At 42.2% G+C, this 72089-nt stretch overlaps 1 protein-coding gene and 2 pseudogenes across 3 annotated transcripts; 1 reads left to right on the top strand and 2 right to left on the bottom strand.

The window, feature by feature from the left end:
- The window catches only part of Gapdh-ps100 (Glyceraldehyde-3-phosphate dehydrogenase, pseudogene 100), a 1414-nt pseudogene extending 1176 nt beyond the window's left edge, over positions 1–238 (bottom strand).
- Positions 239–12041: 11803 nt separating this feature from the next.
- LOC120097631 (U6atac minor spliceosomal RNA) lies at positions 12042–12159 on the bottom strand (annotated as a pseudogene).
- Positions 12160–30037: 17878 nt separating this feature from the next.
- Positions 30038–61513, top strand: Pdlim3 (PDZ and LIM domain 3). 3 transcript variants are annotated; one of them, NM_053650.2, is made up of 8 exons: positions 30316–30504; positions 41253–41404; positions 42530–42614; positions 51130–51197; positions 55468–55731; positions 57181–57311; positions 59635–59746; positions 60920–61513. In NM_053650.2, the coding sequence occupies exons 1-8, from the start codon at positions 30412–30414 to the stop codon at positions 61107–61109; spliced, it is 1095 nt and encodes a 364-aa protein (NP_446102.2). In that variant the 5' UTR covers positions 30316–30411; the 3' UTR covers positions 61110–61513. The 3 variants fall into 3 exon arrangements, with proteins under 3 accessions (XP_006253181.1, XP_006253182.1, NP_446102.2); XM_006253119.5 differs by lacking the exons at positions 51130–51197; positions 55468–55731 and adding an exon at positions 50578–50765 and having other exon boundaries at positions 30038–30504; XM_006253120.5 differs by lacking the exon at positions 55468–55731 and having other exon boundaries at positions 30186–30504.
- Positions 61514–72089: the final 10576 nt, after the last annotated feature.

Below are 72089 nucleotides of genomic sequence, written 5' to 3'. Positions count from 1 at the left end.
CGCTGATGACCAGCTTCCCATTCTCAGCCTTCACTGTACCCTTGAACTTGCCGTGGGTAGAGTCATACTAGAACATGTAGACCATGTAGTTGAGGTCAATGAAGGGGTCGTTGATGGCAACAATGTCCACTTTGTCAGAAGAGAAGGCAGCTCTGGTAACCAGGCGCCCAGTACGGCCAAATCCGTTCACACCGACCTTCACCATCTTGTCTATGAGACGAGGCTGGCACTGCACGAGAAGATGTGGCTGTCTCTGGAACAGGGAGGAGCAGAGCACCTATATTCTGCTTTTAACTACAAAAGTAAGAGACTATTTGAAAAGGAGAGGTTTTCTTTATATTGTTTTTGCGGTTTTAGAAAGTGTTTTTCCTTGGTCTTAGTCTTAAATCTCTCTCTCTCTCTCTCTCTCTCTCTCTCTCTCTCTCTCTCTCTCTGTGTGTGTGTGTGTGTGTGTGTGTCTGTCTGTCTCTCTGATTCTGTCTCCCTGTCTGCCTCTCTGTCTGTGTCTGTCTGTATGTCTATCTGTGTGTCTCTGACTCTCTTTGTCTCTTTCTTTCTCTCTCTTCCCCACTCCTTGCTTGCATATGTATCTTCCATTGTAGCCCACAGATTTTTCAACACCCATCTACACTGAACTCAGGGTTTTACCAAAGCACTTGCTGTGGCCAGATGGACTGTCAGCATCCACTCCACTCATTCCTTCCTTCTCCTCTGATCTATTTGATTGTTATTGACTAGTAGAGACAATAACGAGCAGCCACAGGGCCTAGAGGCAAAACAGAAAATTATTCACATCTGCTGGTACTTCTCACAGCTCTTGGCCTCCTGTAAGACCTCTGTTAACATGGCCAGAGTGATGGAGAAGGCGGAAGACCTGGAGCAAAGCCTCCTAGAGTTTAGCTTCAAATACACTCTGCATCCAGCCTTGGAAATCTGTAGGTGTGGCTATGGTTTGAAGATGGTGGTGTGGTTACATCACTAGCACCATTGTGAAATAACATTGTATCTAGTTCCCCAACCCATACATAATTTTTAATATTTTCCCTCTTTATCCCTCCCTAGTTGTAGCTCCAATATTATTTTCTGATTAGAATCCTAAAGATCATGCCATTGGCAACCACTATTACCATGAGTTATAAGGTCCTGAGGGAACTTAGGGAATATGGCTTCCCCTCCTAGTATTTGATTTAATTTAGCATAAAGACGAAAAGGGAGATGACAGATTCAAAACCCACCAAAAGCTAACAATTTTCCAAGGTAATTTATAATCTATGTGATCAATATACATTTACAACAATCATTCTACATGAATTTATACCTTAAAATGATGTACAGTTACAATGCCAAATGTTATGTAAGATGTTACCATGAACCCCACCATTTTGTTCACTAAATTAAGATACGAGAGAGAGAGAGAGAGAGAGAGAGAGAGAGAGAGAGAGAGAGAGAAAAGAAAAAAGAAAAAAAGGAAGGGATGGGAATGCTAAACGTTGGTAGAGATATGGAGCCACCAGAACTCAAACGCTGTTGAACTTAAATGCTGAAACAACCCTGGGACGCTATGTGGCAGTCACCGTCCAAGAGAACGTATGAGACACTGGCCTAAAGACATGAAGATAAGAGTCCCCCAGAGTCATACACCAGTGCTAGCAGCCACGTAATTTAGGATAAGTCTATAAGCAAACCAAACGCTCACCAGCAGGTCTGGATAAACAAGTATTGGCGTGTTCCTATGACAGACAGTTACTTCGCAAACATGGAGAAAAGGCTGTGGGAGAGCAGGGATGGCTGCTACCTTCATCGCACAGGTGAACCTTCAAACCATTGTATTTTCTAAAGTATTTCATTGTTGTGACCAAGTACCTGACCAAAAAAGAAAAAGAAACGTAAGAGAGAAAAGGCTTATATTGGCTCCTGATTTAGGAGGTACGCTCTGTGCTGTTAGAGTGTGGGAGTAGCTCACTGCTCTGGCAAAAGATTTGCATGGTGGCTAGCTACATCCTGCTGGGAATCAGGAAGCAGAGAGAGGTGAACACCAGAGTTCTTTGGGCTTTTTCCTCTTCTCCCCTTTTATTCAGCCTGAGCCCCATGATTCTGCGAGCTCATGGAAGGCCGCTCCCCATATCCAGGGTGGGTATTTTTAGTTACACTGCTCTGGAAACACCTTACTGACTCTTCTGCAAGTGCGTGTTCTAGGTGATTCCAAATCCAGTCACACTGGCAATGAAGACTAGCCATCCAGACCATTATGGCATTCCCGCGATGAGAGAAGCCAGACCCAAAAAACTCTGCAGGAGGCTATCTAGTTAAAATTCCGGAAAATGCAAATCAAGTCAATGGTGACAGAAAGCAGATCAGCCAGTGCCTGAGGCTAGAGAGAGGAGGAGGGAACTTCAAAAGGACAGAAGGAAATGTTCTGGGACAATGAAAGCGTTCTACATCTTAATCTGAGCAGTGACTTCATGGGTCTGTGTTAAGGAGAAGGCACAGTTCATTGTGCCCTGCGGATAAATTGAATAGCACTCTTTCAGTGGACTTTTGACTGTATATAAACTTCTCCCCAATAAAACTGAATACAAAATTATCTGTTCAGTTTTAAGTGAGTTTTTGTATTTGGGCAACATTCTTTTCATTGTGAGAGGATTCATTTTCTGTAGAATCTCTTTACATCTCAAACATTTTAAATATGGTTTATTTCCCTTGCATGAGTCAAACAAAGGGTCTTGACAGTCCTTCACCATTACAGTTATCTGCAAATCAGAGGATCCCCAACGATAGCCCTGTTTGCCACAGCATTGGATATTACATATCCATCATTAATATTCTTGCCTGTTAATCTGCACTGACCAACTTCTATTCTTGCTTCAAATGCTCTTCCTTAATCAGCTAATGTAGTGCCCACTGAGAAGCTTCTGCTTTAGGAAGCTTATGTGTCAGTTTCAAAGGTGCAGACAGGACCACTATTTTATGTTTGCTGGAGGTTTTCCATCCCAGAGCTGCTTGGCAATGGTCTGGTTCAACTCCTCTGACCACGGAATAGTTCGTTTCCAGCCTCTGAGGAGCAGGCTCTGGCAAACACTCCCTGTTGATGCAGGGGAGAGGTGTGGTCAACTGGGAAGATTCCGGACCAGAATGGGTTCTGTCTCAGAGACAAAAGGCAGACACATTGAACACTGTATTCAGTGTTTAGGATCCACAAACTTGAATTAGATTCTCAGAGCAACATGCTGGTGCCTAGGGAGACAATGATTAAAGGTTCTAGGAATGTGTCACTCCACCCTGGAGTCGGGAATGAGATAGAACTCAGTTATCAACGTGGTGCTTCAGAGTGGAACTCTCCAGAATGACACTCTATATTAACAAGGTCTCATGAGTGTTACAGAAGTGTTTGACCCAGAAAGAGAAACAAATAGAATCCAATTAGAAGACAGTAGAAATAATTGTCAATAAGTCAATGGCATCATATATGATACTCAATCCTTGGCATATGGATCTAGTTCTAATCTTTCATCGTTCTCCCACTGGGATGTGGCAGGATTCTGAGTCCTGCACACTGTGGGGGAAAGACATAGATCTCACCATCATCAGCATATCTATGTGCGTTTTACTGACCGAAGTTCCCGAGTACTGCCTTACACCCATGCTTTCTTTTACAAGGATGAGCATACCAAGAAGCAGAGGACACAGAAGAAAAGAGATTAGGGTCTGAGCCTTTTTGCTGGAAAATGGATGGTATCGAATATACTTGATGGAATCAGATAGTCATGTGTGAGACTTAAGGACGCAGAACAACAGACATGATGGGAAGGGGATCTAGAGTGTAGAGGGAAACACCACAGTAGGTCCTAGGCAGAATATAAAGTCCTGGCCCTGTAGTCATTGTGTACCCATGGCTCACACATCATTGCCCCAAATACTTTGTCATACCAAAAGTATCAAAGATAATGGCTCCATACAAGAATGAAAAGGATTTGTCTCCAAGAACTATGACCACCAAGAGACGCTTGGACCTCAGAAGGTTGTGTTGTGGGGTATTCTTGGTTGAACGTGAACATGAGAGTTCTCTTTGGCCATCTCAGAAAGGCCAAGATGCTGAGACCTAGGAAACCTGCCTAGTCCACCTTCATAAGACCATAGTGTTGACTTCAGCTCAAGAGCTTCCTTTTCCCAAAGAATGCTAAGCACCTACCGGCTAGGTTTTCACCATCACCAACACATGCCCCTATAGAACGGAAGCAGGAGAGCCCTCGTCCCTTATAGGTGGTTGCTTTCAGGTTGAAAAAAAGAGATAAAGACAGTGCTGAACTGTGGTGAGAAAAAGTGCCAAAGGCTTAGACTCAGGCCCTGCGTGAAAACAACATTAGAAAGCTTACAACTACCCTTTCCACACACCAGCCAATTACAGAGGCCTGCAGATTTCTCTGCCCTTTGCCTACAACAGAATGCTAATGTCATCAGGAAAGGAGGGTCAGTAAGGAGAACCTTGATCAGGGCCGAGCAACATCTGTTTCTTTGCTTACCATCATTATTAGCTTTTCTAAGTGAAATTTTAAATATAAAAGATCACTTTTCGACACAGTATCCTTGAAGTTAATGATTTTACTCTTGACTCATTCCCAAGTACAATCTGTGCTGAGTTGGTCAAGTTGAGGGAGATAGAGCGGAGGAATGCGTGTCCTTTCCAGTTTGGAAAAGAATGTGTCCTTTGAATGCATTATTCTTCCTTATCGTGTTTGCTCAATTCAGGGACTTTTGCTTGGGAACCACAAAATAGGCTTGAATAAATCAGAAAGGAAATTGGATTCCACCTATCAGTGGGCTCTAACAGAACCATATTTGGATGCCTTGGAGTTACACAGTGTCTTCACTTATAATTAACGTTGTTTATGATGCCTAGTTGAAACAGTATTTGTTAAACTTTCTGTTTCCTGACCAGTAATTCATCATCCAGCTTCCAGACACGCTGAAAATTACATAGTCAGCCAGAGAGAGAGAGAGACAGAGAGAGAGAGAGAGAGAGAGAGAGAGAGAGAGAGAGAGAGGGAAGGAAGGAAGAAAAGAAGGAAGGAATGAATTGAAAAAAATATTTTTATTTGCCTAATTTTAAAATACAATATATAATAGACATAACATCTTTCATCTAAATAAAAGACGACTTGATTTTTAGCATTCCATCTTCTTTTTTAAAAATGTTTAACTTTCAAGCAACAATAGTTTTTGGCCCTGTCACTATTCTTTTGCTCAAAGCAAAATTCAATGCTAATATTTAAATCAGAAATAATTAAAAGGAAATTGTCATAGTGTGCTTTGACATTCTTCACAAAATATGGTACCCGAGGGCACAGTGATGATAATGAACACATTGCTCAGGGAGGACTGGGTAACAGCTCTACACATCCTTCATGGGACGTGACTGACACGGATCCTACACGTTCTTCATGAGAACAGCCGAGAAGCATGTGTGTACATGCGCACAAATGGGTTAGTATGTATGCACAGAGCTTAGAAATGTGATGAGCCCTCAGGAAACATTAACATCTGAAGTTCAACTCAGTTTATTGACTTTCCAGTAGACACTGGGCCATGCACAGAATATTACAGATAAAAAAAAAAACAAGAAAGGAAGTTTTTAATCAGAAACTTTATTGAGTATGTATGATTAACTGCGATAAGTGAAGTATGTGGGGAGGGAGGAATGTAAGGTCTCTGAGACAAAGAGATGTAGCAGGGATTCCGAGCAATGACTAATCTCATGCTCTGTACTTGCTATCAATAAGGAAGCCTGGAGGAACCATGTAGGATAAAAGAATTATACATAAAGACCAAAAACAACATGTTAGGTGCCACAGACAACGATCAACTAACTAGATATATGTGCCTAGACAACAGAGACATTTTTGTCACATTAGACAAGTGACAACCAAAAAATGGAAATAATTTCTCTTGGCAGGTAAGAGCTTATTTGCCAATAATGGTGGAAAACTGGTAAAATACAGATTCTGTGCCATCAAAAATATCATAGGTGACATTGTGACACTACATAGTCATCTGCAAGTGCAGTGGGCAGCATTCATAGCTATCCTCGGATGCTGGACGTGGAAGCCCGGGGCCTGGGGTTGGGCATGATCGCACAGAGCAGTGGTTCCCACCTTTCTAATGCTGTGACCTCCTAGAACAGTTCCTCTCGCTGTGGCGGCTCCAACCATAAACCTGTTTCCTTTGCTACTTCTAATAATTTTACTAGTTATGAATTGTACTGTAAATATGCAAGACATCTGATAGGGGACCCGTGTGAAAGGGTCGTCCTTCTCCCAAAGGGGTAGCATGGCTCGCAGGTTGAAAAAATAACCAAGAAGATAGGCTCTGGGAAGGTAACATAGGTTGAGGACGCGTCTGTATTTACGACATCAGCCAATTCTGCTGTGTAAGCAACGGGTCCTTTCCAAGCCAACAATGCCCTCATCTACAGCACGTTTGAGCTTAGCTGTGTCTTCAAGGCCTCTTTCTGCTGCCCTCATGCTCAGTGATCCCTATGTTCCAATCCTCACCCAGCTCTCATTGTGTGGGAATTGAAAGAGGTTTTTTATAAGCCTGTTCATCACTTCCATATGTTGAGGGACACTTATTTTCTTCAAGATGTTTTAGTACTCCCTGCACTCCAGGCAAAATGAATCCTTCTGCTTAAATTGATCTTTGTTACCAGCCTACTTTCCACAGACCACATTATTAAATTGTAAAAAGTCTGTCTTCTCCCTCCCCCCACCCTCTCTCTGCATGTATGTATGTGTGTGTCCCTCTATCTATATTTTTGTATGTTTCTATCTCCCTCTCTGTGACTCTCTCTTCTCTGTCTCTTTCTCTGTGTCTCTCCCCTTTCCTCTCCCTCTCTTTCTCTAAAGATAACCATTATCCTTGTTCATTTATAACATCTAGTCCAAAGCCTAACACCTAATCATCTGACTCCTAATTGAGGGAAGGACACACTGCAGAGACCCTTGCAACACATTTAAGCACCTCTGCCCCAAAAGTCCCCTCAACCTGTCCAACATTTCTTCCAATGCTCCTAACAAGAAAATGTCACAATAGACCACTCAGTACTCCGCTCCCTCCTAGTGTTCACCCCAACTTTAAGTTACCACTGCCTCGTCTTCCCCTTCAACCTACACTGCTGAATTCAAATCAATTCTTCTCTAGCAAGAGAAGCCAATGTTTTGTTTCTGATATGAAAAGTATTCAGGGAGCCCTTTCTAGACATTTGCATTGCTATTTTTTCAGAATTGCTTTAGCCGAGTTTCAGAACCTCAGCTTGCCCTTGAATTACCCTCTGTTGTTTCATAAAGTGTATCCCGGTTCTCAAAGGCAGGAAATAAACATATTAGACAATTAAATAAGATGCCGATGGGTTCACTTTGACAGGTCAATGGCAGTTCGAGATAGGCGATATTATTCAAAATACTCCTAGTAACAATACTGTATCTTACCAGTATCCGTATACGTGGACATGGAAATTTGTGAGGAACTGACCTGGGTCTGACCTTTGCCCTGTGTAAATGTGTCCCAGTGACATGATGCCACATCTGACTCTCCTGACTGCATGACTACTGTGATTGGGATTTCTGAAATTAAAGATCCTTTTTCAAATAGCATTTTAGCTTTAGTTTATCTTTGTGTGTTTTGTCTGCATGTATGTCTGGGCACCATTTGTGTGCCTAGTGCCCCAGGAGATGAGAAGAGGGTGTTGGAGCCCCTGAAATTAGCGTTACGGACAGTTATGGACTGCCCTGAGGGTGCTGGGATTTAAGACAAGCACTCTGGAAGAGGAGCCACTGTTCTGACCCCCTGGGCCAGGCCCCTGTGAAAGCAGTAATTTCTATCCCTTGAGATGTCTCATACATTTATAGAATGAACACTGGCCGTGTCCATCCAGCACGTTCCTCCAACTCACCCTCCTCCTTCCCGCTCTCTCTCCCTCCCAACCTCAATTTTTTGTCTTTATTATCAGTAATTCCTGAGCCCAATAAATGCAGACCACATGCACATGGGTATGTGCGGTCCACAAGGACATGAGCAACCTACCATCAATCACACCCCTGCAGGAGAGTAACTCTCCCTCAACAGGCATCAACTGCCAATAACCTCTCAGATAGAGGTGAGGCCTCAGGGGTCCCTAGCCCATCCTTGCTGGAATTTGTTGTTTTTGAGACAGCATCTCTCTATGTTAACCTGCTGGCATAGAACTCTACATGTAGACCAAACTGGCCTTGAACTCACAGACATTCCCCTGCCTCTGCTTCCAGAGTGCTGGAACTAAAGGCATGTGCCACCACACACAGCCCCTGCTTGGATTTGACAGGTCTGGTCTTACAGCACAGAATTTCTTAAGTGTTTTCTACTCGTGAGCCCTGTTCACCCAAGACATTGCTATAAATCCTGGGTGTGTAAATGTTTTGAATAGGCATACAATTCACTTAGTGATAATAAATCATGAGCCCACTTATTTAAAAACAATTATTTGATATCTGTATGCTTTTACTATTTTTAAATAAAACAATTTTTCATACTAATCAGATGTATGTGCTTAATCATTTTTACATAAAAATTGAAATGTTGGCTGGGTATTTAATGCTGCGGGGCATAGAGTCTCCGACATTTCTAAGCATTGAATGTTATTTGGGTGTTATAATTCTCCATGCTGAGAAAATCACCTCACATAAATATGTAGTATCAAATAATAAAAGTGTTTCAGTGTCCATGTCAGAAATTGATGGGAACTCTGTGTTGATCTCAAACAAAAATTCACTTAATGATTTAATGACCTTTTATGAAACTCAACTCAGCAACTCAAATGGCAATTATTAAAATCAGGCACTCTAACACAGTATGACCCAAGAATATATAGATGTGATACTTACACTCTGAGGAATGATGGGTAAAGAAAATTAAAATTATTTGCTTCCTATAATCAAACCATTATGATCCTATAAAAGTGGGAAACTTTGCATACACAGTAAAAGCAGTCGATTCATAAAATATGCTAGACTCAGATCTGAGACTAGATGTTTCAGATAGCAATGACTGGTGTAACATCATATATGGTACAAAGTGTGTGTGTTGTGTGTTCAGAGCCAAGGCTGCAGTGAGGTCACATGGTTTAACATAGTTGGGCACCCCCAGGACCTCCTCGTATCCATGCCTTTGATTTAGAATTAATTTGTGACCGCTGCAAATTAAGAAACATTTACCATCGCCGAATATTTGCAACTCCCCACATTCAGCCCTATCTGCCATCCTGGCCCAAAGAATGAAAGTCTGTAGTTTATCACCCATGTCCAGAATCTGTAGATTTCACTGTAGCCCCAGAGGGTGTAACCCACAGGTCATGCCCTGCCAGTCTTCCTTCTGATCCTGCCGCTCTGGCAGACTTCCACCCTGTTTCAATCCAAACCATCTCTTCTGCAGCAAGTTTCATCTTTGCCAGAATAGGTCTTAGCCCTAAACCAAACCAGGCAGCTCTTTGCCAAACTCAGCGGTGATGTTTGATGCTAACGATCAACACGGAGTAAGACCCTGGGAGTTAATGATGGAATGGAACACAGTGATGTTTGATTTTCCACCAACAGCTATAACATATTTATAACATAGCTAACAGAACAGAAGATAGGCTCTACCGCGTTGGCTCTGGCCTGCGGGGCGTCAATAAGGCTTTTCTTCATTTATTGTTCCTCTACATTTGTGGAAAGAATGTTAATGAAACATCTGCTTTATAAAAGGCACTTGGCGTAACATAAGATGGGCATCTTGAAGTTGAGGATATCAAAAGCATTGTTAAGATACATAGAAGGAAGCTTGAAAGAAAAGAAAAGGATGTGACATATTTCTTTCTTCATTATTTTTCTGGTTGGAGACATGGTCTTGCTGGGGAAACTAGGGTAGCCTCAAACAAGGCCTTCCTCCTTGAGCCTCACGGTCTGCTGTGATTTCAATCCTGTGCCACACCATCTCTCTTTCTCAGTGCCTACAACCTCAAAACATTAAATTTTAAGCTGAATAGCACATCCACACTGGTCAAATACCATTCTCAGGCTATTCTAACTTGAGATTAAAAAAAAAAAAAAAAGACTCACAATTAAAAGCAGAAAACTACAGTGCTTGTTCTGCAGCTCAATGTTAGAGGAATTCCAACTCTCCTTGAATCCCCCTCTAATTCTTAACTTCCCAATGATGGCAACATATACTACTAGGTGATCTCTAGAATTACACACTTCATCCATGAATATGACTATGAATACACATGAGCGTATCAATAGGTGAGCGAGGCTTATTATAAAATACTGGTTGGCATATTTGTGGGAGCAAGTGAAGGAATTTCTTGATTTTCACTCGTATGCTTGAGACACAGGGAAGTCAATAGCATAGCTCTACTTGAGACTTGAGCACAAAAGAGCTCATGACGAGGTTTCAGACCAGACCTACAGATCTGAGAGTAGACGATAAATGCCCCCTCTCTAGCACTCGGACTCCACCCAACCATCCTCCAACCTCTGTTCAACTTAGCCCCTCAGTGGATTAACTGATGGTTGTTCACAATGAGAAACGCATCTACTTTGCTCGACCCATCCATTCAAACACTAGTTTCTCCCAGGAACACCTTCACAGACAAACCCCCAGAGACCAGGATTAATTAGCCATCTGGAAAGCCTATGGCCCAGTCAAGTGGGCATACGCAATTAGTCATGACGTCAAAACCACTGTCATAACTTTTGTTAACATCTACTAAAGCACTGGTCCTAACAGTTGCTAGGAAACAGACAATGATGCCCACGATGTGTTACCTACCCAGACACCATGTTGTCACTGTTAATGTCTAACTACTAATGCTGTAAGGTTAGTAATGTCCCACAGTTGCCTATGTCATTTTTGAGGGTAATGATGGCTAAGGAAGTTGTCGTTTGAAACCATCATGGTTTTGACACTATTGGAAATGACAGAGTTGTTGTTATAAAAATGTATAAAACAGAAATTGTAATAGTCTTTTACCCCGCTGGGTCCTCACCACAGTGCCCCAAAATATCTGCTAGATATCGTGGCGGAAACACATCCCAGTCGCACTTTCCTACACTCAAACCCCCACATAAAAGAACACACAACACAATAATCTTAGATCCAATTGGTAAGATATAATTGCCCACTTAAACATACAAAGTCCAGTACCATCCATCCCTTGAGAACATTAATAACAACCTGTAAATACACAGAGCAGAATCTTAACATCACCTGCCATGGCTTCTCTCCCCCTCCTCCTCCTGTCTCCTCCTCTCTCCCCTAGTCTCCTCCTCCTCCTTCAAACTTCTCTCCCGCCATCCTTCCTTCTCCTCCAACAACAGGCCTCCTTCTATCCTGTACCTGCCCCTCACCTGTACTTTATAAATTCAATGAGGAGGTGGTGAAATCACCTGATTCCTGAGTACTTGACTAGGCAGCTGTCCTTGGGGCAGTGGAATTAGCCTCAAAATACAGAAAACTTCAGGGCAAACCACAACACAGAGTGTGTGCTTAGATTCTACAAGTATTTTCATGAGGTCACTTTCTCACAATTTCATCCTCATTTTCTGCCTTACGATTCAGCCATGCATTACCATGTCACTCTGAAGTGACACGCACCTGTGACAACCCATGGACTTGCTGCAACCTTTGAGTATACAACCAACCTCTCGTTCTCTCTTCCTTTAGGACTAGTGCATCCAAAAGGAGCTGCTCATGTTAGCACACTTCATTGAAATACCCATTGAGTATGGTGGACTCACAAGTCCTCCACACAAATCCAGAAAATCTTCTACTACAGGGCATTCATGTTGCGAATATCCATTTTTTTAATTGACAGTATTTGCTTCAAAAGAGAGATCATTTAAAGAAGATATCAAGAAGTGGTCTTGTCTTTATTCATGCTGACTAGTAGACAACTTGACAACTTGAGTTGTAAAAAATTATATTCATCTCAGTGAACAACCTTTGCTTGTTTTTATTTTTTTGTACTCCCCAAAATATCACCATAATTAAATGGCAATGCCTTAATCACCAATTTATTGTAAGGCCCAAGAGCCTTTTCTGTCCATGTCAAAGGAAATGCTAAGGAACAGTCAGTTGCCTTTTATACAACACACCAGGGCCTTCTTAAGTAAATTTATATAACACACTATAGCTTTCTTAAGTTATACGATACACCATGGCCTTCTTTAAATAAATTAAAGTATGTCCATTAATCCCAAAAGGAACTATCAAGGGCTTAATGGAAAATAGGAAAATAATAATAAAAGACATTCCAAGTCAGATTTCGTAACAGGGTTAACAACATGGAAGTCTCGGGCCTCCCTTAAGCAACCTTTGGTCATGATATTGTTTCTAATTTGAGGGCCACAGGGGATGGGCAGCAAGAAGAAAGCATATGTCAAGGATTCTGAATGTCCCAGTTGCTACTGGCCTGGCTTCCCATCACAGCTAGAGGACAAAGCAATATCAAAGCCCCTGAGGAGGGCTATTCTGTATCTTTTGCTTGTTTTATGTTGTGATATTTGTGAATATAAGTATTTTTCTGATACATATTTATCGTACACACTACTGGGTTTTGTAAGTACCATGGTCTGTATTTTAAACCGCTTTATAAAATTAAGTTAGACGTTGCTCCAGCCATAGGAATGTCTATAAGCTTCCTAACCTCAAGTCAATCACCATTTCTTCTACCTTCAAAAAATAGTTCAAGGATCTCTCTATTCCTATATTACTAGGAATAGAGTAAGTCTATAGAGGATTAACTTAAACCCATGAGAGAAACAATTCAGCATTTTTTTTTCTAGACAAGGAAGCATATTCTCCCGTGTGTCACATGAATAGGAGGGCAGTCTTAAGGGTTGGTTTTCCCTGGCAGTCATGGATGTGACTCTCATCTCAAGTTTGGCTTCACTCAAATGTCATGCCTTCTGGGAAGTTTACAACTCACCATTTATTTTTCACTTGCAGATAAACATAACATTTAAACTGTTTTGTCTATCGTTTTAAGTAGTGAACTATCTTAAGAAATGCATAGTCAGTGGTTGTATTTTTAAAAGATGTCTAGAATATCTCAAAATAGCTTTGGAATCATTTTACAGTTTAATTTTTAGGAGATTTGTAATCCTCAACAAGCCAGTTCCCTAATCAAAAAAAAATTAAAGAAACACAAATCATGAGTTTTAAATGTAACATTAATAAGCTGACTGCAACCTATTTCGAAAAAACAAAAACCACTTAGACTACAGCTATGAGTCCAACCAACTATGAAAGGCATACAATCCCTTAGATATAGAAAAACTAGATGAAAATGTATATGCAGACAGCCAAATCTAGTCAAGTCAGCTTAACAAAACTATAGGGATATATAACTTATATTGACCTCCCATTTTCAGGGAGTAGAAATAATTTTGTCATTACTTTTTTTTTATTATTCCAATGATTGAAAACACATACAGATATAACCTATTATTGTCTTTCAGGTACTTGACCCCAAGAAGCTTTCACTCCATGGCTGTGGGAAGTCAGAAAGTCTTCAAAGAAGTTTACAAACTCCAGTTGAACATTGTAGTCATTTTTTATAAAAAATCTTAAAAGAACATCAGTTACCTAGTTGGGCACTTTCTATAAGTTGAACTTGGAGTTTATAAGTTCTATCACTGTCAAGATCCAAACGAGTATTTAAGGTATCCTTATGGTCTTCATGTCTGCAGCGAAACATCATTTCCTGGACATGTCAGGACCATTACACACATGAACTCCCAGCAACTGTGGCTGTATGTGTAAGACCTGCATAAGAATAAGCCAGTCAAAATCCCAGCAGGGGCTAGGGAGGTGCTCTTGAAGTCCCTCTCAGCCCTAGCTGAGAGGCTACAATACCTGCTGGGTACTAAACCAAAGACAAGTTTCCTTCAGGGATGCTGTACCTGTTAGGCTGGTTATGCATGCAACGGGAGGTGGTCCCACACCCATGTCCATACTGGCAGCATAAAGAGGGCTCCATGGGTTGGAGAGAGAAAGACAAAGACAAAGAATTTGAAATTGGGAAGGCAGAGTAGTGGTGAGGATAAGGGGGGAATTGGAGGGGAGGGAAATTGATTAAATAGCACTATATGCTTTTCTGAGAGTATCAGTAGAGAAGGGCAAAGAAATAAGACAAGAACAGTGGGTTTCATATGAGGAGCGTATGTTGAACGGTTATTGGACACTTGTCTGATAGAAATCATGTGGGGTATGGGAAGCAGGGAGAGAGTAAGTGAGTGGTCTTATCTTAAAAATGTTTAGTACCAGCTGGGCATAGGGTGGTACACACCTGTAGTCCCAGTTCCCAAAAGCAGAGGCAGGAAAGTCACCACAAATTGAGGCATGTCAGTATACACATAAGGCTGTGTTTATAAAAACTAATTTCAAAGCCTGATGCTTTTGGAAACTCTTTACTGCTGGCACAAAATGTAGTGTGTGTGGCTTTATATCTACACAGAGAGCATTTAAGGAGTGATTGCATTAATGCTTAGAATTTAACAAGCATGGGGTTGTGCACAATCCCATGCACAAAAGACAAGCACATAGTCACACTAGAGTGTAACTAAGGTCAGAGAATGCTTTTGGGGAATTGGGGGGGGGGTTAAACTTTAAACCAAGATTAGAGGGTTCCGGGGAAGACGTGAAGGGTTTCAGGAAGATAGAAATCAAACCCGCACTCCCAGGGTAAAGCTGGTCGAAGCAACATTTTATTGGTAGTCAACTGCTATTGTATCTGCCCAGTCTACCAGACCGGGCACTGACAGTGTCCCATGTGGGAAATTTGGATCTGCAGAATGGAGATGATACCATGCTTGGCCTGAGAAGAGAGGGAAGAGAAGGCACAGAATCTCTAATCTTTATAGCATCCTAATAAAACACTCTACCCCTTTAGGGATGTGGTCTGATGGATTTAATCCACTAGGAAGACCAAGGAAAGGTAGGGTGAGAGGCAAGCACTGCCATGAGAGACAAGCATCTCTAGATCAAAGCGAGAAGGGTGAGTAAATGTCCCTCTCTAGAACCATCTTGTGCAACCCTCCCCTCTCTCCCATTCCCACGATAGTCTCTGGGATAATCTTCATGGTCTCACTATGGTGATACTGCAGTCACCCACCAATAATTATCATTATTACTGTAAAATACAGATCATAGTATTATGGATGGAACTGTTCACTTCTAAAATGTGTATATGAAGGTCTACCCCTCAGTGTGGCTACATTTGGAGTAGGAGTAGAGGTTAAATAAGATCACAATCGGGACTCTGATTCCGAAGATTCAGCACACAGAAGAAGGAATGTGAAGGAGCTTGGTTTCTCTCCCTCCCCTCCTCTCCTCCCCCCTTTTCTTTCCCTTCTTTCTTGCCTTAGTCTCTCTCCATCCCTCTCATCTGTTCCTGTGCACACGCACTGAGAAAACACAACGTGAGCACACACCAAGCAGACTGCTATACACACAACCAGGGAGACAGCGGTCGCCAGAAATGAACCCTGTTGCACTTTCCTTTTAATCCCCTGCCTCTGGAGTTGGGGGATACTATCTTTCTGTTGTTCTGAAAGCCTGAAATGATTAAAGCCAAATACCATAACACTTACCACAAGTTTCATTTTACAAAAGTGTTCAACTCCCTGGCATTCACAGGTTTTACCAACATCCAGTTCCAGAACCTTTTTAATCACCCTACAGGAAAAACCCTACACTCATTGGATAGTCCGTCTCCATTTCCTGTCCCCACCCAGAGCTCCTGGGATCTACTGATGGTTTCCATTTTATGGATTTGACTCTTCTAGATAGTCATATAAAACCTTTTATGTCTGTTTGGCTTTGCTTGGCTACCGGCCTGCCTGCTGCTTTCTTTTTGAGAGAGAGGTAGGCTTAGTCTACACACTGCTGGTAATTGACCATGCTAGGACTCTCAGAAGTACCCTTGCTTAGATAGTTTATCCTGACCTTGAACTCACAACTCTTACCTCGGTGCCTTTAAAAGTGCTAGGGTTACAGAGTGGGTTATGCCACCATGTCTGACCTGTCTGTCTTCTTTCACTGAGCATTGTGCTTTCATATGCTAACTCTGTGGGGTGACTTTTATTCTGTGAGGAACTGCTAGACTATTTTCCCCAGCAGGTAAATCCCCCAACCCCAGTAAATATTCTAGCCTTTCAGTTTTCCCTCATCCTGATACTTGTCATTCTACAACAATCTCTTGAAACTGCAAACTCAATCAGACATATCCCTCCCCCTTTTTGAATTAAAAAACCAAACCCTTCACCGTGCCTACAAGGCCTAACATTCTGTGGCTTCCTATACCTCTCTACCCTACCCTCTCTTCTTCCCTTTCTCTAACAGTCCTAGTAAAATGTTAAGGGCATTCTGAAAACAAAGAGTTCATATTCCTTGGAACCCATGCTTGTCTCCTGACAGCAAAGATCTCTGTTAAAATGGACATGCCTGGGAGAATCTTCCAGGGAATACAGAAAAGGCCTTGAAAGTCGAGTACGCACACACGCATGCGCGCGTGTATGTGTGTGTGATGCAATCTCATCACTCAAGTGCATTGTCTTCATAACTTGCAGGTGTGTTCAATGTATACTCATGGACTGTCTTTGTCTACTACACTGTGGGCTTCATGAAAGCAGGAACTTCCTCATGTTCACGTTCATGACTAAATCCCCGATCATTAGAGAGTGTCTGGAGCAGAATAAACACTCCACAACATTCATCATTCATTATCAATTACTCAATATGTGAATGAACAAATGAATTCCAGACCAAAGAAGACTGTGGCTCAAGAATGTAAATACTAAGTCCTATTAAGCATCAGATGTGTCTTGTTTTGAAAAAAGGGTCTCATTCAAAACTTACTTTAGAGCCCCGGCTGACTTCAAACTCATGGTGACCCCACTCCACCCCCATGCTGAAATCATAAGCGTGAAACACCATGTATCCTAAGCACAAGGCATTTTAGATGGTTGGAGCTCACTCAGGGAGTAGTGGGAGTGTAACATGGGTAACGAACTGGAGACAGAACTTATGAGCTTAGCTAAGGACTTTTCTGTTGGTCTTGAAAACTTCAGTCATGTCACCAGTCCCTGAGGAATTTTAAACAAGTACATAGTTACATCTTAAGAAATATTATAATGTTCAGACTAAAAGCCAAAATCAGGAAAAGAGATGTGAAGAAACTGTGAATGCTTGACAAGAAAGAAAGGTTTGGACACAGAGCTGGTCATGTCTTTATCAAAATGGTCCCTGGTGCTTGCTGACCCAAGCACCTGTTCAAGGTATGCTTGGCAACCCATCACATGATCAAGGTGTGCTTGGTGACTGATCACATGATCAAGGTGTGCTTGGTATCACATGTTCAAGAGGTCTGGAGTGCAAAACCACACTAAGATCTGAGCCTTGTCAAATTATAGTTATGTTGTTCACCAGAACAGAAGAAAGGAAAGGAATGAGAAGATCTGAATTCTAGAAAATCTTGCTTCAGTTTGAGTTTTTTTGATATTAAAAACCAAGTAGATACTTCAATATATGAACTTCAAATCCAAGTAAAAGGAAGGGAAAAAGGAAAAAAGAAGAGAAAGGAAGGTAAGAGAGGAAAGAAGAGAGGGGAGAAGAAAAGTGAGGAGAGAAGATGGTATGGGAACAGAAGGAAAAAGGGAAAGAGAAGAGAGGAGGGGGCAGAGGAGGGGAGAGGAGGGGAGGGGAGAAAAGAGGGGAGAAGAACAGAGGAGAGGAAAGGAGGAAAGAGGGGAAGAGAGAGGGGAGGGGAGAAGAAGAGAGGAGAGTATATGACAGGACAGGAGAACTTGATAAGAGAATTAAGCTATGTTGTCAAAGGGGAAAGACATGGATCTTCAAGAAACTGACAGTGAGAGTTCAAACCATGGTACGAATGTGGGAACAGATGACATTTGGGGCAGGGGACACAGGAGACCTAAGCCTCAGAGCCTTCACTGACTTTGACTGTAGTTCATACCATGAGTATCTAACATGTGTCTAAAACTCAGTAATGAGCAACAGAGAGAAGTTAGTCCCATCAACTATGACCAGGACATAAACCTAAAATGTTCATTTCCTGCCCTATGCCACCAAAAATCTGGAGCAATTATAGCTGAAGCTCTACCTTCCTTCCCTCCTAATGTGCCTGTGTCTCGTGAGAAGTATGGCATTTGCTCTGGGATAAGAATGCAACGTCTCCAGTGGAGTTTACATATGTACTGTGTAAAGTAATCATGAGATATTATACCTATTTTTCTTCTTCAGTTAAGGGACTTTTTCGAAAATAGAACCAGACACCACTCAGTATGAAACTAAGTTCTCTCTTGACTTAACTGACAGATCTAGTGCAGAACACACATGGTTGATTTGTTCGGAGGCTAATGTGGGTCTGGTGGTGACACAGGTGGAAAGGCTCAGGGAGTGAGCAGGCCAAGGGCTGTGACAGATGAAATGCTAGCATGTGTCGCTTGGTGACTAACCAAAGCCAGGCATGCAGCCATCTACAGCCAGAGCTCTCTGTAGAATTCCCCAGGAGTGCTGTCCACTCTGTTCTCATTTGAAATGTTTTTATAGCGATGATAAACGGACTCCAAATAGAAATGCTTCAGAACACATGGTCTCTGTTACTGAAGAGCAGATTCAGATGGGTTTCTGTTATGAATGTGCACCCTGGTTCTTCTGGTTGCCCTCTGGGGTCATGAAAAGCACACAAAGGAACATGGAGTCTGGAAGGCCCAGCAAGTGAAGCACCGTTCAATGAAAGATTAGGAATGTTCTAATTGTCTAAAACCCATTCTGGCAGGAATTCCCAGGCTCCTGCCCACAGAAAGCATAGGCTTCATTGAGGCTGATAACTCTACCTTCTTCCCTGGTGTAGTGGTTTGAATAGTTTTGGCCCCCATAGACTCATGTGTTTGGATGCTTGTTTCATAGGGAGTGACACTATTAGGAGGTCTTGGTGGAGTCGGTGTGGTGTTCTTGGAGGAACTGTGTCACTGTGAGGGCGGGCTTTGAGGTCTCCTATGCCGAAGCTACATCCAACATGGTATGAAGTCTCCTACTGCTGCCCGGGGATGTGCAAGATGTAGAGCTCTCAGCTCCTTCTCCAGAACTATGTCTGCCTGGATGCTGCCATACTTCCCACCACAATGATAATGAACAAACCTGTGAAACCCTAGCCAGCCCCCAAATAAATGTTTTCCTCTCTAAGACTTGCCTTGGTCATGGTGTCTCTTCAAGGCAATAAAACCCTAAGACACATGGGGAAAATAAAACTTCAATAGCCTTTCATGCATTCAAACACTTGCACCAACAGCTAGTGAAGGTTAGAGGAATCTAGGTTGGAAGATTGCTGGCTTCTGTGTCCACTGAAGACGAATCATGAAGAAGTCTCAGAAAGTGGATATGGCAGGCAGCAGCAGAGCCATGTTGAACTCCAACGGCCAGGATTCCGTGATCTTCCCGTGGTGCCTGCACCCTGGGATCATAATACCAGCCTTGCAGAATTGTTTTAAGAATTCGAAACAATGAGCATGGTAACTGCTTAGCACTTTGCCTAACATTTCCTGGTGTCCTCCTCATCAACTCTACCAGAACAGAACCAGAACTGATGCTCAGCGATACTAACCACAAATAATAAGCCTTTCTCAGGCTGCCCATGGCAGAAACTGATGCACTCTCTTTCAAAGTGAAATCCAACCTGAGGGTAATCCAGGAAAGACAAAAACAGAAATGCCCCTTGGAAATCTCTTTATGTGAGAAAATAGGCTAAAATTAATTTCTCTCTATTTTTCTCCCTTTCTTTCCTTCCCTCGGTCTCTTTCTCTATTTCTGTTATATCTCTCTTTGCTTCTCTCTCTCTCCCTCCCTCCCTCTCTGTCTCTCTCTCTCTCTGTCTGTGTGTGTGTGTGTGTGTGTGTGTGTGTGTGTGTGTGTGTGTGTGTGCATTTTGCAGACAGACAGACAGACAAACAGGCACACACACACACACACACACACACACACACACACACACACACCCCTCCTCTTTCTTCACAGCTGTGCGTCAGGAAGAGCTGGTATTAACATGGCAGCCATTTCAGACCCAGGATCTGGTAGGCAGAAGAGGCCCCTGCTCACACCACAAAGCTCTAATTCAAGTCCCCCAAACCTTCTAACGACTCCCTTGACTGTTTCTAGTTAATTCAGAACAAACAGTGGAAAAACTCATCGACATTTCAGAGCAGACTACCCAATGAACTTGAGCTGAACCATCCCATGTCTTCGGAGTGAGAGAATGGACATGGGAATGGGGGAACAATAGAGGCTCCTGCCAGGACAGAGGGCAGACAAAGCAAGGAATTCAGTGTGCCTAATTCCCCAGGAGAGATTTCACAAGGGCCCAAATCTTCCAAAGCATGAAAATCACATGGGCTTTTACCAAAGAGGAAGTCAGACACAATGCGGGGAAGGGCTTGGGAGCATTGGCTGGATGCCCGGGACCTTGAATGTGTTGGTTTGTCCAGGCAGACCAGCAAGTACATGCAAATGCAGCCACAGAGCCAAGAGGAGCTGAGGGATGTGGAACCATCAACAATAGGCAGGCATAGTGGCAATTCTCAAGGAAGGTATTCCTTGGGAGCAGCCTATTGTTGAAGGAGAAAGGAAAGTATTGGCTTCCCAGTACAACAAATCTCAGATCCAAAAGCTGCTTCTACATAATCACTGACAGGCAGCTCAGGGCCCAGCCCTGCACTGTCGGTATGGGAGATTCTAAAGACCATAGCCCTTCCCTGAAATGCAGCGCGCATGTAAAAAACCACCCTCAGGAAAAGGCATCCTAGTATAAATATGTGCTTCTCAAAATCCAGATCCCTGTTTGGTTCACTGTTTAGTTTCCAGTGCCTACAGCCCATTGCTAGGTGCTTGACTAAATGGAAGGAAAGTTAAATTCAGAATAGTGTTATATAGAGACCATGTATAAGAGCTGAAGACTGAGTGGTACAATACCTCTCTGGCAGGTGTGAAGACCTCGATTTGATTCCCTAGCGTCACACAAGAAAAACAATAAAATAGAAGTTAAATAAGGAGAGAGATTAATTTAGAAACAGATGGCAGTCAATTGAGTTTTCCCAGAAAAAGTAAAAAGACAATAGACAAAAGAAAAGAGTCCAGAAACAAGAGACAGTATAAGACTGTGTGTGTGTGTGTGTGTGTGTGTGTGTGTGTGTGTGTGTGTGTGTGTACGTGTGTGAGAAAGTAGAATCCCATGTGTTGGTTTGAGTTACTGACTCTTAATGTGTGGTCTACAGACCACCCACAATGGATTTGGACTTTACAATTCAGTTCAAATCCCTTGAATGAAGAACCTAGAAATCTACATTTCTAATGAGCATCTAATCTGTTCTAACGCATATAAAAATTGAGCTGGCTGAGGGGGAAAGGCAAATTTAAACAAATGTCTATTCTTCCCTTAACCACAGACCCCAAGAAAAGCAGGTAGGGAGAAAGGTGAAGGTGAAAGGGAGCAGGGCATTAATCTGAGTCCTATATAGAGGCCCGTGGGGACAGAATCCAGTCCACTCCATGGCTAGTCTGTATCGTGACTGCTGTGCTGAGACATGAATGGCCGGTGTCAATGAAAGTCCCTCTGAACCCCATAGGAAGAACAACAATATCAACCAACCAGACCCCCCAGAGCTCCCAGGGACTAAACCACCAACCAAAGAGTACACATGGAGGGACCCATGGCTCCAGCCGCATATGTAGCAGAGGATGGCCTTATGTGGCATTAATTGGAGGAGAGGCCCTTGGTCCTGTGAAGGCTCCATGCCCTAGAGTAGGGGAATGCCAGGGCAGGGAAGTGGGTAGGGGAGCATCCTCATAGAATCAGGGGGAGGGGGGATGAGATAGGGGGTTTCCGGAGGGAAAACTGGGAAACAGGATAACATTTGAAATGTAAATACATAAAATATCCAATAAAAAAGATAGGGGAAAAAAGTAACTTTTATTTAAAGAAGAAGAAGAAGAGGAGAAGGAGGAGGAAGAGGAGGAGAGAGAAAGAAAGAAAGAAAGAAAGAAAGAAAGAAAGAAAGAAAGAAAGGAAGGAAGAAAGAAAGATCCTTTGAGCAATTGTTTAACAGTTTTTCTCTATCCTATGGGCAAGGAAACATTAGTGAGTTTCCTCATCAAGATAGGCTATCACAACCTCCCATGTACTTAGTGAGGAGGGAGAGAGGGAGGAGGGGGAGGGGGAGAGTCAGAGACAGATGGAGAGACAGAGGGAGAGGGAGAGACAGAGAGAGAGAGGGAAAGAGAGAGAGAGAGAGAGAGAGAGAGAGAGAGAGAGAGAGAGAGAGAGCCCTTTCTTTTGATCAGCATCCCCATCAGTGACTTTCCCAGGGCTGCCCTCCCTTTCCTGTCATTAATAAGCCATGAAGGACTTCTTACATTCACCTCTCCTTATAGCCTTCAAACCCTGGCAGACACTCCCCACCCCACCCCCATCCTCAGTGTTCTGTTAACATGGCTCTGAACCCTCCAGAAACTTCATAATCGCCAAGTCTGTCTGGCATCCTATGATGCCTGACTTCTCCCCCTGATCGTCCCCCCTCGCTTGCACTTTAAACCTGGTGTCAGAGGAACCTACCATTCACATTCCTCTCTTTTTCCTGTGCTTTAACTGCTTCTGTTTCTACTGCCTCTCATTTTTAAATCAATGGACATCTGTTCTCAACTTGCATACCTAATTTCTCTGAGCATGGTCATCCAGCATCTGCTACTGTCGTCTGGGTAAAATAATTACCCTAATATTTGGAAGCTTAAGAACGCCCATGTTGTTATGTTCTCACACACTGTGGGCCAAGAACCTGGAAAGGGAACAGTGAGAACCAGTCCTCTTTACTCAAAACATCTGAGCCTAAGCTGAGAGGACTCAAGGCTGGGGTGACTCACAGGCTAGAAGTGTGTGACAGACAAAATGTGTGCAAACCCAGATACTTGTATCTGGAAACCCTAACCTCACAATAGAGCCAGCGATACTGTGAAGTGGAGCCTTTGAGGGGAAATTGAGTTTGGATGGGTTTGCAGGTGGGGGCATCACACTGAGATTAGTGTTCCCTGAAAAAGTGGAAGAGCATGGAGCTGAAGGTACAAGATATGGCAAAAGGAAGCCATCTGCCAGCCAGGAGGGGTTACCTCAGCAGACACAAGATCTACCCGCACTTCGATCTTGGACTCCCGGGCAGCAGAAACTGGCATTTGTTATTTTGTTAGGCTCCCTGACAGTGGCGTTCTTGTCACAGCAGCCCAGATGGATTAAGACAGATTGGAGAGGGGAATCTTGACTGGTACACATTGCTAGTCTGGAGTGACTGGGACTTGGCTTAACATGTGACCTCTCCATGCAACCTAAGCTTTCCCAGTAGTGTACTAGCTTAGGACTTGAGGGGCAGGGTTTTATGACGAACAGGGCAGCAGCTGCGTGATGTTTTCTGACCTGGCCTCAGAAGTCACATGGTGTCATTGTAACCTGTGAGGGATGAGTCACACACACACATCTACGGGAGTTCAAAGTGAGGGGACACGTATGCCATCCCTTGAAATGAAGACAGTCAACTAATGTGCAACAGCTTTGTAAAGACATCTGACACCCATCGCCACAGACTATCCATAGCTTCAGGATGGTCAACTCAAGCCTGGCTCTAGACTTACACCTCTAACTGATTATCTTTATGATGCTTTGAAACAGGATATAATCATAGCACTTGGTAGGCTTGAGACACATCTGATACGTAGCAAGTCTAACGAACCCCACAATAACACTAGGTCAAAACTATTAGTATTACTATTTGAAAATACTAATAAATTACTTCAGTCAGCATATAATAGCTGTATGCATCTATAGGAGACTGTAACATATGCATGTATTCAACATAGAATGCTCAAAAAGAAGTAGCTAGCACACTGATCATCTCCAACACTCACTGTTTGCTTTGGAAGTACCAAACCCCTTTCATATAAGTAGCCACCCCACTGTATCACAGAATGCTAATCCTTCTTTCCTTCTCTGTTTCTTTGCTCCTTTGTTTCTTTTTGTTTTGTTTGTTTTTGCTTTTGCTTTTCACTCAATCACCATCTCCATTCCTCATTCCCATCTTCTCTACTTCCATGAGGTCAGCCTATATAGTTCCCACATCTGAGTGAGGACATGTGGAGACCTCTTATACACATCACCGAGGTTTTAAAAACCGATGTTAAACAATGCACGTTGAGGTCGACCAGGAAACACAATGGAGCTACTCTACAACCCAGGCCATCTGTCTCCAAATCAGCGTTTTAACCAGGAAACTACCTGGCACAGATCTTCCACAGGCATTTCAAAATCAGCACAATCAAAATAGAGTTTTAATCTGGCATTTTCCAGTTAAAGTAAAAACATCTTACTATAATTCTCTCATATTCTCTCCTGATGAAAAATTCTACCATTCATATAAAGTTCAAATGACAGGGTGAGAGCTGACCTCTCCAAATCTCCACACTTGATCTTGGCCAAAAGGCCGAGAAGCGATCTCTCCAAATCTCCATGGGAAATCTGCTCCCAGACTATGACAGTAGACCTTAAGGACTCCCACACGACATCCTAGGAACCCCATGAGCGTCTTCCCAGGCCTACTGTATTAAGTCTCATCTGGACTCCTGCTTCCTATTTCCTTCTATGATGATATTTACAAGCATAAAAACGGATCCTTGTGACACTGGCTAAAACTCTTAAAACTCTGATGGAATAAACTAAAAACTGTTACTGTGCCAGACAAAATCCCCTCTGATGTGGCCTCTAGAGACCCTGACTACCTGTGCTCTGCTCCTCACGTTTGTCAACCTCTAGCTATGACAAATTACTTGTGCCTTCCAACGTATACACTGTTTTCCTTCCTAATCCTGTCCCAGTTCAGCCACCTGAGAAACCATTACTTTTCAATTGATAGCTAGGCTGATGGTGGCAGGAAGGAGAAGGCTGCTGATACTCACCTCTTTTGAGATTGAGTAGAATATAACGGTATTAGGGCGTCAGATGTCAGGTAACCAGAGAACTCATGCTATATCCCGGTTGCTTTGCCTCTTGATGGTTAAAATACCTCTTTGTGTCTCCATAGCAACAGTTAGATGCTTCCCACCATGTCAGAAATTCAGATACCAGGGCGCTTTCATGATGGCTAGCCCTATTCATCAAAGAATATCTTGATAAGCAGAGAAAGAAAAAAATCACAGGGACATCTTGATCCTCATAGCATATATATTTAGCTATATTTAGCATATAGCATTTAGCATGGGATAAATGTTGTAGCCAAGGGACATGCTTAATGATGACATCAGAAGGAAGAGGGAACCATAGAAAATATTCTTAAAGCCAACACTACAGAACTCAATGGGCCAGTATCCCCTTTCAAGTTAGCCCCACTCATCTTTCTCTGGAATACTTCTCTTTTTGCTAAATAAAACTTCTGCTTATGCTTCCCATGTCTCTTGACTTACTAATTTCCTTGAAAAAGATGATAAGAACTTAGGAGAATTCTGGCATGGGGTAGAGGTGGCAATTGTAGGACTCAGGAGTCTGAGGCAAAGGCTGCACTCTACAGGGAGTGCTGGGTACATGTTTCAAAAAACTAAAAGACCCAAAAGAATAAGGCTTTGCTCAGTAGCATTGCCCACCTACATCCAACCTTACAAACTTCTTGACATCTTTCCCAAATACAGAGACATACAATTAAACAATCTGCAGAGACTAAGAGGTCTTAGAACACTCGGTCCCATATAAGATGTCTCCATGAAATCCCTCCCCATAGGGCTCACTGATCTATGCAGAAGAGGAAATATTGTAAAAGCCAGTAAGGATGGAGACAACAAGGAAACTGACTTCCAGACATACCAAGACTGATGCACATATGAACTCACAGAGACTGTGGCAGCATACACAGGTTTAAGCCAGATAGGACCTGAGCACTGAGAGGGGAAGTGGACGTAAGCTCACATCCCTTAGGAGCTATCTCCTATTGACAACCACCGGCAAAGGAAAAATCACTTTCCTCCCACAGAGTCTCACTGGGTGTGCAAACTACAGTTAAGGGCAGGTCCCATACCCAGCAGTAGATAGATGGCTAACACAAAACAAAATTCAATGGTATTTTTTAGGGTCTTGTTACATAATTCTTTGGACATTTTTTAAAGTCTTTCGGCTTATATATTACATTTTCTAATTTTGGTTGTTTTGTGGTGTGTGTGTGTGAGAGAGAGAGAGAGAGAGAGAGAGAGAGAGAGAGAGAGAGAGAGGGAGGAAGAGAGAGAGAGAGAAAGAGAGAGAGAGGCAGGCAGGCAGGCAGACAGACAGACAGACAGACAGACAGAGTATGTGTGTCTGGCTGTATGTTCTTGTGCTTTTTCTTTGGTTCTTTTTTTTTTTTTCTGTCCGTCCTATTCCAGTTTGTCTGACTGTTTAGTTGTCTGTTTTCTAGTGAAAGAAAGAACATATGGGTTTGGATTTGGGTGGTGGGGAGTTGGGAGAGAGGAAAACAGCTATCAGGGTTATATTGAAAATATTCTCAATAAAAATTAAAATTATAAATAAACAAATATGCTGTTCTGAGGTCTTCTTTTAAAAAAGAAAAAGAAAACAGAAAACAAACCTGTGAAAATGTAACTCATGTGCAGCTGCTGTCCCTTCCACCTTGACAGTCATCTCTGGGTGCCCTCCTGCTGACCGCACTGACACCGGATGTAAAGAGGCTACTCCGTTCAGGTTTTTCTTTCCCTACTCCAAAAACCCTTAGGAATCCATTGGGTGGTATACAATTGTTATATCAATGCTGCCTGTATTAACATCACAACTGCCTTTAAAAAATGTTTAATTTGTGGGGTGTGTGTGTGTGTGTGTGTGTGTGTGTGTGTGAGTGCACACGCGTGGCAAGGGCTGGCCCATGTTACACCTCCTGGCTGGGTTCTAGCTTGGGGTCTGAACACACATGTGCACTTTACACTGCATGTGCCCTATACCATGCAACACTATAAAGCCTGCGTGAGTGCCATGTTTTTACTCTGCATAGGCTTTTAGAGAAGCAGAACGGTTGATCCCAGAAAACAAATGCTGGCAATGTTTTTCTATCACCATTCTTATTCCGTCTCTACAAAACAGGGCTCTGCCGTTTGCTTTACAAAGGAGAAAACGGGGAATGAAAGTGAATGAAAGACCATGCAACTACGTCTTAGGATAATTGATTTGAAAATTGTGGTTCGAGCCACAGGCTTCAATGACACAAAATTATTAAGCGGCTTCTTTTGGCTTGGAACTAGCGCAGAATTTTCAAAACTTTCTGATGTGGCCCTAAACATGTTTGCATCATTCAATCCTACATATTCGTGGGAAGTGATATGCTAAGCACTCACAATTATAAAGGTAAGATAGAGCTCAGCTCTGAGAAGCAGACAGGTAGTCTGTGTTCATCAGTACCGAAAATTGAGGCAGAATTTAATGTTTATGTAAAAATAAGCAAGCATGCTCATTCATTAGTATATTAACTTGCTTTGCTACAAGAATATATGCATACCAAGGAATTTTAAAGTAGATTTCTTTATGATTTATTATTAATTATTTTTGGCTTATATACTTATATATGTGTGTATTTATGATGTATGTGTATATATGATATCTGTGTACTGGTAATTATTAAATCTGCTCTATGTTCCTACCAATGCGCAGACCTCCTCTATACCCACACAAATATTTTGGATTCATGAATGAAAAGACACACAAGCAACCTTTATATTTTAATATGCATTAACTAGCTCAGTGGCTCGGCCACTCCTGAACCTCCATGTAGATAAAACACTCCCCTCCTACATTCCTGAGTTAATACTTACTAAATCTATATTTTATCTTTGCTGCCCTGGACCTCACTAGGCAGCCCTCTGGGGCCACTTCCTCCTTTGAATCTACATTTCGGCTATATCTCCCTCCCGTACTTTCCCATCTCCTAAGTCCTTCTCATGACAGAATCCCTGTGTTTCTTGCTGGTAAAACCTAAAAGTCCTGCCTCTGTCTCCCTGACCAGCCATTGGCCGCTGGCAACTTTATTTCCCAATCAGAGTCAACTGGGGGCAGGGACCCTCAGCGAGGATGTGCGGGTTCCCGTGTGATTTGTGGAGCCAAATTAACACAAATAGCATTATTACCAATCCCCAGTGTATATGTATGTATGTATGGTATGTGTATGTGTATATATGTAGGTATGGTATATATATGTATATATATAGGTATGTATATCCAGGTTCCTATAAAATTTCCTGAATAAATACAAGTCATTAATGGGAAAAGTTGAAGAAGCTCTGATCTAATGGCACCAGATATTTGGTACAAAGATTAAAAAGAATAGTGGAGCCAACCTGACCTAGAAGCCAGCTCACGAACTAGTTTAAAATAATTGGTGGTGACAATTACACATCTCACTCTTTTTGCAATGGTTATGCGTGTGCAAACATCTGTGTGTGTGACTGTGCATGCGGGTGTATGTGGGCACACACACACACACACACACACACACACACCCTTGTGTGGAGGGACGTATACAACAACCTAGCCAGTGACTGACAGAGAAAATGTGTTCTGCACTCAGACACCCCTCCGAGGCAGACAAAAATCAACAGAATATGTTATGTTTATTTTACTGATAATTCAACATAGGTGGGACACTGGAAAATACCCAGAACTGGAAAAATGGCCTTTCCCCTGAGACCTGGACAGCCCAGCACAGTGGGTGGAGTGATGCCATTCCTGGCTCTGGGTGGACTGAGGCCATTCCAGTCCTGCACTTTCCCAGACTGATTCCTTCCATTTACAGATTCTTGAATCTCTTTTGTCTTCTCTCCAAGCACATCCAATGCAATGTTGCAACTGGCTCTCCTGGGCCGGGATGGCCCTACGCTATTGCACATTAAGTCCAAGAGCTTCCTCCTCCGGTCTTTAGGCGTTTCATACTTCTCTTTCCACATCCTTGCCTCTCTTCTTGGGAATCAGAGCGTCCTGACCCATGGCACCACATACACTTGATTCTGCACTACATCTAAACCAGGATGCTACTCAGACGCCCCTGACCTCTACTCCTGTACCAAGCAGACGCAGGAGTTGAGCCAACCTGGATTGTTTATTTTACTTCACCATTCGTTAGCTATGGGATCTTATGTGAGCTCTTGCAAATCAGAGAAGCTATTCCCTCACCTGAGAAAGGACTCTAGCCATAGCAACCTGCTGGGCTGGTGCAAACGCAATAAGCCACAGGTAAAGCAGTCATTACCTCACCTGGACCACAGAGGTGATCGACAAATAGTCATCTCCTTGGTGACCTACTGCCATTTCCATCAATCCGAGGGGCCTCTGGGTCCCATTTATTCTCGCTCCCATAGACGCCTTCATTTTGGCTGCAGCACCCAGGCGGAGAAGCTTCAACTCCTAGATCATTCGGATACTTGCCTCTGTGTATCAGTCGTGTCCAACATGCAGAGCCTAAGCAGTATGCTGCCACCTGTGGCTGGAATAGTTATGAATGTAGCCCGAACTTAAAATGAAAACTTACTTAAATATTGACGGGTAAGCAGGGCAAGAAAAGGGGTGATTCCGAGCATAAACTTCACATATAACAAAGTCATTTCTATATCACAAAGACACACCTGGTTGGGAACATATATTTTAATTATAGAAATACTTGAAATTTTTTTATGCTATGCGGGGCGCTGTGCAGAAACATTTCATTTTATTGCCACCCAAATTCCCCCAATACTCCTACAAGTACAATAATTACTCCTGTTTTACAGCTGATATAAATGAAGACTTTAACTTGACCAAAGCTAGATAGGGGAACACGTTAACGCGCTCAAAACTGCTCAGTTCCTAAGTGCCTGGATGTGCTTGGGTTTTATTTTAATTGAAAGCGTAGAGGCTGTGGTGTGATTGCTTTTAACTTCCCAGTAAAGTGCACTGCTGAGCGAGTAGACGATAAACAGGAGGACAGGTGTTACTTAAGGGAAAGAGGGAAGCTGTAACCCGAAGCCTCCTTGGGCGGGGAGAGGTCTGGGCGACTGCACCCAGCTGGGAGCTCCTCAAGCCAGGCGCTGTCTCTCACTTCCAAAGTTGGAGCTCTCCTTGGTGGGAGGGGGTGGGGAGGAGGGGAGGCCAGTGACGTCACTCCGCAGCAGGGATAAAACTCCCGGACAGCATTCTCAGCTAGGTTGCAGCCCCCGGGAACTAAGTGGGTTGTCCGGGTTCCGAGACTAGCGCTCTGCAGAGACACCGATCGCTGGACCCTCTCACAGGAAGGCGTCATGCCCCAAAACGTAGTTCTCCCGGGCCCTGCGCCCTGGGGCTTCAGACTCTCAGGAGGCATAGACTTCAACCAGCCTTTGGTCATCACCAGGGTAGGTGTTTTCCATTCTGATTTTTTGGTACATGTCACCTGGGTCTGAGAGAGTGGCCCTGGAGTTAAAAGAGAGTAACCAAGAAGCCCAGGGAGGGAGGCAGGATGGTGCACTGGCAGGGCCTGAGAGAGCTTCTGGGCTCCCAGTGGACTTCAGCAACAAGCAGGAAGGGTGCAAAGCAGTTTTGAGATTTAACCAAGGCGGCTCACAAACTCTGCCTCCCTTTTCCTTGATCCCCAGCCACATTTCCCAGAGAGGTCAACTGGCAGTGCGGATTCCTGGGCTCAGAGGAGGGCTTCAGAGCTGAGGGGTGCTTTGGCTTTTCCCTATCCCCTTTCCTTTCATATCAAACAGATACGGGGAGTAAGAAAGAGGTATCACTCTCTCAGTTATTTGGTGGCGCTAAACTTGCATGTGAGCAGTTTTCTTACCTGGATGAGAACTTTAGCGGGGTACTGTTCGCAGGGCACAACTTGAACTGGCCAAGTTGGAACCTCTCATATCAGCCAGACAGGGAAAATATCACTAATGTGTATTCCTCCGTTTCCAGGCATTTTGGATAAATATTTTTCCAAAGCTGGGAACTTGGCTGAGGAAACATTACCTATAATTCAAACGACAAAGAAAACCTGGGCAATAGTTTGTCTGATAGAACGAAACCACTCAGTCTAATAACCTTGAGAAATAAGACCTGAGAGGCAAAAACTGAACTGCCTTATTCCAAGGTTATCTAAAGCAAACCCATCAAGACGGAGGGTGCAAAAATGAAGCCCAGGGATCCTTTTCTGTCAACAAATTTCTCGACTAATTGTAAAGCATCTAGTTGGTAACTCCCCCAACTTTTGAAAGCAATCTCTCCAGTGACTCATGCAAGCCATTCTAAACGTGAAAGGCACAAGCTTTTAAATATTATAATTTTATGTTGTAAACGTTATGCTTTTCTTACTGCTCATGCTATAGTTTATGAGTACATGCTCTATAACCCGATCATTCACGGATCTTGAATAGGGCAACGTACGTGCATTAATATTATTTGTGAAGCTCTATGCTTTTTAAAAACCCCAAAGCATGTATCACAGGGATGCATACAATGGCCCATTTCGAGCTTTGTTTTACATTTTTCAAAAACATGTAAACACATCTGACATGTGTTTTTATATGAGACATTAAAACATACCCCCAGAAATGCTCTTAAGTAAATTAAGCAGAAAATGCTTCCGTGATGTGGGCCAAGCAATTCCTTTTATAGATTTACCAAAGAAAACAGTTTCCACTGTCTCTAAGAAATACGCGTAGTTTATAAGATTCCACTTGCTCATATTAAGTAACAGAAGCTCTTGAATCATAACAAAGAATAAATCATATTTAAATTAAATCCGAAAGGATGAATTATGCCATAAAGACCCTTGAAGAAATTTATAAAAGAATTATCTTACTATTATTCTGGAACATAACTGTCCAATGAATCATATGTTTGAAACTTGGAATTGTTGACATTAAAAGCAAGGTTTATCTTAATGCAATCTTACATCTGCATTCAGACTACAGGGATCATGGGTAAATGTATTCGATGACATGATATTTTTATTTGAAAAGCCATTCTGTCTTGGATTTTTAACTCATAGCTAATGTGTGTCACAACTGTGGGCACTTGATTCAATAACAAACTGGACATTATTTATTTAAAGTACACCTTTTCAATGGTTTTATCATCTAGGGAACAGATAAGACTGAATTATTTGACCCCAAGTATCCCCAGAGCCATGCATATCAGGGATTCTTGCTAAATCAATGCAAGCCCACTCACTTGGGCTTTTATGCCTTCATGAATTCTTATTAAGAATTTGTCCAGAATAATTATAGAGACACGAGAAATCATTTGGATAAAAACCTCAGAAGTGTTCATCGAAAGTGTCTGCTGCGCGAGGCAGTCATTCTGTCTTGTAGAATTAACATTATTCTATCACTTAAGTCTACACGTGAGGAAAACGTCCCTCACTGTCCCCAGTGACATCCAATTTGTCAGTGGTGCTCTTCTTCGGGCCGCTGTCTTTGTTCAAGATGTCATAACTTCCTGCCCGGAAGCCTGCCTGTGGTCTCCAAGTCACCCTGCACATTCTTACCACCCGCCTTTGACAGGTCCAAGGGGACTGTCTGTTCATTTTTTCCACTAAGCATCCTTCAGTGATGTCGCTAGCTCCTAGAGAACAGAAGGTAGGTTCTTCAGCACGGCCTTTTACTCTCTGTTCCGACTTCTTTTCCTCCCTGCCTCTCCCGTTCCTCTGTTTACTCCATACAAGGACAGTGATGCCACAGCTCTGGGCTGTTTATGATCTCCCTGGCATGGCTGTGCTTCTGATACACATCACTCTCTCCCAGAATTCTTTCCTCCAACCCCACCGCATGGTCCTCTCAGCCTATGAAAACCTATTTTCCCTGAGCCCTCCTCTAATCCTCTAATCATGGTCATTTCATCTATTGCGCAAGAGCAGCTTTCTGCCTAGCCCCTCTTTTTATCTTGTCTGTACCCAAGATACTTAATCGTATCCTACTCTGTCACTTGCTCCCTGGGGCAGGAACCTTTTTACATCGGAAACTGTTCAATACATAGCAGCATCCGGTACACCACCTATGTTATAAAAGAAATATACTATAATACAAATGATTATGTTGCTCGCCTTTTACATAACTTTATTGCCATAAATAGGTAGCTCGAACTCTCAGATACTCATTCCAAAACAAAGGTACCTGTCTGGTTAGGTTCTTAAGGACACAAAGAACTAAAATGTCAGTACTTAGTATTAAAAGAATTTCCATCTATGAGAGGCATTTTCTCATTATGTTTGGTTTTGTCGACCAAGCTAGACTGTATGTGCCCTTCCTGCCTGGTGCTGTATAAATGCAGACTATGTAGGGCCCTCTGTTCATGGCACTGACACTTTATAATGGTTTGCAAGTGTCACGCCTTCAATTCAGACCATACTTTGAGTTTTTGCCTCTGCCGGCTGGCAACTGACTGCTACTCTGTCTCGACCCTGGAGAGCGGTGAAGAGCCACAGTTAGTGTCAACCACGTGACCAGCAGAGCAACCGTGAGCCTCCGCGGTGTATTGCGCTGCTCTGCAGTAGGACACTCAGCCGGTTTGCTATATTCGATTTTGGTTAATTGAAGGTGTCTTCAGCTGCATAAAGAAGTGACAGTTGTTTGGGATATAGCCTCATTCTCAGTCAAGGAGCTTCCAGATAGTAATTTCCTGCTCCTTGGGAGACAGCGGAGCTCCAGCCAGAGCTTGCGGGAGGGCTACTGGTGGATAGGGTCTGGGCCAAGGCTACCAGAGCTTTGGCCTCCAATCCAAAGAATTGAAAATAATGGCTCACACAGACTTGAAAAAGTAGCAAGATCGCTTTATTCTGAATACAGATCCAAGATCTGACTGTGAGCCTTATGAGTGAGACTATTCCAGGTTCTGATCTTTGTTCTGGGCCTTTTTTTATGGGACTTAGAAGAGGAGGGAGTTGGTTACTGAGGGTCTTAGGCAGTTTTCCGTGTTGATTGATAGATTAGGATATATACTTATTTTATGGCTGCATATGTCATTCCCACAATGTACCTGGTTTTAGTTATATGCCAAGTCAATTACACATACACATAAGATAGGAAGTAGAAAATTCTCCTAAGAGTTTGCAAGAAAACCCAGTTTTGCCTCAGCTTTCTAGAGGGTTCTAAAGTTGTTAAATACATTCACTGTCAGGAGTGGGGTGTATGTGTATAGTCTATAGAGGCAGAGGAACTAGGCTACCAAACGCATTATTACCAGAGGAGCATGTATCCAAAATCAGGGTTCCAGGGTGCTGTACTGTGCCCTGTGTCCTGCTTCAAGGCAACATATGTTACCCACTCCATCTTCTGGAAATGCAGTTCACAGAGTTACCACAAAGAGTTTCTGTCCCATAATTATTCACAAACCCCACTAATCAGTGAAATAAAATTTAGTATAATTTGAAGAAACACACACACTCACATCAAAAGGAAGGAAAATAAACCACCAGACCCAAGATTTTCTAGACAACCCCTGCACTACATTTTGTATGAGAGAGTGTCACATTACAGTTCAAGTCTGAAGGACCTCCCACTGCATTGTGTTTCCAATGCTCAGCCTTTAGGAATGTTGAGGGCCAAGGAGGCGCTTTTAGGAAGTGAGGCCTGGCTGACAGAGAGAGTCACAAGAGTCGGGTTTGAGTTACACTGGTTGCAGCCTAGGTAGCCTTCTACTCCCTCTATAGGTGTGTCAGACATCCTGTCACATAATGACAGAAACATACAGACTGTGCATACTTCAAACACTGCATTTCATAGAACAATGTTTGAGGTTCACATCTCTACATGGGCTTCTTGTGTTTTGGAGTGTCTTCCTGGTTGGTTGGTTGTTTTTTTGCTTTGGGAGTGGTTTTGTTTTGTTTTGTTTTACTTTGTAAGAAGATCCTAAGGAAGTTTCTTGACCAACCAGGAAGTGGGTTTACTCTCACAGAAGACACAAATTGTTGACATTTGTAAAATTCTGATATGGAATGCAGCACAAACTCAGGTGCTAGGTCCTGTTCTGAGGCCATCTTCCCTCCCCTTTATCCCTGGCTTCCTTCAACTCAGGGAACTTCAGGGTCAGTGTGGCTGAGCTAGAACTGAGGACCAACTCAGACCCTGCCAGTGCATTCTCAATGCCTGCATCTCTCTCTCTCTCTCTCTCTCTCTCTCTCTCTCTCTCTCTCTCTCTCTCTCTTTCTCTCTCTCTGTCTCACACATACACACACACACATGCATGCACTCATGCAGGTACTCACAAATCTGGTACTTCAATCTAAACTTTATTTGAAATTTGAAAATTTAGGATAGAATGCTTAGAGTTTGGGCACAATCTTGTCCTAGGATAAAACAAGGGCAGTAGAAAAATCGATGTGAATTAAACCCAGTGTAACTTTGTGCTAGCAACAATGGTATCTACAGAGAAGCATTGGTTCATATGTTCATAATATTGATTACAAAATATCCTGTTAAGTGAAAGACACTGAGGGACAATGATTATAATTTAGATGGACCTCTCCCCTCTGAGAAGTACACATAGCAGTGGAAGAAGGGACATGTATGTACATAAACATGGTACCATGACAAACTGGTCCAAAATTTTACAAGCAAAGTATGGCATGAGAATTAGCAGGAGGCAAGGAGTGGGGAGGTTACCCACAGGCTGCACAGAGCAGTGAAAGAACCTGTGAGACAGCTTCAACAGAATTTCAGATTTTTCATGGAATAACCCCCATGTGAGTATCTTACAATTTCTGAGCATCGATGTTCTCACATAAAAATAAAAGTAGCTGTTTTTGGAAGATTGTCTTAAGAATTAAGCAAAATTAAAAGCCCCAATAATAATAGTATCACGACAGTAAAGTCACTGTTTCAGCCCCGACTGTACATTAGAATCTTGCAGATCTCTCTGAAAACACCTATGATCAGGGTCACGAGCATATTTTGTGTAAATGAGGAGAATGTCACCCTAGAAACTACCATAGTCCTCAGTTCCTGGAGGGATTTATATGTCTGACAAGGCTTCCAATGTTCACTTGGTAGGGGATGAGGGACAACTGAATAGGTTGACATGAAGAGCCAAAACCATCCAGGGTATCTGCAAATAGCGCAGCTCCTGGCCCTTCCTATTGGTTCTGAGTCTTGATTCCAGACATCTGCTGTAGGATGGAGTCTTTACGGCCGACAAGGCCCCAGGTGATTCTTGTGACAGAGAAGGTTAAAATCACAATGCTGAGTGCTTGACTGTGGGGCTACAGCCACTTATCTCCCTGGTAACCTTAATAAGACATTAATGACCACAAATACGAAATAATTCATTTTAAAACCCTATGCCTCATCTCACCTCTTTGTTCTCCCAACTGGAGAAAGCACAGTAATAAAAAGCTGAGGGCACAATAAAAAAAAAATCCAAAGTAATAATATAATAGTAGAACGTCAAGATAAAGCAGCAGTATAAATTAGTCATGAATAGTGACTCAGAATACCTCAGTGAATGGTTTAACTTACAAAAACCAAGTCAGGTCAGCAGGCATTTTAGTCATTACCATTCTAATCATCAACCTTGCTGAACTAGGTTAGAAGCATCATATGTCTCCTTCTCTCCATATATCCCTTTTGTACCTGGTCCACCCATCTGTGCAGGACTAAAAGCCATAAGGACCCTGTTGAAAACAAAGTCAGAAGTGGGTTCTCACCATCATTGGCAACATTCCATTCTGTTTTCCTTTCTGTTGCTCTGATAAAACACCCTGACCAAAAGCAATGTGGAGGAAAAGGGGTTTGCTTCAGCTTACAACTCCAGGTCCCAGTTATCACTGAAGGAAGAGAAAGGTTGAACTTTTTCCTATGTCACACAGCACCGTGTGCTCACTTCACAGGCAAGACATACACAGGAACTACAATGGAAGCTGTCTGTCAGATAGACAGCTTTACGGACTTTCCTGTTGTCTCAGGAACACATGCCTAGGGAGGATACTGCTGACAAGGGTTGGGCCTTCCTACATCAATCAACAGTCAAGACAATCCTCTACATACATACCCACAGGTCCATCCAGGCAATCCCTCGGTTGAGGCTGTCTTTTCAGATGGCTCTACTCCATGTCAAAATGAGAGTTAAAGCTGCCCAGACCAGCTTCTAAAATGCCTGGTGACCAGTCCTGTAGCTGCTCTCAGGAAGCCCTGGGCTACTAAAATCTCTTTCTGGTAAAAACAGAACATTCCTTTCTGCTCGGCCTATCACAGAGCCTTGCCAAAAAACGTGAAAACAGTTTTTTAAAATGTATCATTTTGTAGGAAGCTAAGGTGATATCCTTAACTTTTGGAGTTACTGTTAATAAAATTTAGTGCCTTCTAATACCTAAACTATTTGACTTTGGTATTTGAAGTCTGTTCAATATATGAAGTCAATATTTATTACATGTTCAACATTTAAGGTCTGATGTCTGCTTAAAATGTGTATAGGCATTTAACCCACCCAGTAGCACAGTGTACAAGCACAGACACATACAGACACACATATATACACGGCTCTATTTTCTATTCATCATAACCAAAGTTAAAACAGGAAAAAAAAGTTAAACACTTCCAGATCAGAATTGACTGTTCTACAACTTGATTCTGTTCAACTGTATTATTAAACCTAAGAGGGGCTTTACAGACAGACACACTAAGCCCCTTTAATGTTTTAACTCCAAGGAAGCATTCTGACCTTAGAAGCTTAAAAATAGGAAATACTACTCTGCATATTCTATATTGAACGAATATTAAACAATCAGGATTCCTTTTATTCCTACAAGGGCCATTGGGGATGGAAACTTTATTCTAAATAAAAGTAGCTATGACGTAGCCCCCAGAGGCTAAGATGTAATAAGCCTAGTTGTCCTCACCAAGCTTCTATCAACTGTTCCCACTAGAAAATCCTCATGACATGGAATTAACCCAGCACAATAAACAATCCCGCAATAGTTTCCAAGACTGGGACACACGAGGACTTAACTATTTTTGAAGTTTATCTTTATCTAAATAAACTTGACTCTCTCTAGGGGCTCATAATGGAACAAAATAAGCAAATTAAAAACAATAAATTGACTATTAATCCTGGAGTGCCATATTAGGAACACTGGAGCTTATTCCTAGAGCAATCTGAGGATTAAAATAAGACTCATGAGTAAATTCTGATTTACAGTTTCCAGTTTCCAAATATAAAAGTGGTAAGTTCACAATAATAAACATAAACTGGGCTGGGACAATGGCTCAGTATAGAAAGAGTACTTGCTGACCAAGCATGGGAATCTGAGTTCAAATCCCCAGCACCCAAGTAATAATTCAGGCACGGTTGGGCCTTACACCCAACCACTGTGAAGCTGTGGAAACAAGTGGCTTCTACTTAGCCAGCCTAGCAGGAAAATGGGGAGTTACAAATTCAGTAAGAGATCCTGTCTCAAAGGAAATGTCTTAGTTAGGGTTTTACTGCTGTGAACAGACACCATGACCAAAGCAACTCTTATAAGGACAACATTTCATTGGGGCTGGCTTACAGGGTTCAGAGGTTCAGTCCATTATCATCAGGCAGGAACACGGCAGCATCCAGGCAAGCATGGTGCAGGAGAAGCTGAGAGTTCTACATCCTCATCTGAAGGATGCTAAGAGAAGACTGACTTCGAGGAGGCTAGAATAAGGGTCTTAAAGCCCACATCCACCTTGACACACCTACTCCAACAGGGCCACACCTACTAATAGTGCCACTCCCTGGGCTAAGTATATACAAGCCATCACAGTAAATAAGGAACAAAATGATAACACAGACACCTAATGTCCTCCTTTGTACTAAGAGCACACATGAAGATGTGTGCAATAGTGCCTGTGAGCATGTCATGGGGGTTGGGGGAAGATCATATATACACAACACACACACACACACACACACAATTTTTGAATACTTGCTTTTTCTTCATATAAATGACTTGTTTAAATGACTTTTCCATTCATTCTTCAGTTTTTCATTTACTGAATTTAAACACTGAAAAATAAACTGTGAAACATAAGAAATACAGATAATCCTTGACCTAGGATGGGGTTATATCCTGATAACACCATCAAAAGTTGAAACTACATGCATAATGCATCTTGATAGATTTAACATGCCCAACACAGTAGCTTAAAAGCATGATATACTCACAGAATGTTGTCTACCTGTCTAGCCTGAACTTCAGAATCCTCCCCCTCCCCCTTCCCCACCTCACCCTCCCCTTCCTCCTCCCTCTTCCCTTCCCCTTCCCATTCCTCCTCCCCCTCTCCTGACTTGACCTGAGCTCTGAAGTTACCTTCAAAACCACTAACAAGTGTTCCACTGCAAACTACCAGCTAAGCAAAAGACCAAACTACAGTGCCCAAAGTATGGTTCATCCTGAATTTATACACCTTTTGAACCATGGTAAAGCTGCTAAGTTCCAGCAAAATCAGCATGAGTCAGAAACCCTCCAGCACATAAACTTGCAGCCTAGTTGAGAAGACAGTAATACACAAGTAACTAAGCAAATACAAGATAAATCTAATCTTCATGAAGGAAATAAACAAGATATAAAGATAAATAACACGTTTGAAGGACTAGAAAAAGGAAACTTCGGAACTTTCAGGGATTTTCTAAAATGCGTTATTTGCACCTAAACCTAAAGGATAAGAAAGAGCCGTCAAGTGAGGAGTATTTCATATAGAAACAGCTGTGGGTGTAAAACCTTAAGGAGGTAAAGTATTGCTGCTCTGTTTGAGGAACTTAAAGGAAATCAGAATAGCCATTGTGTGTTATATAAAGGAGAGCAGGAATGGGATCAGACGTCTGGACAGTGAGCTAGAGAGATAGCGATGTGAGTACAGACAGAAAAATGGGAGAAAAATTTACCCAGAAAAATAACCTTTCATTTTTAACTGGATATTTAGCATACTAATGTTCTATATTTTCTATTTCTAAGCATTAAAAATACAGTAACATATATTTTCCTATATCCTAAAGTATCATCCTTTTCATTTTCCACTTCTAAAAATTCATACACATTCTGCTAGGAAAAAAAATGAATTTTGTTTTTCCCCCATTTTGAAAAATCTCTGATTTTTAAGTAACATGTTTGGACCATGTATATTTAATGTAGTTACTGACCAGATTTAATTAAAACCGATCATCTTATTCTATGTTTTCTACTTATCCCACTGTTCTTCATTCATGGAGAAGATTACAGGAGTGAATACAAACGTCCTTTGTGTCATTGGTCCCCCGTGGTTCCTCACATTCTTGCTAACTTACACCAAGCCATTAGCAATGTATTGTTTTACCTGAGTTTTCTTAACAGCTGCTATGTTGGCCACTTCTTTCTCCATTGTCTGTCACAGATACACCCGTGGAGGCAGAGGTCCTCCCTTCCTGGGAGATTTCATCTTTCCTTGAACTTCTGGTTTTCTTCTTCCCAGTTCTCTAGAATGCTGTAAATGTTCAGATTGTCAGGTTTCTTCTGGTCAGTTCAAGGGTGACCCTTTCGCCAGATTTCTAGACTTAGAAATTTTGTCTTAGTTTAAGCTTTTATAGTTTAAGCCGTGACTTTTCAGTAACGAAAATAGCTTCTTGGAGTTCTAAAAGCCTGAAATCTAAGTTAGGGTATCAACATGGTTGGGCCCTTGCTGGGGACCTGTTCCAGATTTCAGATGACCAACTTCTTGTGTCTCTACAGAGATGGCAGAAAAACATCAGAGCTATTTTGGAGGACTATCTATAAGGGATCTAGTCTAAGTCATGATGGCTCTAGACTATTGATCTTCTCAAGGGCATCTTCCAAGGTCAAAATATAGAAAAACTATCTTAAAATAGAAATTTCTGGCTAACAAAAAAGCTTTAAAATTATTCATTTTCAACGAAGAAAATAGTCACAGATGTAGTTATATGAAATATTTTAAAAATAACAAGAGATAATATGTTGCTTAAAATATGGCTGGTATGAAAATTATTTAACATAACAAAATAAAACAACTGAGTAACTGAGAGCTCCTTTAAAAATTCAGCTTAAGATTTGGCAACAAGTGAAACTACTGAAAAACTTACCAGGATAGCATGTAACTACTAAGTATAAAACTCAAGAAGCTGCTAGGTATCGGATTTGAAGCAGTATCTCGGTTTCCTCCAGATCACTCCGGGAAGCAAGGCAGAAGCCGCCAACCTGTGCCCTGGAGACGTCATCCTGGCTATCGATGGCTTTGGTACGGAGTCCATGACTCATGCTGATGCTCAGGACAGGATCAAAGCAGCATCTTACCAGTTGTGTCTCAAGATTGACAGGTGCGCCTCAGCTAAGTGGGTCAAACCTTGATCTGTTTTTCTGGAGAGCCTGAACCAGAACTAAGCGGTCTCATCTGCCCCGTGAGTAATGTCATAGGCCTAGAATTCTGATGGAGTTTCTTATGTATTTGCCGCTTTATTCTTGTATTCACCAGAATTGGTCAGTCTAGCATTTATGAATGAACCATTTTCAAAAAACATCTTTGAAATGTCAAAATTAAAATGGTACAGAGGACTGGCTTCTTCGTAGAGTAGCCGAGGGACTTGACAATGAAAGTAATTAAAGCCATGAAGACACAAGAATGAATAGCTGCTCATATGACTGTGATACAGAATAGGGTTGAAAGATGCTTCATAAAGAATCCCCTGATTTGCCCAAAGGTTAAGTTTGAGTGTGGGTATCCACTCGGCCATTTTGTACAGGTTCATATCAAGAGGTTATTACAAGGTGTAAAGAATACATGTGCATACATTAAATATACAGAGATTTCTAAACCACTTCCTAACGCAAGAATTTGAACCCAACTTGTTATGACGGGCTTGGTATAAAGCTGAAAATAGTGAAGTAGCGATTGGTTATAGGGGTCGTGCATGTGATTACCATGTTGTACTCAGTGACCATCTCCCCTGGTACAGAGGACTGACTCCATCAACTATCCAAGCCTCATGAAGAAAAGTAGATTCTTTTCTACCTCTGCCTATGCTTCACTAATGCATGGCTGTGTGATGCTAGGCACACAGCCATGCGGCCAACCTCTCTCTGGCTCCTGTGGTGGCCTTGGTAGGATAGGAGAGAAGAGAGACTCGGGCAGCTTGCCTCCCGGTGTCTTCTGCATGTCCGTAAATCTCCCCTTCTGTTGTTTTTACACACACTGGAGATGTACTTTCTCCCGCAACCACACCGAGCACTCCAGGCGGGCTTTCTGTGTTCTCAGGTCCTCGAAAGGACACTGACAATACAACGCTAACCAAATGAGAACGTACAGAATAAGGAAAAGACAAATTCTGTGGACTTAAATTAGTGAGGGTTGCTAATACTTTCCACAGACATGATAGGAAATCATGTATATTTTAATAAGAAGTGTCATTTGGATCTGGAGTTCGCAAACTTTGTTTTATTTGCAGGGCAGAAACTCGCTTATGGTCCCCGCAGGTGTCGGAAGATGGGAAAGCGCATCCCTTTAAAATCAACCTAGAGGCTGAACCGCAGGTAAGACGTTAAGAGGAAGTGATGTCACATCACAGTTCCGGTTCAGGGTGGAGTAGCTCCCTGGGGGAGGGGAAGGGGAAGAAGTATCAAATCGGAAACTCAGAGCAAGTCACCTGTGAAGCTGTGATTGGTCTCTGTGAGATTAATTCCTAGGATTCCTGTGTCCTTACATCTAGGGAGAAACAGAGTGTCCCTAGGTAAATATCTCTCTTTAAAGATTGAGTATATTCTCTGCTGGGCATGTTAGTGCATGTCTGTGGTCCCAGAGCTTAGGAGACAGAGGCAGATTGCTGAAAGGTCAATGCCAGTCCAAAACAGAAAGTTCCAGGCCAACTAGGGATGCATATTGGGGCCATGCCATACAAAAAAACAAGGGGAAAAACACGATCTCATCAGGAACAATATGACTAATTTGCATGGAGTCCACCCTTATTACTACTACTATTACTATTATTACTATTATTATTATTATTATTATTATTATTATTATTATTATTATTATTTCTTGTGGCCATGATGAAATCTAAGACCCTTAAGTTGTTTAAAAGAAGCACAATGAAAACTAGGCTGAACCATGTGGAGCAGGCGTCTCTAATCTAATCATTACTGTGCTCTTCAGTCCTTGAAGATCTCTGGAGCAGGTCTTATTTTGACATTCTTCTTCAGTTCTCAGCTCTGATATTCTATATTCAATTTTCCTCACCCCAAGAGAATCGAAGTTTGTTATCACAGAGATACTCTGCTCAGGCCGCTGACTTACAAAGGATAAAGGCCTTTTTCTCCTGAGGCAACCTGTCTCCTGAGCCACATGAATCTAATCATCTGATGCCTATCTGGCTATGTCTACTTTCAGAAACCCCACCCCCCATTGAATCAAACCTCAATTATAATACACTGGAAAATCTAATTAAGAACAGGGCTTTGGAACCTCTTAGAAGCTGCCAAGGCTTAGAGATAGAAAGGTATGTGTTTAATACCATCTTTGAAACAAGATTTCTATTAAAATGCTGGATATTTCTAGCACATTGTTCTCTATCTACCTATTGAAGATTGACTGAGAGCACATTTATGATTCACACTTAGCACTCTTGTCCTTGTCGGGCTGGTTGGCTCCCAGGTTTGTCCTGAATGTTTTCTTCTTGCCCCAGTGAGGCCCTGTCCTCATGTCATAAAATAGACATAGCAGAACAGAAGTACAAGTCTCTCAGGCTACTCAGAGATTTAAATATAGCAGTGTAAGCAAAGGCCTGTCAACTGAGTGGGCAGTCTTAAGCTTAGTGTCTTGTCCCCTTAACCCCGAAGCTGTGTCAGCAGCCTCCCCAACGTTCAACACCACACACCTGCTCACCTAACAGCTTTCTGTCTTCACTGCCACTGTGACAATGAAGAGTCCCTTCCTTGTGACTATTACAAAGGTCATTCTAAATTGTGCTCCTTCAAAACTTCAGTTAAAACACAGTTCCCTCCCTGGCCTGCACTCAGAAAAGGAAACATGACATGTACTCTCTACAGGGGAAGGATTTCTAAGATTCTTGCCCCAGCCTTGGACTAAAAGAGAAGGGAGAGCCTGTGCCTAAAAACTGTGAGCAAAAGGAAGAGAGAATGGCCCTCAAGGAAAATGAACAGAATATAGAACACTCTAAAGACAGGAGCCATTGGTCTGTTCTCCTCGATGAGATGCCCCAAGGTATAGCCCACAGCAAGCACCCAGTAAAGTGCAGAGTAACAAGGGGTGAAATTAGCTGGTCAGAAGATGAACTGCATTTCCCAGCAATGTCTAGGACTGGTCCCCAGGAGCAGTTTAGCTGTCACTCCGACTGTGAAGTTCTGTGTGATCTTGGAAAGTGAGTGGTGTATTTAGGTCAGATGAGACTTTCACTCTGCAGAGGACATGAGCAAATAATGAAAGGTGGGAGAGCTAATGTAGATCTGCTCTCCTCTGTTAAAAGTGCTCAGGCCCAGAAACTTTAGGTTAATTTGAAACATTTGTATATGCACAGAGAGATACTTTATCGAACAGACAACATAAAGCTTAATTTTGCCGTTTTTTACATCTTGACACATAGGTTCAGGATTATAAACCCACTCATTTCACTGGGAGCCAGTGCACCAGGCCAAACTTTCTGTTTCTGACACCATATCTTTGCTCAAAACAGTCCTCTTTTAGGAACAGTATAGATTTCTGGATTTTGGATTAGAGATGTTCGCTGTAAACATGGCGGAAAGAGATCTGAAAGCCATCAGTAGCTCACACATGCTAGGGTCCCGTATGTTGACTGATAACGCCCCCAGTCAGCACTCAATTCGACACAGAGAAAGGTTAGCTGAAGCACCGAGGTCTAGGTCCATCACCCTCATGTGTGCACAGTGCTTTGCAGCAATGCACAAGCCTGTGTACCTTCCATGCACATTGGTTGGTCCTTTAGAGGCAATGCTCATGAAGAGGGGACCCCGGTGGCCTTCTGCACACATCTGTTGACTGTCCAAACTTGGAGCTTTAGAATGCAATGTGTTAAAATCCCCATTTCTTTGTCCGCACACAGCACACATTAAACACTGCCCTACATGCACCCGTCTGCGAATCACATCCCTATCCCAAATGTCTCCTTGTTTTTCAAACTCCTTGCTCACCAACCTGAGATGTAAGATTTAATGTAACTAAATAGGTTCGATCAATGGCCAAACCCAGGGTGAGACACAATCCCAGCTGCTGCTCACCTCCTGCAAGCACTGATTCAACCAAGGGGTACTTGAGCTATGCTGGGACAATTTAAGAATGCTTTCCCTTCAGAATTTAAGGTCAACCACCATTCCTGAGCTGCAGTGAGAAAAGAGACTTGCAAATCTGCATGCAGTGGTTTGTGCTTATCGCTCTTCTAAGAACTAGCTTTTAAGGCATAATTCTAATTTTAAATATTTCGACCTCTTCTTAATCATTTTATTAACCCAGAAATCTGGAACTTAAGGGTTAGAAACTACCAATTTTTACTTTTTTTTAAATACAATTCTACAAATAAGGAAAAGGAAATGAATTTCTTTTTTACAAAAAAAATGAAGGAGGTGATGATTAGGTTAACAACTACAGCAGGCATTCAGATGGGGCCTTTTAAAATTCCATTCGTTTGAGTCATGCCTAGTCCTTACTGGCTCCCTCTCCAAGAAGCCAGTGTCTGACTGGCTCAGAGATAAGAACTATTTCAGCTCTCCTAATCATCAAAGGGTTTCCCCTCATGCCGTTCTTCAGAGAGATTTCAACATGACTAACTCACATGGCATAGGCATTTGGTCCACAAAACAGCTGAATTTCCGTGCAGCTCTGCCCTCCAAGCGTCTGGGACACCACGGAGAGAGATTTTCTTCTGACAGGTTATACATTTGGGGCCTTTGCATTTGGAGAAAAAAAAAACTAAGTTTTAAGTAATGCCTTTCTTTACAAAAAGATTTACTTTTCCCCTTTAGTGAAAACTATGTAAACACAGCAGCCTTCTGGGAAACAGAGGTGTGTCAGCTGGGGAAGTGAATGCCATTGGGGAACATTTAAACGTTGTTATGGCTGAATGGAAAATGTCCACAAACAGTAGAATATTTGAGTTCTTCTTTCTCAACCCAAGTCAATTTGTTGGAGCAAGTATTGTGACCTCTGGCAACTGGATAAAATATTCTTTCTTATTTTAAATGCACTATCTACTCACTGAAAGAGGAAAAACTAGGTCCCGTTATCTAGAACCAAGACCAAGTAATAACATGTCAATGTATAGATATAGGTATAATGATGTATGCATGTGCGTGTGCATGTGCGCGCGCGTGTGTGTGTGTGTGTGTGTGTGTGTGTGTGTGTGCACTCTAGACAAGTGTGTGGTTAGTCCTTCTTCAAAGCTTTGCTTACCAAGCAAACTGTCACTTTCATTCCTGCAGTCACATAACTCAAAGACATGGCGTACCTCACATAACAAGAAAGATGCTCTTTGGAGACAAATTAAAAAAAAATGACTCTTTCTAAGCAGGAAGAGCATTATGTCTATGTCTTTGTACAGAACCGTGTCTTCCTTTTATATGGGCAGCCACAGTTTGTTTCCATAAAGTTAACTTCAATCTCCAGTGTTTTGGTAACAAGAAGGTGTTACACAAGCAAGCTTTCACTAACATTTCCCCTAACAATCCTCTAATGGGGAGTAGAAACACTTGGAGCCCAAAATGGTGGGGTTTTTTTTTTTCTTTTCTTTTTTTCGGAGCTGGGGACCGAATCCAGGGCCTTGCACTTGCTAGGCAAGTGCTCTACCACTGAGCCAAATCCCCAACCCCAAAATGGTGGTTTTAAGAATGGTTTTTTTCCTCCACTTGAAGGGTGAACACGAACGAATAGCTTCATGATTTTCAAGCCTGATGCAACAGATTCATTGTCTCACTTTGACTGGATCAAATGTTTCACTTCCTGCCGTTTGTTTCTCGCTTTCCTACAGCTTTCCCATGAAAGATTTAGAAAAGGGCAGGTAAATAAGAGAAATTAAGTGCACGAGTCAGGCACACTGCTTCAGAGAAAGATGGTAATGGCCTGGACACTCTGTCTATGAATAGTGTCATCAAATAAGAAATTTAAGGTAAACTGTCTCTGAGTGTTGTCATTTCCAGAACTGGGAGGTAACTGCACAGAGCCCCATTTTTCTGCTGTCAGTGGCTTTCCATCAAACGTGTAACTTGTGCCATGGCCGCTCTAACATTCCATTCCTTCAAAATATTATTCCTTAATACAAGCCTCTAACATTTAAAAACATATTTTAAAATTGAGAATTGATCCAAAAGGCTCCCCCAATAACTACTTTTCAATAAGAATTATTTGATGGTTTTCTCGGGTAGAACAAACCAAGAGCTGGACTCCACAGAAACTGCTATGTAAGAAATTTGTGTTGCGTGTGCTTTTCCAAGAAAAGTGGAAAAAGAAGGAATTAAAGTGGACTGGCAGGCATCTAATTGGCTTTGTCTTTGGATACTGTTTGACCATCAACAATGATGTAAGACTTGGACAGAACGCTGCCTCTCTGTGCCATCGTTAAATTTCTTGTTTAACTTTGGTGTATACACTTCATTGTGCTTTGGGAAATAACACTAGAGGCCCATAAACTAATGCTTCGCAAAGCCTAAACAAAAACGTGTTTTAAGCCTATATTAGAAAGACTTCCTTTTATGGTGGGAGTAGAAAATAAAGTCATTTTTCTTCACCCAATTCCAATGAGAGAGAGAGAGGGAGGGAGAGAGAGAGAGAGAGAGAGAGAGAGAGAGAGAGAGAGAGAGAGAGAGAACAAAACTGAAAATCACAAAGAAAAGGAGGCTTGGAGCTTATGCACTGCTATTTGGAAGCCCTGCTGGGAATTACAAATGCACAAATGCTTTCAGAGGAATTGATCGCATTGTAGGACATTCACCGTCCACGTTTACTCATTACCTGAAAGCGTATGAAACAAAAAATGGAGGTGGATATTTTTCCCTAATCAAGCCACCCTAGTGTGTTAATGAGTTATTATAAGTGTAATGCTATTTACCAAGATTTTAAAGACATTTCATACTTTGTTCTATAAAACCAACTAGGTTCCACAAAGCTTGAACGGCTTGTCTTATCCTGATTCACCCTGTAATTAACATGGAAGATTTAGAAGTCAAAGCTGAATTGGGCAATTAGCCTCAGCATCTTTTATACCAAAAGGAGTTAGAAGGCTCAAACCACAAAAGCCGCCATTGCTTACAATTATTTCCAGCACACTCTTCTTGAGTCATGGTAATGGTTAGTCAAAACGGCCATCACAAAATACAGCCGATTCGTTATAAAGTCGTTATACAGCTAACATCCCAGGCTGTATGACTATGTAAATGTTTGCACTCATATTGTCTTAGTCAGGGTTCCTATTCCTGCACAAACATCAGGACCAAGAAGCAAGTTGGGGAGGAAAGGGTTTACCCAGCTTACACTTCCACATTGCTGTTCATCACCAAAGGAAGTCAGGACTGAAACTCAAGCAGGTCAGGAAGCAGGAGCTGATGCAGAGGCCATGGAGGGATGTCACTTACTGGTTTGCTTCCCCTGGCTTGCTCAGCTTGCTTTCTTATAGAACCCAGGACCACCAGCCCAGGGACGGCACCACTCACAATGGGCTGGGTTCTCCCCCTTGATCACTCGTTGAGAAAATGCCTTACAACTGGGTCTCATGGAGGCATTTCCTCAAGGGAGGCTCCTGTTTCTCTGATAACTCCAGCTTGTGTCAAGTTGACACATAAAACCAGCCAGTACACATATGTTTACATGGTATGAGATTCAGTGCTGGGGCATTTCTAAAACTATAATTGGTGGTTTCAATATTCTTGCTACCTAGTGTCCAGGAGAATGATGTCATCCAGCCAAGCCTCAGCATTGATCCCTTCTTGTAGAGGAAAAAATATTAGATGAACAAGGAATCAATTAGTCTAACACCGCTACACAGTCGTGGCCAACGTTGTATTCAGAATCAAGGGACTGTTAACACGTGTGTCCTGGGTTGAGGAGACAAACCCTGTTCTTCGCAGCGTGACAGATTCTCTGGTGGTACGACATCGGGAGCAGGTGGAGAAATGACTCGTTAGTCGGTAGTTGAAGCTGTGCCCCATTCGCACTGTCACGACTACTTTTAGCAAGGTCTGCCAGCCTCTATGGGGAAACGTTTCAAACAGTTATGCATTACTTCCAATCTGGGCGCCACACTCAGTGCACACTCACAAAAGATGTGAAAAGTATAAAGGTCGATGAAGCTGTTTCTGCCAAAGAGAAACGTTTGCACACAGCGCAGTCCCCTGTGTATTTTAACATCCCTACTAGTTTCCTCTGGTGCTTTTAAGGCAAAAAACTAACAGCTTTGAAACATATCCAAGATTCAAAACCAGAAAATGTGGTTCCTACACTTAGTTGGGTTATGCAGGCAGGTTTCAAACCCAAGGCTAGATACTCTGCTGTGCCTCCTGTTACTCAGGCAACGGAGTAAACATCTATTTTTTTTTTTTTTTGGTTCTTTTTTTCGGAGCTGGGGACCGAACCCAGGGCCTTGTGCTTCCTAGGTAAGCGCTCTACCACTGAGCTAAATCCCCAGCCCTAAACATCTATTTTTAACACACACACACACACACACACACACACACACACACACACACACACATCTTTAGATTTATTTGTTTTCCAAGAAAGAGACGACCATGAAGAGTTCCTAAGTACACGTGCGGCATCATCGCAATAAAGAAGAAGGACTTCTGTGTGTGGTGTTCCTGCTTTTAAAAGCCTTCCTATTCTCCTTACGTTCTGAAAGTACATCCATACTCAAATTAACCACTTGGGTTTTGTCGCTTCAAGTGTTTTTAAAAACAAAAATGTCTGCCCAGATCAGTCGAAATGATACACTAGAGTAATTCACAAATGATCGTTCACTTACTGATGTTTATCCTCTCGCTTCTTAAAATGGAGGGAAATCCATGAAGGTGTGGTGGCAGCAAGTTTGCCTGAAATGTACTGGAGTCTGGGTTCATTCCCAAGTATCACAAAAGCGAAAAAGGTATTTATGGAGAAGAAAGCACACGTAGCTGCAGCTAGAGAGAATATTAAGTCTGGTAATTTATTCTAAACTAGATTAAAAAAACCCTCACTTCTAATACACTGTTTTTGGAGTTTTATAAAAGAAGCAGATGAAGCCAAAGGAGAAAGCCAGACAATGTTTGAATTTTGATATCAAATGAGGTGCAGTCTATGGCGTCTGACATTTAAAAGAGGGACATAGCACATGTAGATTTCAGAGACATGATACTCGGACCCTAATTCCTCCCCTAACCTTTTTGCTAATCCTGTAGCAGGTAACGATGCCTTAATTAACAACAGCGTTGCTGACAGTTTTGTTCATTAACAGCTTTGTTGTGCGCTCTCTGTGGCTCTGTGTATTTTGTCTGCCATGTACAGGAATTCAAACCCATTGGTACCGCGCACAACAGAAGGGCCCAGCCTTTCGTAGCAGCAGCAAACATTGATGACAAAAGACAGGTAGTGAGCGCTTCCTATAACTCACCAATTGGGCTCTATTCAACTAGCAATATCCGAGACGCGCTACACGGACAGCTGCGGGGTCTCATCCCCAGTTCACCGCAAAAGTAAGTACTGACGTTCAGTTCCGGGTCAGCGTTCTTCACGGTGCGCTTTCTTTGCCAAGGTCCGGCTGTTGCCCTTTTCTCCTTTTTCTTGAAGGTACTATCAAACTTTTGTTTTTAAGGAGAAGCATCTCAAACTTGACTCTAATTGCTCTGAAGCCTTGTCAGCCAGTTCCCAAATGTATAGTGGCTGTGTGGATTTAAAAAAAAATAAAAGAGATCTCTGGTCTCATCATCACCCTCCTTTGACATGTCAGTATTTGGTGGTAAATGATTCCCTCTGCACAATTCTCACGCATTTCCTTTTTTACCCTCAGAAGACTGAGCCTCCACTGAGAGATTTTTCTTCAACCCTTTGTTTTTACAGGATGTGAACTACTTTGAACACAAGCACAATATTCGGCCCAAACCTTTCATAATTCCAGGCCGAACCAGGTCATAAATTCTGAGATTGTGAAATTTGAAGTGCATGTTGCTTTAATGAGTTCTTACTAATCACCAGGGAAAGTAACTTCTAGGTATCTGGAGTGACTTTTAATTGTGAAGCTTATTTCAAAAGCAAAAAGAAACAATTCACTTAACAGCAGTTGCCAAATAACATCCATTACTGAGGGTAAATATTGACTAGATGGCAGGGCTATGAAATTTTATGTGATCACAATGTGTATTTATAACCAGTGCCCCAGAAGCTCTGGCGATCCCATCCAGAACACAGTGACCTTTGAGTCAGGCAGATGTACTCTGCCCCACATCAGGAAAGCCCAGCCTGCGGGGACAAAAATGGAAACCAGCTCCAGGTAGTAGCAAGAGGAAGCCCTTATATAAGAATAACTGTTCATACTCTGGATCCTTCCAATGAAACAAAGGCTCCTTGAGAAAGAGACTTTTCTATCCAGCCAAGGAGGGAAGTCAGTTACTGAGTATTAAGGCCTCTCGTGGGATACATTATATAAACCATAATAACAGTAATGAGCAGGGTCTAAAGTCTTACCTGTCAATCAGAGAAGCGATTATGGCTACGCAGTCTTTCCTAGAATCTTGTCTGGAAATTGAACTTCAGTTGAAAGCAAATAGCAAGTTTAGGAAATTTCATTCTGACCTTCAGTTAGTTATCCCAAGGAACCAGTTTTTCAGACTGGGTTGATCTGGTTAGAAACACGGCATAATGGTTCATATCATGTACCCCAAACTGGGAGCCCACAGGCGAGCATGATTTATTAAATACTCCCATTGCTTTATGGGCAGGGGGTGATTAAATGCTTATTGAAATGCTCATCCCTGTTAAGTATATATTAACTGGTACATTTCACAATCACGAGACTGAGCCTGTGGGTGCTTAACTCCTCCTATGGCTATTAAAGCATTACTTAATATATGATTTTTAAGTGGAGACCCTGCAATAAGCTGCAGGAAAGGCCAGGAGATTGTCTCTCCAAACAAACCACACAACTTCCGTAATGTCAGACAGAGGAAGAAACAGGAATGGGGGGTCCCCACACCTAGAATTGAGCCTGGACCACCGCAACCAACGCTCACCACACACACACTGGGTAGAGGAATAAAATCCCAAGAGTCCCCAGTATTGTGAGACAGAGGAATTAGAAGCTGTTCTCTGTCTCCACCTTGCCAGGCCACACCATCCTCTCTGCTTTCTTGTTTCCATTCCTCTTCTCCATCTTTTCCCCCCAATAACTACCCCCACACCACTCCACAGCCACGTAGCACACTGCAGTCAAAGTCCATTACCGAATAATAGGCAGCTAGCCCTATTGAATAAATATAGACTCCAGGACACATTTAATTGCACAGAACTTCAAAGAAGGTCACAGAGGCTTTCTTCTGTGTTCTCTTAGCTTGAATGTGGTGATCAGGACAAAGAGTTCACACGTGTGTCACTTGCAGGTACCTCTTACTGCACCAGAATAACAGGGATCTTCTAAAAATAGGTAAATAAGTAACTAGCAGGTCCCTGTATACAGAGCCTAAAGACTGGTGGAAAGGCCTCTCCCTTCAGCTTTTCTTCCTCTGTCCTCTCACTATTTGGTCTAGCCTCCCAACTTTTTGCTCTCTCCCAGAGATAGAACTTGAGGCGACATTCCAGGCTGCCGCTGCACTGTGAGCGAGCAGCATGTTGAATCTGAAGTCAGACAGGTGTGCTGGGTTTATTTGTCGGTGCGCCTGCACCTGCTGTTCTGCCGTTAGCCCCGGCTCCTTTGATTACTTCATCACGGTTGAAGCCATTGAAAGCGCCAGCATTTTTATGTGGAAATGTGTAACAATTTAAATTCAGAGTGATGATTCAAACTACAGGCAAGATTTTTTTTTTATTATAAACCTGAATGTAAAAATGAAATGTTTCTGGGTAGTTTTAAACCAGTTACAGCCAGAGGTACACCCTCCTCTCTGAAAGTCTGAACACAGTCCCAGGGACGTTCATTGTCTGTGGAAGCTCACCTGGTTGTGAAGTAACTGAAAGTCACCTTCCCCATTACAGGTGATCTTGCCACATGACCAAGACAGCCTCAGGAGATCGCATTAGCATCTGCATTCTGGGTCACTAAGAATAAGTTTCTGAACTCTGGGCAATATTCCACTGGGTCTAGGGTCCCTGAGAACCATCTTGTTTAAATCACCAACACAGGAATACTTTTTAACATTGTCTTGGATATTTATAAAAGGTCATTCTTGCTGCTGTTATGTCATTTCCTCCATTTAGTAGACACGGGGTCCCTAATTCAAATGATGAAGGGAGGAGAAATAGAGACATAATCTTGGACAAATTAAGACCATATGCACATACTATCTGTATACAGTCCCTAATAACAGAAAGGGATTACTAATTACATACCAAAATAAAGCCTATCCCTGAGTTTGCATTGATAATAGTTCATCCAGCATCTAGCATCCTGCACGAGACACAGGAAGCCAGAGACATTCTAAATCTTTCCTGAATAGATCCATTATATTTGGCCCAAGTCCCTCAAGATTTAACCCACTGTCTCCAATTCCCTTTCCTCAAGTTCGTGAACCTCATTACGCTTATGCCAAACCATTTATTTAATCCTGACCAAACTGCTGTACAAGAGAAAAGTTTCTTCCTTTCTTTTAGCAGTTAAACTTAATTTTGGGAAACAGTGCTGAGCCTAAAAAAAGGCCAGATGCTATTTTGGTACCTGACCTAACTAGTGGGCTGGTTGGATTTTAAACAGATTCTCAACAGGCAGGAGCTAAAGGGATGGTGTAAGAAGTTGGGTTATGTAACACAAAACCCTAAAAAAAAAAAAAAATTAACTAATGACAATATTGTCTAAACTAACCAGCTGCAACATTGTCTTAAAAAACTCCCTGTTCAGCATCTTTTTTGGATTTGGTGTCTATGTGGGGCTCTGGTTAAAAACAGTAGTCCTTTAAAGGAAATGTAGAGATGGGGTCCCATATGTCACAGCTCAGATTGTTAACCTTAAGGCAATCACATCACATACATGTATCTGTCTCAAGTTCACTGCAACACTAACAGTCAATCATAACAGAACTCAACATGAATGTCAACACTTCTTTTTGCTTTCTTCTAAATGGCTGTGCATTTTCGAAGACTCTTAATACATCCCAGTTTCTCATAACGTGCATCTCTGTGTGGATTTACTATGCTCAGAAAGGGTTAAGGATGTAGCACGGTGACAGATTGATTACTTAGCATGCATGAGGCCCTAGGTTCAATTCCCAGTGCCAAATTAATTAATTAATTAACAAAATGCATGTCAGTTGTGCCTGGTCTCCATTTCAGTTTCATAAAGAGTACAAAATCTCCCTAGTTCTTCACTATGGCGACCAACCTCTGCAACGTTACTCAAGTCCCTAAACCTTGTCCTTAAAGGGAAATAAAAAATATGCATGGAAATATATGCATGTGACCAAAATCTTGCACGAGACACCTGTGTACAAAGGAAACCAACGTTAGCCTTGAGTAGCAGCCAAATGACGTGAGGTGAACTATTTGTTCTGTAATCATCAAGGGCAAGGTGATACGCATTCGTTGACTGTTTCTAGCTCTTGTGGTAAGTTACAGAACAGTTTTTAAAGTATGTTCTTAACAAAATAAGTGAACAAAAAATAATATATTGAAATAGTAACAGTAAAACATTGATAAAATATCTCTAAAATATCTTTATTTAGCCTTACCCATAGGTAATTATTGAGCATTCAAAGCTTGACTCTGTGACTGAAACATGCTTATTGTGACAGTCTAGCCCAAGTCTTCATGCCACATAGTGGTACTATTTGTGAAACAGCAGTCACTAATACTTTAATTATAAAACTCAGAGTCTTAAAAGGATTTCCAGCTAATCTCCCTCTATCATTTACCTGCGATATCGTCAGAAACTAAATTATTTGGCCTACTTTAAAAAAAAAATGAGGACAGGCATTTGTTACGTACAACTTTATGTATAAGTCTTCTACATGTTAACCTTCAACTTGACAGAATCCAGCCAACAGATGCAGTATCGCCTGAAGCTTTTAATTTTGTTCGATTTTTTTTTTGCATGTACATTTTACATCGTCCGTTTTAGAAACCCCTTTCTCGCCTGTGTTTTAGATTGATGTGATCACCTCTTGTGTCCCCACTTCCTTCTAACTTCTCTGTACCCGTTTTCTGTGTTCTTCCGGTTCTCTGCGTCACCTTTGCGTAACGTGGTCATTAACACAGTGGCTGCAGCACTCCTTCCGGTATTGACTGTGGCAGTGGACGTAGCACCCCTTCTTCCGTCAGTACCGTTAGTACGATCTGCCCAGGTGACTTGAAAGTTGCTGCTAAGATGGCCCCTAACATTCCTTTGGAAATGGAACTTCCGGGCGTGAAGATTGTACATGCTCAGTTTAACACTCCTATGCAGTTGTACTCAGATGACAATATTATGGAAACACTTCAGGGTCAGGTTTCCACAGCTCTAGGGGAGACACCCTCCATGAGGTAATATGAGTCTTTTTGAACTGTGAGCATATTGACTAAACACATGGCTGATGTCTACTTTAATGGCAACTCTTAACATTGTCTTGGTGGAGAGAATGCTATGCAAAAGCTTTAAAGGGGGGGGGGATGTCTTGCAAACATTTAAGCGTGGTTAAACATGAATGATAGGACAGATAGAAATAAAAATCAAATCACATAAAGATCAAATGGATGTCGTTTGAGAGCTGCAGTACTCATTTTAAGTGCCTGATTTAATATTCTCAGAAGTGGCTTAAGACCTTACATCGTCTGTCTTATGTAGATGAAGAAATGGGAGGGGACATGTCCAAACACTGTTATGAGAAGATCCTTTCTAATTTTTTTAATGGGGATGTGTGGAGAGGAATCGTTTTTGCTGTTTTGAATGTTTGCATCTCTTTATGTTTTTATAAGCAAAGGCTTCCAGTTGTTAGTGAAAATATTCAATTCCTGTTAGTCTTTGACCAGTTTCTTCTTTGTTATTAATGTCTGTTCCAAGTACCTTTGCCCCAGAGCTTCTCCAATTTAAAAGATTTATTATGAAATAAAATCCCATTGCTTCTTTTTTTTTTTTTTTTTTTTTTTGGTTCTTTTTTTTCAGAGCTGGGGACCGAACCCAGGGCCTTGCGCTTCCTAGGCAAGCACTCTACCACTGAGCTAAATCCCCAACCCCCCATTGCTTCTTTTAATATTGCAAAATAACTTTTATAAATTATTGTGACACTTAAGAATGTTATGTACAATGTCTCAAAGTTGCCTCAGGGGGTCCTACAGTGAGTTAATCCCAAAGCCATTTTGCAAAAGATATATATATATTTCAAATATAATATAGGTGATTAAAATATGCACAGATAAATTTCTAGGTAATATAGTAAAATAACAAAGTATTTAGTGCCTGACAAGTAGAATTATATCTTTGTTTATTATTAATATATTTACTAAAAGCATAGTGGATAAAAGTGCTTTCATTATTATCAATGGGACTCTTTTATAAATTGCATAATTGGTTTAACAAACACATTGATGAGTTACGGCAGTCTGTGGTTTGAAACACTGTTGGGTGAATTTCAGCAGCGTACAAGTTTTATGGAACTTGGTTTCAAAAATAGAAATATTTAAACTTCTATGAGTAAGAATAATCGAAATGAGTCCCCTCCTACTCTACTGGGTCTGCTGCCTTTTGGCTGGAGGGAAAACAGGCAGTTTTGTTCACATCTGTATACACAGCCATCAGACATAAGTCTTGTCTTTGAAAATTACCATGTCCTGGCAGTAGTCACCAAGGTGAATTCAAATGGTGTCTTATCCAAGAGATTCACTTGCTTGAGAGCAAGCCCTGCTCAGCCCTTGCTGTAAACAGAGGAGGATGTTTGTTGTCATTTGCCTCACGGGGCTCCTGATGATGCGTCACCAGCTACGTTTGTGTTTCAGTGAACCCACAGCTTCAGTTCCCCCTCAGTCGGACGTGTACCGAATGCTGCACGACAATCGGGATGAACCAGCTGCTCCTCGCCAGTCAGGCTCCTTCAGGGTCCTGCAGGAGCTGGTGAACGACGGGTCTGGTGAGCCATGAGTATCTACAGACAGACATATCTGCAATGGATGGGTGGGGAGGGAGAACTGAGCGACCGGAAGTGATGCACGTCTGAATATTGACTGGTTTTAGTCAGTGATAAAGTGGGTCTTCCGCTCAGAAGGATTTAGGGAAAGAACTTTCTGGACATTTCTAAGTATTCATGAAATGAATTCACAACCAAGTTATATCCATAGTAGTCAAGGGCCAGTGTAGTTTATTAACCAAAGATTTAGTTTTCAACAGATACTATAAAATTTCTCAGCCTCTCCTCCCTGACTCCTTAGAGTATTATCAACCGTGGGGGTGGGGGCATGAAATGAAACTGTGCACCAAAGTACCTTGCATATAGTTTTACCAAGTTCTCACAGTAACTCGGGAACACTGAAACTATTATTTACCCCATTTGACGAAAGAGAAACAGAGGCATAAGAAAAGTGAACTTAGAAGGTCACACAGGCAGTACAATGGAGAGCTGACCTCTCACCCACTTCTGTTCTCTGGCTTCTACTTCAGCTCATGCTCTTTGTCCCCCTAAAGATATATACTTCCCTTTAAGAGTCTCACAAAAGGTCAAAGTGCCTCATTAAGATGGGCTGGTGAGGTCCTAGAAATAATAGCAAGCTGTGTGCATCACTGGCATGGATGTGAATGGCGCCTACCACTCTGGAAGGCAGAGTAGCTGCCTCTTACAAAGTTCATTAAGAAAGGACCCAGCTGTTCAGCACCCACATGAAGGCCAAGCTGCCCATCTGGCACCTATGAATGGGGAGGCCTAGGTCCAGCCCAAGATCGTTCTTTGGTTGGTGGTTCAGACTCTGAGAGCCCCAGGGGTCCAGGTCAGTTAACTCTGCCAGTCTTCCTGTGGAGTTCTTATCCCTGTGCAATCCTTCCTCCTACTCTTCCATAAGAGTCCCCACACTCCATTCAACTAGAATGGGGGCTACCCTAAAAGCTGTTGCCTGTACAGGTGATATATTCCACTAGTTGGGCTGCCTTGCCTGGCCTCTGTGGGGAGCAAGAGAGTAGCATCTCAGAGGTTCGAAGTGCCAGGGTGGGAGGGATACCCAGGGGCCCCACCCACTCAGAAGAGAGGGGGGAGGGAGGGAAGGATTGTGGAAGAGGTTGACCAGGAGGGGGACAGTGAGTGGGATATAAAGTGAATAAGTAATAAACAAACAAACAAACAAGAAATCAATGTTCTTAGGTAAACAAGGGAGATGCATTTAGGTCCATCCTCTTCAATGGAGGATTCTTTTAAAATAAAAGGCAGGCATCTATCCCAGGCGGGGAAAAGAAATGACCCAGCAATTCTGTGGCTAGACTGACATCTCAAAGCTGAAACACACTTACACTGAAAACACACTGTACAAGCTGAAAAGAAAACACACTTGTACAGTGGTATTCCTGTTATTAACAAGGACTAAAGGTGTGGAAACACTCAAACACCCATTGAGATGCCAATGGATAAACAAAGTCTGATAATGTACCTGGGGAAGAATGCTATTCCACCTTTAAAAGGCAGGAGACTCGGAACCATACAAGAATAGGGGTGAACCTTGAAAGCATTACGTTAGGTGACAAACGGGGCATGAAAGCAAAGATCAGGTTGGCTCTGCTTATATGAGATATCTGGGACAGACAAATGTGTACAAAAGTGAAGAAGAGGTTTCCAGGGACTGAAATGAAAGAAAAGCACACGTCCTGCTTGGTGGTTATGGGGTCCCCGGTCCCCGGTTCCACTCTGTGGATGGTAAATGGTGGTAGATAGACAATGTTTCTGATTTTGCAGCAGGCGAGCTGAGTTAAGCATTATGTATATATTTTATTTCCAAAAGACATGAAATGAAATAGCCATGTGTGGTGGCACACGCCTTTAGTCCCAGCACTAGAGAGGGAAAGTCAAGAGGAACTCTTAAGTTAGAGGCCAGCCTGGTCTACAAAAATGTTCCAGGACAGCCAGACACACACACACACACACACACACACACACACACACACACACACACACAAAGTAAAAAAAAAAAGAAAAAAAAGTCAAACCCTGTCCAAAAAAAAAAATCCTATAAAAGATGCCCAACCCTTTTAGCATCTTGCAACGGTTCCCAACAGCTTTGTACGTAGTTTCATTTTAAAGGGACCTGTTTCAGAACCAAGTCTCTTCTACACCAATGGGCCCTGCTCCCTTTGAAACCACAGTGCAGACGCGGCTGAAGAATTCCTTGGGCTAAAGTGCTCACTTTAAAATAGACTCCAAGTACAAACTGGAGCCAGCTGTTCCCCACCATAAATGGAAACACTTTGTTTTTCAGATGACCGTCCTGCTGGAACTCGAAGTGTGAGGGCTCCGGTTACTAAAGTCCATGGCGGGGCTGGCGGTGCCCAGAGGATGCCACTCTGTGACAAGTGTGGCAGTGGTATTGTGTACGTCTCACTTTTAACTGACTCGGGTTCACTCTGTGTCTTGCTGGCAGCTGTACTTTTAAGACTTTTTATAGCAAAGGCAATGTTGGAAAAGTTAAATTTCTATTCATTAACTTAAAATAGAACATTTGTAATACTTCAGTATATTTGGCCAAACATGCCTTAGTCATAACTCCAAATTGGCATAGGATTTAAGTCAGCAGTCTGTATCTTTAGAAATATTTGTGTGAGATAAAAACAAAAACAAAACAAACATGTATATGAAAACAATTTATAAGAATCATGATTTCCATTTTAAAAGTTAATTTCATTAATATGTAATCTCCAGATACTTTTCTATATAGAAGAAAAACAAATGCAGGGACTATTAGATTGTGAATTAAAATGCATTTTTGTGACCAGCAGTTTTAATTATACAAATATCAAGATAGAAAAGTTTAAAATGCAGTCAGCCTCCGTTATCAAGAAACTCCACGTTTATGTAAACAGCTACCTTCGCTAATTCAGATTTTCCAAGGGAGTCCTATCATTCTTAAATGGGTCTTATGTGGACATTTCTCCCACCCTTTCATCCTCTTCTCCCATCAGAAGGAGAGACAAAATTTGCCCAGTTACCTAAGAGAGCGGTGGGAGAAGAGGATCCTGTTTAGACCCAAGGGAACAGAGAGGGGACAGAAAGAAAGGGGGTGGCTTAGCAACACATCTGAAAATGTACAACTCACAGTGTCACCAAAAATAATTATTGTTCCTAAAAATCAGTAAATTTTGTCCTTGGTTAAGGTTAGTCCACCCACTGGGTGTGCCATCCCTACTGGGTAAATGCTGGACCGGAAGAATAGGAAGCCAACAGCGGAACTTCCATCTCATCAGCTCACAGCTTGGCTCAGTCACCACTACCCCTTTATGGGGTTCGACTTCCATATGACATGGCTCCCACTTTAAAGAAGCTGCGGCAGGGAGGCGGAGGGGATGGGGGTCTCAGTCTGAGGTTCTAAAGATTATTCACAGCTCACAAAGAAAGGTGATGGTGTGATCAAGCTGTCACATACAAATCTTGTCACATATATTTGTGCAGTGTGTGCTGTGGTCCCCTGACTGTGAAACAGGCCAGCTTACGGCAACATCTTTCCTCTTCTCTTTCTCTGATGTTTTCACCGTGTCTTCTCCCCACAGAGGTGCTGTGGTCAAGGCCCGGGATAAGTACCGGCACCCCGAGTGCTTTGTGTGTGCTGACTGTAACCTCAACCTCAAGCAGAAAGGTTACTTCTTCGTGGAGGGGGAGCTGTATTGTGAGATGCACGCAAGAGCCCGCACGAGGCCCCCAGAAGGCTACGACACCGTCACTCTGTACCCCAAAGCTTAAATTCTTTACAGACGAGAACACTCATTCACGCATGCGCACACACGAACACCGGCGGATGATAAGGAGGACTTCAAGCAGGAGGAGTGCGAAAGGTCACCTCCCAATCGAAAGCCGAGGCTTTTAGTCATTTATCTTACTGTGTAGTGAGGGAAAGACATGGGGAGGCAGAGGCCTGCCTACTGACAAAAGTATTATCTGTGGGTTGTAATTCTTTATCTTTGGGGACAGCAATGGTGACATTTAAAGCAATAACGTTGTAATACCATGCTCTACGGTTTCCATCTGTTACACGCCCATCCGATGCGTGAACACCTGGATATGTAGGGGGGTCCACTTGTCTTTCCTTCCAAGTTGCTTTTGGTAATTGTAGTAACGCCAAATTACAGCTTTGTACTGGAACAAAATCTGCAGGTGTCTGTGTCTGTTATTCCTAAAGCGCTTGTCAGGAAGACGTTTCCCGGATTGCTCTATTCTACATGCAAACAACAGCACCACTGGATAACACGAGCAAAATAAATACACGGAGCATGTTTTTGTAATGCACAGTGGAGTGGTGATCAACAGATTCAGTAAGAGGACTCCCTCCTTTCTTAGTGTGTACATTAACAAATATTTTAAGGCATCTGTGTCCTCTTTAGTTTCTATAGCTCAGTCTTTTGTGTATATGGTAAGGTTGGATGCGTGCGTGGGTGCGTGCGTGCGTGGGAGAGTGCGTGCATGGGTGAGTGCATGCGTGCGTGGGAGAGTGCGTGAGTGCGTGGGTATGTGCGTGCGATAGTGCTTGTGTGCACGCATGGGTGTGTGCATGTATGTAGTATGACCATGTTTGTGGAGGCCAGAAATCAACCTTCATGCCATTCTGCAGGAGCCATCGTCCTCGGATTTTGAGACAAGACTCAGGGCTTGCTGTTTGGGCCGGAGGGTGGGCAATCCCAGAGATCCACCCTTTTCTACATCCCCAGGTGACAGCCCAAGCCGCATGAGCACCTTTGCCTTTTGACAGGAGTGCTGAGGCTCAGACTCTGGCCCTCACACTTGGTAGGCAAGGGCTTTGTTGACTGAGGTACTTACTGGACTTCCTGGTTGTTTCTTATGAGCCCTAAATCTCTGCTGACCCAAGGGATACTGAAATCTTCTAGTTTAAGGTAACTTCAGCTCTTTTTAGTGCTAGATTTATTGATCTTCTCGTACGTGCATGAGTGTTTTGCTCACAAGGATGTCTGTGTGCCACATGCATGCTGGTATCTGCAGAGGTCAGAAGAAAGTAATGGGTTCCCTGGAACTGGAGTTGTGGAAGGTTGTGAGCCACTATGTAGGTGCTGGGACCTCCGATCCTCTGCAGGAGTGGCGAGTGCCCTTAAATAATGAGCCACCTCTCTGACCCCCAGCATGGGCTTTTGATTGAAATGTTTATTTCACACAGCATTCAGTGAAATGGGAAGATTGAGGCCTGTCAGGGTCAAGGTCATTTTTTCCACTGACTCAGCAGCTTCTTCTTCCCCATCCCAAGATGAAGCCCTCTATGGGGAGATCCCCTAGAGAAGGCGGACACTGCTGGTCTACTGGGACTTGCTGGTGCCCACTGCTGATCTCCATGTTTTTGCTGTGAACTTTGCTTTGGCACAGTTCAGGTCAGGCCTTAACCTTGACTCCTCTGTAACCTCAGAAACTCTTAGCTCAGTCTTCCAAGGAGTACTGAATCTGGACTCTCTCTGACCCCTGGCCCAGAGAGTCTGCCACATTATTCCTGCTAGGACTCCTTCCCCTTTCCTGTCACCTACACTAGCCTCACAGCAATGCCCTTGACTTGTACCTCTCTTCTACCTTCTTTTCCGTTCCCCCTCCCATGCCCCCTCCCCATGCATCTATGAGGATGTTCTCCCTTCCACCCACTCCCACCTCAATACCTTGACATTTCCCTACACTGGGGCATCAAGCTTTCACAGGACCAATGGCCTCTCCTCCCATTGAGACCCACAAGGTTCTGCTACATATGTGGTGGAGCCATGGGTCCCTCCATGTGTACTGTTTGGTTGGTAGTTTAGTCCCTGGGAGCTCGGGGTGGGGGGAGTGGGGGGTCTGGGAAACAGTGAGCTGAGGTGATGCAGACGACCTCAGACAGTCTGACAGTCTGCCTTTCATGGTAAACACAGCCATGTCTACCTGTCACAGCTAATACTTGCTACTTAGAACAGATATCTTCTTCCTATAGTGTTCAGGTTGAGACACCTAACTGATTGATTTCTCCAGCGAGTACCTGCCTGGCTCCCATAGGCATCTGAGATTGTAACCTCTGCAGTAAAACATGTTTGTTACTATAGCTATTAAAAATGCTAAGTTCTTATTGTGATCTGGGATGTGAATTGTGTAAAACTCTTTTTTTTTTTTTTTTACTCAAAGGCTATTCTTAAGAATTTGTTCTAGAAAACAAAGTTTTGGAACTGGAAAATAAATGAGTGGTGATGGACTTAGAAGATATGAGAAACCGAGAAAATGGAAATAGAATGGAACTTATTTTCTAGACTCTTGAAAATCATGAGAATTGACAAGACCAGGCACTGCACTGCTGAGCCAGGGGGTTAGAAGTAGGGACACCAAAGGAGAGTAAGTGGGAGTATTTAAGAAGCACTTAGAGGGTGGGGATGTGGCTCAGTCAGTCAGAGGAGTGCCTGCGTCCTCTACACAAAGCTGCAGGTTTGATCCTCCCTCAACATGAAATAACCCAAGTGTTGGAATGCACATCTGTAATTCTGCACTAGGCGTCAGAAGGTCACCCTTGGCTACATAACCAAGTTAGGACCAGACATACTGGATTGTTTCAAACAACAACAGTACTCAATGCCTACATACTCTCCTTCTGACCCTACACTGTTCACTCATACCCCTCCAGTGGGTTGGTGAGCCTTACAGAGAAAGGGGGAGCAGAGTACTGTTGAACCAGAAAAGGAAGCACAAAGGATGATTGTAGACTTCAATGAAAATAGAGTAAATTAAGACTGAAAGGCTCCAACATAAGGAGGCAAGCTATACCCTAGAAGCAAGAAACTGATCATCTTGGCAACAAAACAAAGAGAATGAAAGCACACAAACATAACCTCACTTCCAAATATGAATATAACGGGAAGCAATAATCACTATTCCTTAATATCTCTCAATATCAATGGCCTCAACTCCCCAATAAAAAGACATAGATTAACAAACTGGATACGCAACGAGGACCCTGCATTCTGCTGCCTACAGGAAACACACCTCAGAGACAAAGACAGACATTACCTCAGAGTGAAAGGCTGGAAAACAATTTTCCAAGCAAATGGTCAGAAGAAGCAAGCTGGAGTAGCCATTCTAATATCAAATAAAATCAATTTTCAACTAAAAGTCACCAAAAAAGATAAGGAAGGACACTTCATATTCATCAAAGGAAAAATCCACCAAGATGAACTCTCAATCCTAAATATCTATGCCCCAAATAAAAGGGCACCTACATATGTAAAAGAAACCTTACTAAAGCTCAAAACACACATTGCACCTCACACAATAATAGTGGGAGATTTCAACACCCCACTCTCATCATTGGACAGATCATGGAAACAGAAATTAAACAGAGATGTAGACAGACTAAGAGAAGTCATGAGCCAAATGGACTTAACGGATATTTATAGAACATTCTATCCTAAAGCAAAAGAATATACCTTCTTCTCAGCTCCTCATGGTACTTTCTCCAAAATTGACCATATAATTGGTCAAAAAACGGGCCTCAACAGGTACAGAAAGATAGAAATAATCCCATGCGTGCTATCGGACCACCACGGCCTAAAACTGGTCTTCAATAACAATAAGGGAAGAATGCCCACATATACGTGGAAATTGAACAATGCTCTACTCAATGATAACCTGGTCAAGGAAGAAATAAAGAAAGAAATTAAAAACTTTTTAGAATTTAATGAAAATGAAGGTACAACATACCCAAACTTATGGGACACAATGAAAGCTGTGCTAAGAGGAAAACTCATAGCGCTGAGTGCCTGCAGAAAGAAACAGGAAAGAGCATATGTCAGCAGCTTGACAGCACACCTAAAAGCTCTAGAACAAAAAGAAGCAAATACACCCAGGAGGAGTAGAAGGCAAGAAATAATCAAACTCAGAGCTGAAATCAACCAAGTAGAAACAAAAAGGACCATAGAAAGAATCAACAGAACCAAAAGTTGGTTCTTTGAGAAAATCAACAAGATAGATAAACCCTTAGCCAGACTAACGAGAGGACACAGAGAGTGCGTCCAAATTAACAAAATCAGAAATGAAAAGGGAGACATAACTACAGATTCAGAGGAAATTCAAAAAATCATCAGATCTTACTATAAAAACCTATATTCAACAAAACTTGAAAATCTTCAGGAAATGGACAATTTCCTAGACAGATACCAGGTATCGAAGTTAAATCAGGAACAGATAAACCAGTTAAACAACCCCATAACTCCTAAGGAAATAGAAGCAGTCATTAAAGGTCTCCCAACCAAAAAGAGCCCAGGTCCAGACGGGTTTAGTGCAGAATTCTATCAAACCTTCATAGAAGACCTTATACCAATATTATCCAAACTATTCCACAAAATTGAAACAGATGGAGCCCTACCGAATTCCTTCTATGAAGCCACAATTACTCTTATACCTAAACCACACAAAGACCCAACAAAGAAAGAGAACTTCAGACCAATTTCCCTTATGAATATCGACGCAAAAATACTCAATAAAATTCTGGCAAACCGAATTCAAGAGCACATCAAAACAATCATCCACCATGATCAAGTAGGCTTCATCCCAGGCATGCAGGGATGGTTTAATATAAGGAAAACCATCAACGTGATCCATCATATAAACAAACTGAAAGAACAGAACCACATGATCATTTCATTAGATGCTGAGAAAGCATTTGACAAAATTCAACACCCCTTCATGATAAAAGTCCTGGAAAGAATAGGTATTCAAGGCCCATACCTAAACATAGTAAAAGCCATATACAGCAAACCAGTTGCTAACATTAAACTAAATGGAGAGAAACTTGAAGCAATCCCACTAAAATCAGGGACTAGACAAGGCTGCCCACTCTCTCCCTACTTATTCAATATAGTTCTTGAAGTTCTAGCCAGAGCAATCAGACAACAAAAGGAGATCAAGGGGATACAGATCGGAAAAGAAGAGGTCAAAATATCACTATTTGCAGACGACATGATAGTATATTTAAGTGATCCCAAAAGTTCCACCAGAGAACTACTAAAGCTGATAAACAACTTCAGCAAAGTGGCTGGGTATAAAATTAACTCAAATAAATCAGTTGCCTTCCTCTATACAAAAGAGAAACAAGCCGAGAAAGAAATTAGGGAAACGACACCCTTCATAATAGACCCAAATAATATAAAGTACCTCGGTGTGACTTTAACCAAGCAAGTAAAAGATCTGTACAATAAGAACTTCAAGACACTGAGGAAAGAAATTGAAGAAGACCTCAGAAGATGGAAAGATCTCCCATGCTCATGGATTGGCAGGATTAATATAGTAAAAATGGCCATTTTACCAAAAGCAATCTACAGATTCAATGCAATCCCCATCAAAATACCAATCCAATTCTTCAAAGAGTTAGACAGAACAATTTGCAAATTCATCTGGAATAACAAAAAACCCAGGATAGCTAAAGCTATCCTCAACAATAAGAGGACTTCAGGGGGAATCACTATCCCTGAACTCAAGCAGTATTACAGAGCAATAGTGATAAAAACTGCATGGTATTGGTACAGAGACAGACAGATAGACCAATGGAATAGAATTGAAGACCCAGAAATGAACCCACACACCTATGGTCACTTGATTTTTGACAAAGGAGCCAAAACCATCCAATGGAAAAAAGATAGCATTTTCAGCAAATGGTGCTGGTTCAACTGGAGGGCAACATGTAGAAGAATGCAGATCGATCCATGCTTATCACCCTGTACAAAGCTTAAGTCCAAGTGGATCAAGGACCTCCACATCAAACCAGACACACTCAAACTAATAGAAGAAAAACTAGGGAAGCATCTGGAACACATGGGCACTGGAAAAAATTTCCTGAACAAAACACCAATGGCTTATGCTCTAAGATCAAGAATCAACAAATGGGATCTCATAAAACTGCAAAGCTTCTGTAAGGCAAAGGACACTGTGGTTAGGACAAAACGACAACCAACAGATTGGGAAAAGATCTTTACCAATCCTATAACAGATAGAGGCCTTATATCCAAAATATACAAAGAACTCAAGAAGTTAGACCGCAGGGAAACAAATAACCCTATTAAAAAATGGGGTTCAGAGCTGAACAAAGAATTCACAGCTGAGGAATGCCGAATGGCTGAGAAACACCTAAAGAAATGTTCAACATCTTTAGTCATAAGGGAAACGCAAATCAAAACAACCCTGAGATTTCACCTCACACCAGTGAGAATGGCTAAGATCAAAAACTCAGGTGACAGCAGATGCTGGCGAGGATGTGGAGAAAGAGGAACACTCCTCCATTGTTGGTGGGATTGCAGACTGGTAAAACCATTCTTGAAATCAGTCTGGAGGTTCCTCAGAAAATTGGACATTGAACTGCCTGAGGATCCAGCCATACCTCTCTTGGGCATATACCCAAAAGATTCCTCAACATATAAAAGAGACACGTGCTCCACTATGTTCATCGCAGCCTTATTTATAATAGCCAGAAACTGGAAAGAACCCAGATGCCCTTCAACAGAGGAATGGATACAGAAAATGTGGTACATCTACACAATGGAATATTACTCAGCTATCAAAAACAACGAGTTTATGAAATTCGTAGGCAAATGGTTGGAACTGGAAAATATCATCCTGAGTGAGCTAACCCACTCACAGAAAGACATACATGGTATGCACTCATTGATAAGTGGCTATTAGCCCAAATGCTTGAATTACCCTAGATCCCTAGAACAAAGGAAACTCAAGACGGATGATCAAAATGTGAATGCTTCACTCCTTCTTTAAATGAGGAAAAAGAATACCCTTGGCAGGGAAGGGAGAGGCAAAGATTAAAACAGAGACTGAAGGAACACCCATTCAGAGCCTGCCCCACATGTGGCCCATACATATACAGCCACCCAATTAGACAAGATGGATGAAGCAAAGAAGTGCAGACCGACAGGAGCCGGATGTAGATCGCTCCTGAGAGACACAGCCAGAATACAGCAAATACAGAGGCGAATGCCAGCAGCAAACCACTGAACTGAGAATAGGTCCCCCGTTGAAGGAATCAGAGAAAGAACTGGAAGAGCTTGAAGGTGCTCGAGACCCCAAAAGTACAACAATGCCAAGCAACCAGAGCTTCCAGGGACTAAGCCACTACCTAAAGACTATACATGGACTGACCCTGGACTCTGACCTCATAGGTAGCAATGAATATCCTAGTAAGAGCACCAGTGGAAGGGGAAGCCCTGGGTCCTGCTAAGACTGAACCCCCAGTGAACTAGACTATGCGGGGAGGGGGACAATGGGGGGAGGTTTGGGAGGGGAACACCCACAAGGAAGGGGAGGGGGGAGGGTGATGTCTGTCCGGAAACCGGGAAAGGGAATAACACTCGAAATGTATATAAGAAATACTCAAGATAATAAAAAAAAAATAATTAAAAAAAAAGAAAAAAAAATAGAGAGAAAAAATAAAAAGACATTTCTTTTGTAAAGAAAAAAAAAAGAAAGAAAAAGAAAAGAAAATCTATACAGGCCTAGAAAGTCTGTCTGTTAGGACGGTTAGTGGAGGGAACCTCACTGAATTAAGCCCCCATGCTGAAAGCTGGAATGAATTTCTTGTGCTAGGCACACCAGACATGAGCTGGGACTTGTCAGCAACTTAAGGTATGAACTGAAGCCACTTAAAGTATGTCCCTTCATGCACCCAGGTGTCTTCAGGCACTTGAGGCTCTGAGGTAATGGTTTGGGGAAGGAGTCCGTTCAGCTTGATATGCTATGCTCTTTGTTTCAAACATTTCTCCAAACGTTCCATCACGTGGGTGTTATCGACACACAGATTGTTGGAATATTAGAAAATGATATCGCTTTAATGGAAAGTTCTATAACTAGGGTCATCAACCATCTTCTTTTATATGAAAAGGCTCTGTTCTCACACCCTAAATCCAGCTTCCAAAGAAACAACTTAGTTCTAGGCAAACCAAGAGACTTGGCCACCCTAAATAATTACTTGGAAATGATACTTTTTCTAGCTCTAGGGTTTCTTTGTTTTCCTTAGAAATATTTTTATCTGAGATTACTGATAACATAGGAAATGTTTTCCAACTTTTGGCAACACTGTGGTCCAATATAAACAGTCTTTGCATTTGTGTGGGGGACAGATAAACTATGGTTCTTTCTTTTTAAAAAAAAAAAAAAAGACTGAAAGGCTCATGAAGAAGCCTCAGACATTACTGTACCCTGGGTTTTGGATGTTAGGCAATGTTTTCCAAGCTGGGCATGGGGACATATGCCTGTAGTCCCAGGATATAAGACTGAGACAGAAAGATGGGGCTAGCCTGGGCTACACAATGAGCCTCATTTAATCAGCCAGTCAATAAGCAAACAAAGAAATGATGGAGGCTTCCTTTAAATTATAGTTCACATATTTAAAATACAGTAAGTAGTGAATTGCTCACACCCAAGCTTAAAGGGGAGCTTATTATAATAAAAGATAACAGAGTGTAAAATCTGAAACTTCAGAGAGCTATGGCTATAATTAGATAATTTAGGTTATATGATTAAGGCTTGTGAGGCACGCCCTAAAACTGCACATTCTTTCTGTAGAATCAATACTAGTCTTGAAACAACCCAAAGCTTTTAATATATAAAAGAATGAACTAGAATTAAGAAAGAGAAACGAATGTCATCCAAAAATTATTTTAAAAGGTATAAGACATAAAAATACCAATGATAGAAATGAAAGAGTTAAAAGCATTTTCTTGAATACTTTATTTTTATGTGTGTGTAATTTCCTGCATGTACATCAGTATACCAAGAATACAGAGTACCTATGGTGGCCAGAAAAGGGGTTTCCTAAAACTAGTTACAGATGGTCAATCACCATGTGACTCCCAGAGATCAACCTGTGTCCTCTAGAAGAGCAGCCAATACTCAAACACTCAGCATCTCTCCAAGCCCCAAGAATTTTTTCAAAGCAGACAAGTGAGAAAGAAATATTCTACTTACATAGCATTTTGTCCATTTATAACAAATTCACACCGGAAGTTCTATATAGAAGAAACGCATGCTGTGTACAAAAATTACCCTGAGTTCCCAGGACTAAACCACTACCCAAAGAGTTCACATGGACAGACCTATGGCTCCAGCTGCATATGTAACAGAGGACGACCTTGTTGGGCACCAATGGGAGGAGAGGCCCTTGGTCCTGCCAAGGCTGGACCCCCCATTATAGGGGAATGTCAGGTTAGGGAGGCAGGAAAGAGGGTGGTTGGGGAAGGAAACACCCTTATAGAAGGGGAAGGGAGATGGGATAGGGGGTTTATGGAAACCAGGAAAGGGAATAACATTTGAAATGTAAATAAAAAATATCCAATAAAAATAAATTTAAAAAAGAGTAACAAATAATCATGCTTGAAAATTAATTAATTAAAAAGTTAAACAAAAAGGGACAATCAGTTTTGACTTAGCTATCTTAGGGAAAAAAGAAAGAAAGGCTTGGACATCGTTTAGATTTATAAGCTATAGAAAGCCAAAATACCAAACAAAAATATCCATGTTACCATGGGTTTTTGTACCTGATAAGCAAAGGAAGGTTAAACGTATTAGTGTCTCCCATTAAGAGCTCACTCATTGCTCCACAAGATAAAGTTTCTCAGTTGCCCAACATAAGAACACCGAGGTGAGGAGGATGCAGCTTTGGGTCTTTTTATTAACAACTCTAGCTAACAAACGTTCAGAGGGCTGGAGATGTGACTATGTGGTCAGGAGCATGTATTGTTCCTACAGAGAACATTCCCAGCACCCACATCCTGCAGCTCACAGTTAGTTGTAACTTCAGCTCCAGGGAATGCCTCTAACCACAGACACATGCCTATATCATGCATGTATAAATACATAAATAAATAATAAGATTTTTTTTAAAAAACAAGTATTGGCATGTTGCCCTTTAAGCCAATCTGATTTTATCCATAAGAGAAGCTGCTCCTTGTAACCATTATTCTATTATGTCATCACAGCCAAAAGTTCTTTTATTTATGCTGTACCTTAATTTAAATAAGAAAAGAACATTGAGGAGAGACTAAAGGGATGAAAAGAATTCAAGTAAACAAGTTTCACCTGTCATCTGCCCTCTGTATCACCTGTTTGTCGAAGCAATAAATACTCTTAGATCTTAGATCTCTGATGTCTTCCGGGGACTGTTGGCATATTCGTTTAACTTTTTTACTTGGTTCCCTTATTCCTTCCTAATCCCTTACAAGCCACCAACTCTAGGTAGGAGAGAGAGAAGGTTAGAGGGGAAAGGGGAATAGACCTCTACAGGCCCTGCCCTTCTGATTAGGGGCGTCGGGTTCTTTGGGGCAAGTCCAATCTTTATCATCAGGGTGACTCCAACTTCTTCTTGTCAAACCACAACAACGGCAACCACGGGCAGCAGCATGATCAGCAGCCTCCACAGGCCCTCCTGTGGCTCCCTTCCTTTATACCCTCTCCAGAGTCCCCAGAATTAAACTATCTGCAGCTGGCAAAAATCACACCTCTGCTAGGTCATAGACAAATCATAATCACCTGCTGTGAAGCAGCCTCTTATCTCACACCTGGAAGTCAAACAAAAACACATTCACATAACATAAACCAAGATTCTCACTACTGCAGGGGATGCTTCAGTAAACACTCCCTGGGCACTAACAAGCAAGAAATGCTGAAGACCTGACATGGCAAGTCATTTTACTATTCCCATCTGCTCACAGAGCTCTTCAT

The sequence above is a fragment of the Rattus norvegicus genome, chromosome 16 (genome assembly GCF_036323735.1).
Source record: "Rattus norvegicus strain BN/NHsdMcwi chromosome 16, GRCr8, whole genome shotgun sequence".
In the NCBI taxonomy this organism is placed as follows: domain Eukaryota; kingdom Metazoa; phylum Chordata; class Mammalia; order Rodentia; family Muridae; genus Rattus; species Rattus norvegicus.
The sequence above is the reverse complement of the archived record's forward strand: the minus strand, read 5'-3'. Positions and strand labels throughout refer to the sequence as shown.

Bases quoted from the DNA above. Each gene is read 5' to 3' on its own strand.
- Pdlim3 (NM_053650.2), top strand. From the start codon at position 30,412: ATGCCCCAAAACGTAGTTCTCCCGGGCCCTGCGCCCTGGGGCTTCAGA. The intron at 55,732-57,180 runs GTAATATGAGTC...TTTGTGTTTCAG, and splicing joins GGGGAGACACCCTCCATGAG to TGAACCCACAGCTTCAGTTC. The intron at 57,312-59,634 runs GTGAGCCATGAG...TTTGTTTTTCAG, and splicing joins GCTGGTGAACGACGGGTCTG to ATGACCGTCCTGCTGGAACT.